We start from the raw sequence: 72089 nt of genomic DNA on the forward strand, positions 1-72089 counted from the left end.
AATCATAGTAATTAAAATGGATTTTCAAGTACACATGTATTCACAATCCCTTTAAAGAGAAAACTTCATGAATAAGTCTATTATCCAAATTTTAATCTTTTGAATTATGTACTTTTCAACGTGTTTTTTTCCAACAACGTACTTTTTAAAGGAAAGCCTGAAGTAAGTTAATTCCTCTCTAACAAATAAAAACTATAAATGTAATTGACTTTGGTTGGGTGGGTCTCTGTTGCCAATAAGTTACCTATTGGTGATTGATAATGTATCTTGGAACAATGGTTCTCAAACTTTGCTGCTTTTTATAATCACCTGGGAGGTTTAAAAAATCCATGTCTAAGTTGCACTTGCATGCCTACTAAATCAGAATTTCTGGAGTTAAAAAAAAGCATCAGTACTTGCGAAAAAAATTCTGTTTCCAATGCTTAGCCAATTTCTTAGAACAGTATTTGCCAAACTTAAAATGTAATTTGTAATCTAAGAGGTCTGAGGCAGGGCCCAAGAGTCTGTGTTTCTAACTAGCTCCCAAGTGATGTTGCTGCAGGTCCTTGGACTTCACCTTGAGAAGCCAGGTCACAGAGCACCTTTATCAATTCATCACTCAAATATTATTTCAAAGTTTAACACTGTATGTGTTTTTCTGATAAGAGAAAACAGCATTATGTAAAATTTGTTATTTCTTTCTTCCAAAATTGGTCATTTAGTATAGTGCCGTTAATGTTAGCTTTATTAAAATCTTAAAAAATTGTTGATCATAAGTTTAAATTATTTTTCATATAGGTATTTTTCTTAATGTTTATTTATTTATTTTGAGATAGAGAGAGCACACGAGCTGGGTAGGAGCAGAGAGAGAGAGAGAAAAAGAATCCCAAGCAGGTTCCTTGTGATCAGTGACAGGCACCCCCATTTTTTATGTGAGTATTTAGAAATACTTCCTAATGTGAAGACATATTGTCATCTTGGTAGACAGTTTTGTACGTTAAGCCTGTTCTAATTCTTCTATAATATTTTTTAAAGAGTTACGACTTGTGTAAGTTTAGAATTCCTTTAGTCCACAGAAGCTTGAAATAATTTAAAAACATTTTTAGGAAGTTTGTCCATGTGAGTCTAATGTTTCACTGTATTATTTTATTTGAGTTAACCAAAAAATAGCAGGTTCCAGATTATCTTCTTTCATAATAATTACAATAATAATATGTTATAAGCACCCTTCATCTGAAAATTTTAAAAGTCAAATCTTATAACCTGTTCGTAATCTAAAGATGGCTTAATAAATTTACCATATTTTGGCTTGGTTATTGAAGGAAAAATTAAAAAGGAATACAACCAATATGTATCCTGTGCCTATAATTCTGAAAATTGTGTTTTTGTTTTTGTTTTTTACTGTATGCTGAGGAGATATTAGCAGCATTAATTTGCTTCTTTAAATTTACTTTGCTCTTGTTACTAATATTCAGCAGAAAAATCTCATTTACCTTCACTTAATTACATTATATTAATCAAAGCAATACATCTATGCAGCCATTTCTTTTTAGATATCTTCATATCTGATTAATATAAGTGTTTTTTTTAAAATGATCCTGTAAGTATATTAAACATTAGGTGAAATGGTAATTGAACCTAGTTTGATTTTGAATATTGACATCCTGGGTTAGAAGAGGAATACATTATAATTCTCTAAAACTGTTTCTTAATCACATCACTTGATAACGTTGAGTAGAATGTATGTTATCCCTAATTAAGTACTTGATATTTTTTATTGTCAGAACTACTACCACCACTACCATCACAATCCCAATAAGAAAAGTGTAAATCATCCTTCGTTTGGTAAGGAAGACACTGTTTGAGAAAGAACAAATTTTGTTGAATTTTTAATTAGGACAGAACAGCCATACAGTCTTTTTTAAAATATATGAGCCAGGGGGAAGTGGGAAATATATCAAATTAATGTGTATTAATATCACCTATTAAAAGAAAACCTCAGGTAACATTCCCTAGAATTATAAAACCGAGGTATTCGTCAATGTGTTAAACTAACTCACTTCCATGCAGTGGTTGAGGTGAATTAACTACTGTCATATTGAAATAACACATGCTATGGTGGATGCATAATGACTTCTCGGGAAACAGATGCCAATTAGAAAGTTACTCTTATTACCTCTTCTGCAGCATGCATTGATAACAAGGTCCACAAGTCATGGCACCAAGGCGTAAGTTTCCTTTCTTTCTCATACTTGAAAACAACTGGAAAAAGTTATCTGACACAATAATCCCATCTCCCCTAATCAATAGTGCTATGGTTTCTCAGATCTTAATATTTTTTTTCTGAAAAGATATTCATAAGCTTTTAGTTTTGAATGAAATTTATCTTAGAATCTTGAGAACCTTAGAAGGAAATCAAATTATATACCTAAAAATATAATAATTGTAACTTAAAAATTATACATGAACAATTTTGGTTATTATATATTTAGATATAAACTATGGTAGCACTATGAGCAAGAAACCATCACAGTGTAAATAATGTTGAAATTATAAGTAAATTCCAAAGCTAAAAATTAGACTTAATTTATAATTCTCATGTCCTTTCATTTTTCTTTTGAAATAATTTTATATGCATAGAAAAGATACAAAATAATACAGATTATTTCCTCTGCACCCTTCACCCAGCTTCCCCTAATATTAACACCCTGAAAAATAATGGTATGATTAAAACTAAGAAATTAATGTTAGCACCATGCTATTAACTAAACTACAGATTTTATTTAGATTTCATCAGGGCAGCTGGGTGGCTCAGTTCAGGTTCTGTGTCTGCCTCTTTTTCTGCCCCTCCCCCACTCATGTTCTGTCTCTCTCAAAAATAAACAGTACAAAAGAAAATTATTTAGATTTCATCAGTTTTCCACTAATATTCTTTCTCTGCACCAGTCCCATCTAGGATTCAAAAGTGAATTTAGACAACATATCTTCTTGGTTTCCTCTAATCTGTGACAGTACCTCAGGCTTGTCTTTCATGACCTGGACATTTTGAAGGATACTGGTCAGATATTGTCTACACTGCCCTTCAGTTAGGGTTTGACTGAAATTTCTCATGATTAGATTTAGTGATACGCTTTTTTTTTTTTTTTTTTTTTTTTTTTTTGTAAGAATAGCATACAGAATTGCCCTTCTCAGTAAATCTTATCAGTCGTACATAGGATGTCTGGTTACTGAAGATACTAACCTTGATCATTTCATTAAAGTTGTGTTTTGAAGTTATTATGTGGTAAAATTATTTTTCCCTTTACAACTCAGAAATATCTTGAGACTCTTTAAGAATATATAAGTATCTATTTCTCTTCAAACTTCCGACCACAAATTTTAGTAGTTATTGTGAATCTTGCCTTCTTCAGTTATTACTGTGGGGTTCTAATGTTGATTTTCTATTTTCCTCATTCCTTCTACATCATCCATTGGGAATTTTCTCCAAGAGGGAACACTGTCATGTTCCCAATAATTTATGTATTCCATTTTGTTTTAATCTATAAAAATATGGACTCATGTTAATTTGCTCTATAGCTTACAACTTGATATTATTATTTTCCTGCTCTAATTTTCCTGCTCTCAGTTTTAGTCAGAGAGTTCTTTCAGAATGCCTCATCTACCCTTTCTACATGCACATATATCTATGCCTATGTCTACATATACTTCCACAAGTATGTTTTTATCTATCTATATCTATATCTATATAGCACTTCCCTATTTTTTATCATTATAAGTTTTTCCAGATTCACCTTGATTTTTCTGCCACAGCCCTAGAATCAATAATTTATTTAAGGAGAAATGGCATTTAGAGATGAATATCAATGCTCACTGCTAAATGTGCTCATTCCTACAAGAGTATCATTTCTAGGGTCTCTCAATAAAAACAGAGCTAGGAAATATAACCACATTATATTATATGTATATAATATAATGCATGGATAGTTAAATCAATAGATCAATCGATAGATAGATAAATGAGTCCTTACATGTAATACCAGAGAACTTATTTCTCCAACAGTGAAAAACTGTGTCCTACTTATTTACAATATGTTTATTTATTTGTTAATACTAGGATATCCATAAAAGTCTTAGAATTGTAACCTATACACCTGTGAAAAAAATTACTAAGTATTATTTATAGAATATAGTATCTATGTAGTTTCTTTTCTTTAGTCTTATATTATCCAGCCAAAATACTGTTTTCCAAAGTCACACAGGTTAGTTCTTTTCATCCCCTTATTTTTCAGTGTAGTTGTCAATTTGAATTGTACTTAATTCGTAACTATATCTTACTCTCAGTCCTCCTCTGTCTGGACTGCATCTTATCTAGGTTGAATTCATAGGTTGAAGTCTAACCCCCAATAAGTATTTGCAATAGGGTCTTTAAGGGGGTAACTAAGGTTAAATGAGCTCCTAAGGGCCCTAATTCAATAGGAGTGGCGCCCTTATAAGAAGAGACATAGGGAGTGTGCCCACTCATGTAGGGACATAACAAATCAGTGGCTGCCTGCAAGCCAAGAGAGGCCTCAAGAGAAACCTTGTTCAAAGTAAATTGGAATATTATAAAGCCCTAGAAAACAAAGCAAATAACAGAAATGCTTGAGTTTAAAATGATACTGTGACTGGGTTTATATTCAACCAGCTGGAAGTGAAACTCCAGACTCCAAAATAATGCATATTTTGAAAGAAAAAGAGAGAGAAAGAGAGAGAGAAAGGAAGGGAGGAAAGGAGGGATAAAGGCAGGAATGGAGGGAGGAAGGAAGGAAGGAAGGATGGAAGGAAGGAAAGGAAACACTAGAAATTTTATAAAGTATGGCCTCTGTTACACACAGGAAAAAAAAAAAAAAACATGACTGGATTCCAATGGATTCCATCCTGCTTTCCTAGAGCTCAATGAAGAATAAATAAAATAGAGATATACAAGAATTTGGCATCTATAAAAAAGCAAGATGAAGCCTAAAAGGATAAGTAGGAAAAAGAAAGCACAACAGAAAAACAGAGAGGTCGGGAAGCCTAAGACGACCCTCATCCAGATCGCCTTCCCCTAGAAGGTGAATTTCCCCGGTCATGAAGACTGGGCAGTCATTCTCCATCTCATCTACACAGAACCAAGATTTGCCCCGGGAGGGGGGGGGGCGGTGGGTGGTGGTGGTGGTGTAATCATTCCCTAGCGGCTGAAATGAAGAAGACGCCAGAGCTCCCAAAACCTTGGGTGAAAGTTAAAGAAACTTCAGTGCAAGAGGCCACCTCTACTAGTAACATCCTAAAAGTTCCCAAACCTGAACATGTATCAGACTCTAGAGAACCTTCTTGGGGTTGGGGGTGGGGGAGGAGAGTAAAGAAAATTATAAAAATGAAAAGGACAAACATACTTACTTGACCACGTTCCAAATTGAACTCCCAAATGCCTTCTAAGTCTCCTTCTCATTCTCAATAGAGCCAACACCATAGATCCCAATGAAGATCAGTGACTCAGGAGGTGGCCTAGCCCACCAACGAGGCCATTTCTCAAAGAACTCCACAGGACAGGTGTCTCCTCCACCAGACAGGCGTCTTCTCCATCAGACAGGTATCAACCACAGGGCATAACAGGAGAGATCTCCAATGAAACAAAAAGATGCTCATCTGCAACCTTGTCTGTGAATAACATACTGTCCTCCTTTTATGTCATCATCAAGGAAACCTCCCACAAGAATATCCAGTCCTCCCGGTAAAACTAACAGGTTATCTTCCACAAGTCTTCCAAGAAGGTGCCGGCTGTAACCTTCAGCAACTCCCCCGCCAAAAACGTTTCCCTCAGCACTGTACAATCCAACTACACAAGAAAAAGACGTGCTTCTGTCTCTCTAGACAGAACTTCAAGTAAAATGATAAAACTTAAAGGAACTGAGAAAAGACAAGTCCTTTACCAGCACTCAAACCTAGAAAAGTAGTTGTCGAAACCAAAAAAAAAAAAAAAAAAACAGTTAAAGAGAAAGTAGAGTGATACAAGCAGCAGCAGATTCGGTTTAAGACGCAAAGATGGCCAACAAAACTAGCAGCCTTTATATGACTCAGGCTCTTTCTCTCAGCAACTTGCGACTCATGAGGTCCCATGTGAATTATAGAGACAGGCAGGCTGCAGAAACACCCTCCTTCCCAGGGTGCCTATCCACGAAAGTGCCGGAAAGAGATTTCCCTTGCTGCAGAGGGGGGAATTGCTGTTACTGCTGCATCAGAGGGCAACGTTTTTCCTCCTTCTTTCTTCCCCTTTCTCTCCCTTCTCCCCATCTCCTCTCCCACATCCGTGCTCACCTTCCCCAAGAAGACACTCATTCTAGAACACAGAGGACATATTCTCCAGAGAAGAACCATCTCCTCCCAACCTCCTAAACAAAAGCATCACTCTCGGAACCACAGCAATGCAGAGGCTCCCCCCATTCTTCACAAAGAAGCTTACCAGTCACCAAGAAACATTTGCCTTTATTATCAGAAAAGCATAAGAAAGGGCCTTCCCTGAGCCCATTTAGCCAAGAAGCATCATCACTACAACCAACCAGTGTTTGCCCTCACCACCACCTTCAGATCACCATAGCACCCTTCACCGTTTTCTGCCCAGTCACCCCCACCTTAAGAGTAGCGGCACGGGGCGCCTGGGTGGCGCAGTCGGTTAGGCGTCCGACTTCAGCCAGGTCACGATCTCGCGGTCCGGGAGTTCGAGCCCCGAGTCGGGCTCTGGGCTGATGGCTCAGAGCCTGGAGCCTGTTTCCGATTCTGTGTCTCCCTCTCTCTCTGCCCCTCCCCCGTTCATGCTCTGTCTCTCTCTGTCCCAAAAATGAATAAACGTTGAAAAAAAAATAAAAAAAAAAAATAAAAAAAAGAGTAGCGGCAGCAGCTTACCACAAAGAAAGCAGTCCATATCTTCAAGTCTTAGGGCCAGGACTCTGGAATTCCAAAAGGTGAGAAAACAAAATAAAACTAGGCAACATCGGCATCCCCAGTTTATAAGAAGAGTTATCAAGCTCCAGATCTGTCTCAGGATCTCATGATCTGCAGCAATCTCCATCCCTGATGTCACCCAGTAACAAAGAAAACACAAGAAGGAAAAGACTGCGGCTACTCATGTGCAGGTATTCTAGCCCCTTCAGCCATTTCTGTTACTGCAAGCACAACAGCACTGGGAACTCCAGGGACTGAACTAGAGCCTAAGGGGAGACTGAAAGTGAAGCCCAGGGTAACGTAGAAAGTGCCCGGATCAATGGGGTAGGCTGATGGATTCCCTACATTTGGAAATATTTGGTATGATGTAAATTATATTTCATTTGTACAACATGGATTTATATTGCAAAAGGTATAGCATTTTAGTGGCATTTATTAACAGCTGAACAATTCATTTAGAGTGAAATATTTTAAGCCAAAAATTTCTTTTCTTTAAAAAGGCTGTGGGGACACCTGGCGCAGTTGGTTGAGTCTAACTCTATTTGGGCTTAGGTCATGATTACAGGATCTTGGGATTGGAGCCCCAAGTTGGGCTCCGGGCTGAGCATGGAGCCTGTTTAAGATTCTCTGTCTCTCTCTCTCTCTGTCTCTGTCTCTCTCTCCCCTTCTGCCCTGCTTGCTCTCTCTCTCTCTCTCTCTCTCTCTCTCTGTCTCAATTAAATTAAACTAAATTAAATTATATTAAATTAAATTAAATTAAATTAAATTAAGATGGATTTAAATATGGTTGGCATTCTTGCTTCCTTTAAATGCCCATGGCTATTCCCAGGGGATTTTTTTGTATTTATTTACTTTCTCTCATTTGAGTCTTAATGCCCTTTTAAGTTATGATGATTTTGACCCTTTTATAGTTTATAATCTTCCCCAGAAATTTAACCATTGTTGAACAATGAATAATAACACATGAACAAAATGAACACAACAATTATATATAAACAAAATTGTAAATGAATTTTAATGACACAATCTTTACTGTTTATTTACATAAGTATACAAAATATAACACCTATACTATACACCTTTTTCAGAAATAGAAGAGGAAGAAATACTTCCCAACTCATTTTAAGAGACCAGCATTAGTTTAATACCAAAATATTTCTGGTAATATCTTTCCAGAAATGAAATTGCAGACCAATAGCCTTTTTAAACACACTACATATAGGTGTCATGTTTTCTTTAATGGAGAATTTTAACTATGAATTCAATTTATCTGATCGTTATTGAGCTATTGATTATTGGTTTCTTCTTGAGTGATTAGCATTTATATTAACATGCATTTTAGACTTTAATAAGTAATTACCACATTGCTTTTCAATAAGGCTATTATAATTTACTGTTTCCAAAAGCAATGTATGAGAATTTTGTTTTCCCTACAATGCTAAAGAAGTAGTCATAATCACAGTTTTTAATATTTAAGCTGATGTTGTAAAGCATTATCTCATTGTTATTTTATTTTACAATAACATGACTAGTAGTGACTAGGTAGTATCTATGACTACTTACATTTATTGCTATTTTGAATTTACTTTTCTACAACATGCTTAATCATCTTTGCACCACTTTCTTTTTGCATACTTATGTTGTTGATGACATATCACAGGCTTTATTTCCTATGTACATATAATTTTTATATTTATTTCCTATATAAATATTTGTTTGTCTAGTTGTGGATTATGATATGTAAATCTCATCAAGCAGGAATCAGCATACGGACCAAATCTGGCCTATCTCTCATTTTATACATAAAGTTTACTGAACTACAGCCACATTCATATCTTTATGACTGACTACCCGTGGCTAATTTTGCATTACAGAACTGAGCAGAGTGGAGTATTCACAATAGGGACTGTATGGAGCAAAACATGTCAAATAATTACTCTGTGGTCCTGTACTGACCCCTGCCAAAGACCACAGGTAATAGGATTTAGAACTAGAAGAAAATAAAACATATATTTCATTTTCTATTTGCAACTAAGGAGACAGAATTAAAGCATGGAATAATTGGCCCAATTAAATATATCTAGTTACTCTAACCAAGATGAGAACTCTAGCCTCTTGGTTTTCATTTTCATCATTTCTGTACCTGTATCTATTTTTCAAAATCTGTAATTATGGCCAATTACTATGTAAACATTAAAGAAAATCAATCTTTGGCAAAATAAATACTCAGGAGACTGCAAATATTTTACCATAACAGTATCTTGCCTGAAATATAAGTGGTGAAATTAAAAGATTGTTATTTTAAAATATATGATGAAGACATATACCTTATAATAGAAACTATCATTTTAATAGAATCAATATCTAAAAACAACACTTTTGTTGGGGAAGGTAAAAGATTTTCCACTATAGTGTTTGACAGCATTTAAATTATGTTTTAAATGTAACTCACATAGCATAAAGAATTAGAAATGATATAATATTAATAACAGACATAATGATCAAGAACAGCATAGTTAAAGAATGTTAGGAAATGACATCACACCTTTGTCCTTATCATTCTTCAAGGATTCTACTACTAACTCTTTTGTTTTCCACAATGAACTTTATATAATACGCATTTTTTAGTTACCATCTTTTACTTAAGATAATTGAATATATATGTATTAGTTTGCTAGGACTATTGTAACAAATACCTTAGACTGGGTGACTTAAATAATATAAATTTTTTTTTTAACAATTTTGGAAGCTAGGTCCAAGAATCAATGTGTCATTAGGATTGGTTTATAAAGGGCTTTCTCCTAGGCTTGTAGATAGCCATATCTTTGTGTATTCACATAGTTTTTTCCGTGTTTCCACATGTCTGTATCCAAACATACTCTTCCTACATGGACATCAGTCATAATGGATTAGGGTGCTCCCATATAACCATAGGACCCACTCATTTTACCTTAATTGTATCTTTAAAGACACTGTCTCCAAATACAGTCACATTCTAAGTTACTGAGGGTTAGGACTTCAACATATGAATTTGAAGGCAAAACAATTCTACCCATAACAATATATGACCCTTATTGTCCCACATTATTTGGTGACATTTTTTGGCTATTTAAACTACATATTCATGAGAGAGATTGCAAAGTCTATATTAATGAAATATATAAAAATCTGAAGAACAAAGCCAGGAAAGTCTATATCAGAGCAACAATATTTTAGTTCTTAGCAGTTAGGCTTTTTCCCTAGGCTGTGAAACAAGTGTCTGTGCCTTTGCAAAGCAAAGCTTTCCCAAGAAAGAAGTTATATTAAATTGTGGATATAGTGGTACATTCTCAAGAAGAATAATTCAGATGCTGGCTTCCTGCACGTTGTTGATACAACTTGTGTTAGATTCAAACATAGAGGTCACTTATATACATTAAATATTTCCTTGATATGGAATGAAACTAAAGAAGTAAAGAGAAGTTTCACAGATCTAAACTTTAGGATATGGAGGAAAAGAATGGCACTGTAAAAATTTTTTAAAAAGCTAAGATGAGCAAGCTAAGATCTACATGTGTAATTAAGGTATGCATTCTGAGTTCTGTTTATGAGAAAGTTATCTATTAGGCAGAAGTTTGTTGAATTTTTTTGTCTGGTAAGTGATACTTAAAATAATTGTTGGCTTCAGGCCTGCTAATTCTAAAATGATCAGTTCCTTCTGTATGATTTAATTATTTTTTCATTCCAAATTTTGTCTTGTTATTTTTTCCATAAATTTAAAGGTACCATGATCACAATCTGTCACTAAAACCCACACAGAGAGGAAAATTAAAGATAGTCAAATTTATTCATATGAAAAATGAAACTATTCATTTCATAGGCCTAAGATTATCTATATATGTAATTTCAGATCTATCATGATTTACAGTGTTTATGTTCTATTGTTCTTATCAGTATCTCTTCAGTTACTCAATTTATTTCTGTTAGTTACTAATTTTGCTGACTTTGTTATGCTTTACCCTCATAAAGAGTTCTTTCCACTTTGGCAACATAGATTATCTAATAATTAACATTAATAATAATAAAAATAATAAACAGCATCTAAATTTTTGTGACAGTAACTACTATTTCTATATTTAATATATTTCTATACTTCTACAAAAATTTTCCAGAGGATTTTCAAATGACACATTTCATAATCATAACCATAATTATCCAAAAATAAAATTAGATTCACCATACAAAACCATCAATATCTGCTGAAAGCTCCATATGACATACCTGTTCTCAGAAGTCAATGTATCTACATTTTGAGGATTCCTGGACAGTTCCCTCTTAAGATCCCTAATACTCATGGGTAACTTTTTATTTTATAAACTGGGAAACAAAGGGGGTGAAACAATTTATTTGTATGCGCATAGTAGGAGAACAGACTAATTCCCAGGTCACTTGACTTCTTTTTACATTTGTATTGCATGATCCCAAACAACGTGTGAAATCATTATTCTAAGACACATATCTTAAAATTATTATTTTGTAATTATGCTGTCATTATTTCAACAATAGAAAAGTATTCCTCTATGTACAAAATGAACAGCTAAGTTTGTATAAAGCCAAAGGTCACTAATATAGAATTTCTGAGGTTCAGCCACATTTTATATTAAATTTGGTGAAAATAACATCCTCATTTCTAAAAATTTTATAGAGCTAGAATAGCCCAAAACTATTCAGGTATAAAAGAAATAAATGTTTTTGTAATGCTGCAGTATATTATAAAACATTGATGTGCATTTAGTTTTTTGACTGATTGTTATTATAAGCCTTTATTTCATAGGAAATTAATTAAAAATGTAATGTTCGTGAATGACTCTGCTTAATGATACTCTTTATATAGCTTCAGAGCTTGTGGCTACTGTATTAGGTTTATTTCAAAAAAAAAAAAGTTTAAAACTCTGCAGCTATCTGTAGCATTCAGAATCTTTGTTTTCATATGGAAAGGCATATCTGAGTACAGACAATAATCTTTTCAAGTTTTATGGTTGCTGTGAGCATTTGCTCCTACTGAGGATCAACTGCCTTAAGCTGCAAAGAAATCACAACTTTCAATCCTCCTGCTAATAAGAAAATCCAAAATGGCAGAAAAGATTTTTGTAGTTTCTAAGATAACTTATGAAGACCTTAGCTGCTTGAAAGTATAGAAATGCCAAAGAAAAGAAACACAGGCAATTAAAGAAAACTATCTCTTAAACACAATTCAAAATGGAAAGCATATAAAAATGAGAGTGAAAAAAAAAAGCATGACAATCTTATTTTCAAATTAAATAAATATCTTCAGTAATATAATCTGGCTTTTATAATATCAGATTTTTTAATTTTTTAAAACGTTTATTGGAGAGAAAGCAAAGGAGGGGCAGAGAAGGGAGACAGAATCTGAAGCAGGCTCCAGGCTCTGAGCTGTCAGCACAGATCCTGACGCAGAGCTCCAACTCACAAACTGAGATCATGACATGAGCTGAAGTTGGATGCTCAAACCGACTGAGCCATCTAGGCACCCCTGTAATATCATATTTAAACACATGCTATTAAACTAAAGTTTTCATATAATAAGTTTTTTTTTTTTCCATTTGGCTTTCAAAAAGAGGCTAGCCCTTTCTACTACATGATATATCCTGAGGGAATCACAAACTAAAAACAAACTACATAATTAAAAAAAAAAATCTGTATGTAAACCACACAATAATCTATCTTGTATGCATAACTCAATGCATAGAGAATGTCTAGATAATTATCACTAAAATGCTAATGAAAATAATGTAACTTAAACTTTTGCATTTGTATTTTTGAAAATTGATGTTTGTTTTGCCATACTGATGTTTTTTACAAAACAAATAAGAAATCTATTGTATAATTATTCCTAAATTTAGATCTCCCACCCTGATATATTTCTGAACTTCAGACTCACATATTGGATATCTATGTTACTTAGTGTAGTGGGCAGTTTAAACTTAACATTATAACGCTCTTAAATTCTACCATTAAACATGTTTCTCCCACAATATCCTCCATTAAGATGGAGGTAAGTGGCAAAGTTTATTTTCTAGTCTCCCAGGACAAATATCTTGTAGTTACCCTTGATTTCTCTTTTAGTAAACACCCTAAATTCAAACCTTGACAAAATCTTGTCAACTTCAATTTCAAAAGATAGCCAAAAACACCACTTTTCCCTACTTACACTGCTGACATCTTAGTCTAAGCCACCATTACCTCTTGTCTGGATGTCCTAACTGGTCTCCATGGTCTTGCCCCTGTTCTTTTAAGATTTATAGCCAACAAGGCAGGCAGAGATAACCTTTTATAAGTAAGTTTTTCACATCTTCTGTTCAAAATCGTCTGAAATGGTTTCTGATACTTAGCAGCATAAAATATCAAATCCTTATCATAGTACTGCAGAGGCTACCCGACATCCATTTTTGCCCAGTTTGTTCTATCCTCATTAATAGAATTCTGATTTCTTTGAAGTGATAATGTGATTATCCCCAAAACTTTATTTCCTATCATGCCTTACAGATAGGGTCCAAAAAGATGTAAGCTGACATTTTATGGTAATTTTAGGAATGTTCCTACAATAGTGGCAGGTTCAATCGGCACTCCTTTTTGCTTTTGTTTGTTTGTTTGTTTGTCTTTGGTCTTTCCTCATTACAGTGTTATGGAATATAATTATGCTATTTAAACTGGTCAACTATCTTATAAGAATAGAGACCATGCTCTATGGATGGTGTAGAAGATAGCTATAATTGCTATCTGAGTTTTTGATGAAAAACTAGATCCATCATAAAAGCCCTGGACCTCGTATTATGCAATAAAGTTTTTAAAATATAAATTTAAAAATGAAGGGTTTCCAGGGTAGCTTAGTTGGTTAAGCGTCTGACTCTTGATTTCAGCTCAGGTCATGATATTACAGTTTGTGAGGTCGAGCCCCACATCAGGCTCTGCTATGACAGTGCAGAGCCTGCTTGGGGTTCTCTCTCTCTCTCTCTCTCTCTTTCTCTCTCTCTGTCTCTGCCCCTCCCCTGCCTGTGTGCATGTTGTGTCTCCCAAAATTAATAAATAAATAAACTTCAAAAATTTTTAAAAATTAAATAAAAGTGAAATAAGTCACTATTTGAGTTTTCTATTACATGTAGCTGAACTTAGTCCTTACTGGACACATTTGATCTTCAAAGACCTAGATATATCTGTTTCTAATGAAATACAGATACAGAATCTGTTATCTAATGAAATACAGATAACCACCTGTATTAGTTTGCTAGGGCTACTATAACAAAGAGCTACACACTGGGTAGCTTAAAAGAAGAGAAACATTTTTGTCTCATAGTTTTGGAGTATAGAAGACTAAAATTAAGGCGTCTGCAGTATTATACTTCCTCTGAGACTGTGGGTAGAATCCTTCCTTGCCATTTACTAGCTTCTCGGTATAGCCAGCAATTTTTACATTCCTTGGCTTGCAGCTACATCAGTAGCTTCCCTCATCATATAGCCATCCTCATATATTGTCTTCCTTCTGTGAATGTCTGTGTCTATGTCCAAATTTACTTTTTTTTATAAAGACACCAATTGTATTGGATTAAGGGCACAATCCAATCCACAATTAACACTGCCCCTAGTGATTTTTTTTTGCCTGATCTTTGTATTAATACAGCATAATGCAATTCTTTATTGAATATTCCAAGTGTGCCCTTGTCTTGGAGTGTTGGAGTAGTGGATAGAATGGTGGCTTCCATAAAGACAATGACTACCCCTTAATACTTGGAACCTGTGATTGACCTTATTTGAAAAAAGTGTCTTTGGAAGTTTAATGAAATTAAAGATGAGATAAATGAAATGATCCTGGAATACCTGGATGTGCCTTAAAGTTAATTAAAGTCCTCCTAAAGGAGTACTACTACTGGAGGAGAAAAGAGAGAAAGCAGGAGAAGACAAGGAAAGAGGTGGAAATTATGCCAAAAGCCAAGGATACCTGGTGCCACTAGAAGGTAGGCAGGGCAAAGGATTCTCTGCTAGAGCCTCCAGAGGAAGTGTGGCCCAGCAGACACCTTGATCTCTGACTTCCGGTCTCTAAAATTATGAGGTAAGACCTGAAACTATAAAAATCTTAGAGAATACAGGCAAGTAACCTCTTTTGTTGCTGCAGCAACATTTTCCTAGATATGTCTCCTAAGGGGAAGGAAACAAGCAAAAGTTAACTATTGGGATTACATCAAAATAAAAAGCTTCTGCACAGGAAAGTAAATAATTAACAAAACTAAAAGGCAACAGACAGAATGGGAGAAGATATTTGCAAATGACATATTGGATAAAGGGTTAGTATCAAAAATCTATAAAGAACTTATCAAATTCAACACCAACCCCCACAAAATAAAAAAAAAAAAAGTGAGAAGACATGAATAGATATTTCTCCAAAAGACATCCAGATGGCCAAGAGGCACATTAAAAGATGCTCAAGATCACTGATCATCAGGGAAATACAAATCAAAACTATAATGAGATATCACCTCATCCCTGTAAGAATGGCTAAAATCAACAACAGAACAAACGACATATGTTGGCAAAGATGTGGAAAAAGGCGAACCTTCTTGCACTGTTGGTAGGAATGAAAACTGGTGCAGCACTCTGGGAAACAGTATGGAGGTTCCTAAAAGTTAAAAATAAAACTACCCTATGATCCAGCAATTACGCTCCTAAGTAGGTACCCAAATAATACCCAAAGAATATGAATTGCAAGGGATACGTGTACCCCAATGTTTATAGCAGCATTATCTATAATAGCCAAACTATGGAAACAGCCCAAGTGTCCATCGACTCATGAATGGATAAAGAAGATACGGTATGTATAAATATTTATATATATACATATATATAAATTAAAATCTTGCCATTTGCAATGACATGGAAGGAGCTAGAGAATATTATGCTAAGCCAAATAAGTCAAAGACAAATACCATATGATCTCATTCATATGGAATTTAAGACACAAAAGGGGAAAAAAAGAGAAAAGGAGGCAAACTTTGGAACAGACTCTTAGCTAAAAAGAAGAAACTGATGTTTGCCAGAGGGGAGGTGGGTGGGGGGATGGGTAAAATAGGTGATAGGCATTAAGGAGATCCCTTGCTGTGATGAGCACCCTGTGATGTACAGAAGTGGCTGAATCATTATATTGTACATTTTAAACTAATATTACACTATATGTTAACTAGCTGGAATTTAAATAAAAACTTAAAAAAAATAAAACTATAAGATAATAAATTTCTGTTCTCTTTGAGTCATCCAGTTTGTAGGAATGTGTTACAACAGCCTCAGGACTTCAATATAGAACTTTTGCATAAGCTCGTCCTTTGTCCTAGAACAAATTTTTCTTACATATTTGCTATAAATTTTGCTTCCTAACTACATTCAAGTCTCAAAGGTTTGTTTTTTATCAACCTTACATGTAGTTTTCATCATCTCACATATACATATCTCTGTTATTTTGTGTCTGCTTCTCTCACTAAAATAAAGGAAACATGAGAGCTGAAACTTCATTATCATCAGCTCTTAGAAGATGCCTACATCAGAGTAGACACACAGTAAATACTTGGTTGATCTAATGTAACTAATTAGGAACTAATAAGTATTGATTAAACTAATGAACAAAACTGAAAACATTAAACTGACCTCTACATGTGGTTTTATTTAGTCTTATTTTAATCACTAGGAAAATGAAAAGTCATGACTTTCATAATTACATCTCAGTTTATCCTTTATGATGTTAGGGAATGGTATCAATAATATGAAATGGATAGGAAGACAAGAGCACTACAATTTATTTATATATTTTCATTTTCCAAGCAGCACTTTCTTTAATTCACTATTTAGAAGAAAGAAATACTGACTTCAGACAAGTGTGTTATTCTGAAAATATAGAGCATATATATTTTTATGTATAAAATAAGCTAATAAGTTTGTGAAACATCAGCTATTCATTTTTAAACTTAAATAGATACACAAAAATAGACTTATTTACATCAATGCTATGTTGTTCACAATATATATGTAACCCTTCATTTGTAGTCTCATCAACCTTCCAGCCAAATCCTGATACTACTAAGGACCTTGAGACAGGACTTGGCAAAGTATGGAAATGCAGAGACAGAGTACAGAAAAAGTGAATCGTTAGCCAAGAAGCGTTTGGAATCCTAAAAATAGCTTCAGTGGAAGAGTATTTTGAAATCATAATATGAATAAACATGATTGAATAGTCACATGCATCTTTGGTGAGTGTGTAATAGAATAAAGAGGGCAAGATGCCTATGCCAGAGATGGACCTCTAAAAGGGAAACAAACAACAAATATCCTGAGATGAATGTGGCAAATCTCCTTATAGTTTAATTAATAATAACATTGTCTATGTCTTTTATTCTGTCCTATGCATCATAGCTTATTTAATAATTTAAATTTAAATCAAGAAAGTTGATATTCTATTAATTAGCTTCTCAAAATTTTATGTGACTTGAAACAATTTAAGTGGTAAGGAGAAGGTCTATAATATTACCCTCTGCTTCTAGTAATATGTAAACTGTACGTTTACTAAAAATGTGCTATTTTACTAAAATATTATATATAAGCAATTAAAATTCTATTTTATGGTATCAAATAAAGCCATCTTACAGGAGGTTCTCAAAGCCACTTCTTCTCCTTAAAAAAAAAAAAAAAAGAATTTTGTTTTTTGAAATGTCAATTTATGAGTTCCACAAAAAGCCTATTTTTAAAAAGTAATTTTTAAAAAAATGTTTTATATAGTTGTGTGCATGTGTTTGCCCTCTGATTCTAAATGCTATGAGAGCTTTGGGGAACAGTGGCTATTTGTTCATTTGTGGAAATATTGAAGAATAATTTTAATATCCAAAATTTGCTCATTATTTTAAAATATATCTTACTATATCTTTATCAGTCCAAGAAGAAGAATATTTTTGCATAAATGTTTATCTTTCTAAAAATAAGATTCTATGAAATATGATAAAATAAACAGGAAGAAAATTTGCTACTTCAAGGAACACATTTATAATTTTAAAATCATATCTTAATATAGATTAATCAGAATTTTATATTAATTTGTTTCTTAAAGTAAAGAACTGGTGTATACAAGTGGTCTTCCTAGAAGAGTTTTAATATATCATTAAGGCTCTTTATATGGAGATAGATAAATAGATAGATTATGTATACATTTATGCACAAAAAGCATACATAAATGTATCCACACATTGAAGTCTTATTTTTTTCTCATTCTCATTCATTTTAAAATAGAAACCAGAATAATTTAGAGTGAATTAGTACATAGCATCAGGGACAACACTAAAGGCACAAGTGTTTTCCTGTCTGCTGTATGGGAGCCAGAGCTATTCAGATTTGCTGCAAGCTTCTTCCATAAAAATAACCCAAGAGACCGCATTCTTATACCACTTGGGGGTACCTCTGATGGTACATATTAATTTATATTGGCAGGAAGTTTTGGAAGTCAGCCATTTGCCAGCTTTCCAAGTACAAATTGTATAGCTACAGATGTTGCAGCAGTAGGTAGGTACAGAAAAGTAGAAACCATGAAAAATAAAAATGAATTACTATTATTTTTTTAGAGTTTGTATGTAAATAATTGAGGGATGATAACATTTTCAAATTGAAAGACTAATTTCAAAGCTTATTTGAGCAAATTAGTCTGTGTATAAATAAAATAAATGAAGCTTTACTCAAGTGCAGAAATATAAGTTTAAAATTTGGATCTACAAATAACTGGCAAAGAAAAATATGTCGATTCAAAAAATGGGCTGCTTCTGAAGAATCTTTGCTTGTTCAAGAATTCTCAATCTATCTGTATAAATGTATATAAAACCACTAATATACTTTCAGTGTCATTGGCAAGAAAACCATAAACTATCATTTCCATTCAATGGTTTACAGCTAAATGGTTTAAAATATGAATTTGGCAAGGGGAGAGAAAGGGAGAAAAAATGAGATCTATGACCTGAATTGTTCACACAGAGATATCATTTTAATAGAGTTTTTAAAAGCATTTTATTCAATCTTAATATCCCAAATTTGAAAGATAATTAATCTATTTCAACTATTCATACCTCCTCATAACCCAGTTTAAGCCAGTTCCCATAAGAAATATTAACTCTCATTATTATTGAAAATTGCATATCTTTAAATTAACCCATTGATTTGCTAATTACACTGTACTCTGGAAAATTCTTCTGTTAGCTTCACTAAAGAACAGAGGAAATTATTAGGGTGCATTTTGAATTCCGTTTTTTATGCATTTAAATAATGATTATATTTGTAAGTTATATTTGTGATTTAAATACTATTTTAATTCCATTGAATATGAATGATAGAATCATATATCGTTTATAGGAAAGAACATTGTCTTCAAAACCATTGCTCTAGGAAGCTTTAAATCCACTGATATCCTTGCCATTTATGGCCACTATATTTCAATGTATAGATTTTGTTTAGCTTTTAAACTGACTTAAAGGTCTGACAATATCAATTATTCTTCCTTTGAGGGTAAATATGATTTTTGAAAATGAAAATGCACTAATTGAATAAATTTATGGTAAAAATAAATAATGCAAAGTAATGACATGTGCACTCTTGGAGATAACAGTATTAAGGTTCCAGTAGAGATGGAATTTAATCCTATGACTACAAATAAAAACAATATGGCTTTATACAATTCAAATGAACTTTCATGTTTAGGTTTGTCTACAAAATGGATAGTTTAGGGGCATCTGGATGGCTCAGTTGGTTAAGCATCCAACTCTTGATTTCTGTTCAGGTCATGATCTCACAGGCATAAGATCAATAACTCCATTGGGCTCCACACTGAATGAGGAGCCTGCTTAAGATTCTCTCCCTCCCTCTCCCTCTGCCCCTCCCTTGCTCACATATGCAGGAACTCTCTCTCTCTCTCAAAAAAAGAAAAAACAAACAAAACAAAATGGATAGTTTATATCAATTTACTTCATTTTCAAAGCTGAATTTAAAATTATTACGTTACTTATTACATGTAAAATAGATTGTATTTATTTAAATATTATCAGATTGTAGAAAATGTTGCAGCATATGAGAAAAGAAAAGTGGAAGTCCCCTATAATCTTTTTGTCTTGCAAAAACTAGTGTTAATATATACATATAACATTATATATATATAAAAGATATCATACTAAAGAAAAATGGAAGAGAGAACACTTTTTAATAAAAGAAGTAAATATTTTCTTTTTTTAAATATTTTTTTTTAGTATTTATTCACTTTTTTGAGAGACAGAGACAAAGTATGAGCAGGGCAGGGGCAGAGAGAGAGGGAGACACAGAATCTGAAACAGGCTTCAGGCTCTGAGCTGTCAGCACAGAGCCTGACGTGGGCTCAAACTCACGAACCGTGAGATCATGACCTGAGCTGAAGTCAGATGCTCAACTGACTGAGCCACTCAGGCACCCTTAGAAGTAAACATTTTCATCTTTGGGCCAAGATGGAGTAACAAGAGCCAGATTTATCATCCTAACTTAAACAAATAGAATCTAGATAACATCTGAAAGACTGTTTTCAGACATTAGACAACAAACAACACAGAACTGTGAGTCCCTGACAGAGAGGGCCAAAAAAAAAAAAAAAAAAAAAAAAAGATAAGTCCTGAGAAAAAGAAAATCAGAACTTATCTCATAATTGAAAAATAAGGCAGACTGGGGCGCCTGGGTAGCTCAGTCGGTTAAGCATCCGACTTCAGCTCAGGTCATGATCTTACAGTCTGTGAGTTCAAGCCCTGGCGTCAGGCTCTGTGCTGACAGCTCAGAGCCTGGAGCTTGCTTCAGATTCTGTGTCTCCCTTTCTCTCTCTGCTCCTCCTCTGCTCATGCTCTGTCTCTCTCTGTCTTAAAAATAAATAAAAACTTTAAAAAAATATTTAAAAAAAATAATAAGGCAGAAAATCAGAAAGGACATAGAAGAGTAGAACAATATGTCCTAATTAAGATTTATAGAACAACACAATCAATGGCAGTATAATACACATTTTTTCCCAAGTGTAGATGGAATATTTACCAAGATAAACCATAATTTGGCCCAAGAGTCAAGTCTCAATAAATGTAAAAGGAAAAACAGCATGGGATGTATATTCTCTGAACACAACAGAATTACAAAATAAATCAAAATGAGAAGATATCTGGAAAATTCCCACATATTGAAAATTAATCAACAAACTTCAAAATAATCCACATTTAAAAAGAAATACAAATGAAAGTTTGAAATTATTTTAAGCTGAAATAAAAAAACACTTTTAAATAATAAAATATGTCAGATACAGCTAAAAGAGTATATAAAGCAAAATTTGTAGCATTGATCACATTAGTAAAGTAAAAAGGTCAGGATATCTGGGTTGCTCAGGCCATTAAGTGTCTGACTCTTGATTTTGGCTCAGGTCATGATCTCATGGTTCTTGAGATAGAGCCTCACATTGGCTCAGAGCTGACAGCATGGAGTCGGCTTGAGATTCTCTCTCTCTCTCTCTGTCTCTCTCTCTGCCCCTCCTCTACTCATTCTATCTCTCTCTCTCTCTCTCTCTCTCCAAATAAATAAACAAACATTAAAAAAAGAAAAAGAAGGATAGTAGAAAGGATTAAATTCAATGAGTAAGTTTTCATCTTTAGAAATTATAAAAAAAGCGAATTGAACTCAAAGCAAGAAAAGAATTAATAATTATAAAAATTGAAATCAATGAAAAGCATAATAGAAAGCAGAGTAGAAAAATAAACCAGGAACTTCTTTCTTTCTTTCTTTCTTTCTTTCTTTCTTTCTTTCTTTCTTTCTTTCTTTCTTCCTTCCTTCCTTCCTTCCTTCCTTCCTTCCTTCCTTTCTTTTCTTTCTTTCTCTCTTAACATCAATACGATTGATTATAGCCATACTGATCAGGAATAAAAAGGCCAATGTTAGAGAAAAGAGAATAGGCATTACATGGGTAATAAAGAAATACAAATTATGACATGCATATTAATGTATGAATTATGAAAAACTTTATGGTAATAAATTCAACAAGTTAGATATAAATATATTATCTGAAAGATAAAAACTATCAATATAACAATGTATAGCAAGATAACAATGTAACAAACTCCATAGAAGATATTGATAATCTGAACAGCCATATCTCTACTTAAAAATTGAATTCAGGGGCGCCTGGGTGGCGCAGTCGGTTAAGCGTCCGACTTCAGCCAGGTCACGATCTCACGGTCCGTGAGTTCGAGCCCCGCGTCGGGCTCTGGGCTGATGGCTCAGAGCCTGGAGCCTGTTTCCGATTCTGTGTCTCCCTCTCTCTCTGCCCCTCCCCTGTTCATGCTCTGTCTCTCTCTGTCCCAAAAATAAATAAACGTTGGAAAAAAAAAAATTGAATTCATAGTTAAAGATGTCCTACTTAACATTTAAGGAATATTTGTGTAAATTCTTCTCAATCTTTTCCAGAAAATGAGAGATAACAACACGTCCCAATATTTTTTTTTTAATTTCAATGAGCTATACATGAGAGTATTCCTATATGCTTATTTTCCCTCCTAAGCTTTTATTTAAATTCCAGTGAGTTAGCATACAGTGTGGATGAAAGACCTAAATGTGAGGCAGGAAACCATCAAAATCCTAGAGGAGAACACACATAGACAGGTAACCTGTTTGACATCAGACATAGCAACATCTTCCTAGATTTGTCTCCTGAGGCAAAGGAAACAAAAGAAAAAAATAAATTATTGGTATTTCATCAAAATAAAACTACCTCTGCACAGGGAGGGAAACAATCAACTAAAACAAACAAACAAACAAAAACTACAGAATGGGAGAAGATATTTACAAGTGACATATCTGATAAAAGGTTAGTATCCAAAATCTATAAAGAACATCAAACTCAACACCCAAGAAACAAATAACCTAGTTTAAAAATGGGCAGAAGACATGAAAAGACATTTTTCCAAAGAAGACATGCAGATGGTCAACAGACATATGAAAAGGTGCTCAATCTGCCAATTCTTTTTATGAGACCAAGAGTGATTCCCAAAACAGACATGACACTACAAGAAAAGAATAATATAGACCATTATTGCCCATTAATATAGACCCAAAGAACCTTACATTTTTAGCACATGGAATTCAATGATTTATAAAAAATATAGTACCCACATTGGAAAAACCGAGTTCATTCCAGAATGCACAATTAGTTTAAAAGAAAACTCAACCAATGGAACTTATAATATTAACACATTCAAAAAGAAGTACCAGTTGAACATTTCTATAGATGCAGAAAAAAACATTTGAAAGAGTTCAACACCCATTCATAATAAATTCTCAAAACTGAATGAAAATTCCTCAACCTGAAAAAGAATTTCTATTAAAAATGTGCAGCTAACATTATACTAAACAGTGAAAGCCTGAAAGCTTTACCCAAATTTCAAAAACAAGGCAAAAATATGTGTTTTCACTACTTTTAATTAACAATATACTGTATAACCTAGCCAGTGCAATAAGAACATAAACAAAAACAATGGAGGAGCACCTGGGTGGCTCAATTAATTAAGCGTCAGACTTGGACTTAGGTCATGATCTCTGGGTTTGTGAGTTTGAGCCCTGTGTCGGGCTCTGTGCTGACAGCTCAGAGCCTGAAGCCTACTTCAGATTCTGTGTCTCCCTCTCTCTCTGCCCCTCCCCTGCTTGTTCTCTGTCTCTCCCTCTCTCTCTCAAAAATAAACACACATTAAAAAAAAATCGATGGAATACTGGTTGGAAAGGAAGAAATAAAAGTGTTCATTTTATTGGATGGCGTAATTTATATAGAAAAATCAAGGGAATCCATACAAAATCTCTGAGAACTAATAAGGAGATTCAGCTAAACTACCATAATCAAGTTGTAGTTTTATATAATAACAAATAATTGGAAATTCAAGTTGAAGTATACTACTGTTTACAATTATAAATTATTTAGAAATTTATTTTTTTTTTAATTTAACAAGATATGGACAAGTTTCATTAACTAAAAGCTACATAAACATTGCTGGAAGGAATTAAAGACAATCTAAAAAATGAGGACATATACCATATTACAAATGAGGAAACTCCATATTACTAAAAAGACAATCCTCAGCAAGTTGATCTCTAAATTGAATGCCATCCAAATGAAAACCCAATAGGGTAGAGTTTTAGGAGAGGGAAGAGCTCTCCTAAAAATTGACCAGCTGATTATATGGAAAATCACAAAATCTAGAATAGCAACAATTTTTGCCAAGAAAAAAAACAAGGTTTTAGGACTGTAGCTTCCTGATGTAAAGACTGACTGTGAACCTACATTGTGACTGTCAATAGGTTATTGACATCAGGATAGATATGTAGATCAGTGAGGAAAAAATAGAAACCCCTGAATAGATTTACCTGCATAGGGTTAATTACTTTCAGCAGAGGAGCAAAGAAAATTCAACTAAGAAAAGATGGTCTTTTCCAAAAAATGCTTTTGAAACAAGTGAATATTTATGCAAAAAAAGAAATCATAAAATTTACCTAACACCATATACAACATTTAACTTAAAATGGACCAAAGATAAATATAAGAATTTACATTAGAAGGAAACATGGGTGCTATTAGACACAAAGACAGAAAAATCGATGTAAGAAATACAACAGAGAATACAAAAAACACATCTAGCAATATGCAATTTGGAGTAAAATTTCAAAAATTATACAGAATGCTTAAAAATCAAGAGATGGTCAAAGTAAATGGAGATTGCCTGAGTTTTCACAACTTAAAACGATTTGACTGAGAACTAAGACCACCTGCATCAACATAACTATTTTCTCCAAGATACTTTTACTCAGGAAGTTAAGTAACTTCCGCGTTTGCATGAGGAAGTTCTTGCAAAACAGTTTGTACAGGTATACACTTTGCTCATCTGGGCAAAGGGCTGTCTACCCAGAACATCAATTGTTCACTGAGATAAACAGTTCAGTTATCTGAGCAAGTATTTGACCACTAAAAGTTGCTTCAGTCTTGCCTCCATGGAACAGACTTTACCTAATCCCAATTAATTTCCAACAATGGAAGTCTTGTCTTAAACTGCTCATCACCAAATCCAAAAATTCTCTACATCCTTCTCTAACTTTTCCCTTTTGACACACCATAAAGAATGGCAAACTATTTCTAGTCGATAATGTAAAAAAATGAAAGGAACTCCTTATAAGTGAAGAAAAATATACATAAGACAAGACTAGGCCTCTGAAAAAAAACACAACAAAAATCTATTTTGACACAGAAAAAAATGCTAACATGAAATCACATAAACATTTTAAGGATTCACTAAGAAATTTGGTTTTGTTGCTAGGGAAAATTAAATGTCACAATGGAGCCTTGGATAAATAAAAATAGACCATTTCAAATTTTATGGTAAATAGTCAATACCATAATAAAATACCAATGCAACATATTACAGTATAATGTAAGACAATTCAATATAACATAGTGAAAATATAATTCCTGAACAGATATCAATATGTTTATAAATTTGAAATTTAGTGAACTAAGTTTTCAATAAAACAAAGTTATTAGAACACTATTAGTAAACTGTTAGTAATTAGAGTAATTAGAAATTAACTAAGACAGCATAAAAGTAATGGAATTTTGCATAAAACAAAGAGTCTCACAAATAGCAATTCAATTAAAAAATGCCACATCTAACTTGAAAACAGAAAGAAAACACAACATTAAGAAGGAAAGGAGATTCAGTGAAAAAGATGTAGGAGAAATTTTTAGAAACATTACAATGTTCAACTCTAAAAGAATAATTTAGAAGATATAAAGATGATTTTCTAGAAAAATTAAATTACCAACAGAAGGTAATTTATACTGATAGGCTGACAAGTTAAAATAAATTTACAAAACAAATGAGCAAAGGGGAAAAGAGAGAAGGGAAGAGAGGCATCCCAGAAACAGACTCTTGTTTTTATTCAAAATACTCATTTATTTTAAGAGAGAGAGAGAGAGAACACAAGCAAGGGAGGGGCAAAGAGAGATGGGGAGAGAGCAAGAATCTCAAGCTGGCTCTGCACTATCAGCACAGAGCCCCACTTGGAGCTCGAACTCACGAACCCTGAGATCATGACCAGAGCCAAAATCAAGAGTCAGATGTTTAACCAACTGAGCCACCCATGCGCCTCTCAACAGACTCTTAACTATACAGAACAAACCGATGGCTACTAAAGGGCAGGTGCATAGGGAATGGGGGATGGGGATTTAGGAGTACACTTCTGATGAGCACCAGATGTTGTATGGAAGTGTTGAGTCACTCACTATATTGTACCCCTAGCATTAATATTACACTTTATGTTAAGTAACTAGAATTTAAATAATAACTTTGAAAAATTATAACTAGTTTAAATAAATAAATAAATAAATAAATAAATAAATAAATAAATAATAAAATTTGTAAGGCTTGTCAAAATTTAAGATCCTTAAGAAAGGCCATTTGGTAAGGTTAGGGTATAAATTACCGAGCTGGTCATTTGGAAGGCATCAGAGAAAATTTTCTATATAAGTTTTTAGCTTGCCAGCCTGAGCCAAGGAAATGAAATCCTTCCCTGCATTTTGGGCAGAATCTGTGTTTTGGGACCTACCCACAAAATATTTTTCTCCTCCTAATGTGAGTGATATCAAATCAATATAGGGATAACATCAACATTTCTGATTTTAGAAAGTGTTTCTAATTAATTGTATGGATATAACTTTGATACAAAGAATCACAACAATAAAACCTTAATTCCAATATTCTTCATAATGGGTTTCATGGGCTACTGATTCCTTGGAAGGTGTGTGTGTGTGTGTGTGTGTGTGTGTGTGTGTGTGTGTGTGTGTGTGTGAGAGAGAGAGAGAGAGAGAGAGAGAGAGAGATCTAAGTTCCAAAACTTTGTTCCAGTTTTTCAGCGTCCCAAAGTCGCTCCTCATCCTTCTCACAAAGCAGGTTTCATTTGCTACATATAGAAAAAGATCATGATTAACACATCTCTGTTTCTAAATTCTTCAGTGGCTTGTTTCATCTGGCTGGCTTTCCTCTTCCTCTCTTCCTGAATTTCTAATGAGTCTTAAAATCAAAAGTCCATCAGAGCACCAGGTTAAAAGAATATTCTTCCTATACTTTGCTCTATTTTTCTCTTTTGTTTTGGTGCTCTTGCTTTCTCAATCTTTTACATTTTCCTCCCTTCAGTTTCCCCTTTACTTTGGCCTTTTATCTCCATGTACAAACAAATAAAGTACCATTCAACTCTACTACCCTATGTCATCATCTTCTTTTTCATCCTTGAACTCTTCCAAAGAATAATTCACAGTATGCTGCTTTCACTTATCAGCCATTCATTCACAACAAGTTTCTACCTTTGTTAACATATAATAAAAACAGTTCTCTGCCTTTCCATCATTCTTCATACAAATAGCATGGCCCAAGGGGACATAGTAATAAAAATTCAAATCACAACTCTGGGATCTTAGATATGTTAGTCTTTATAATGTTTAGGTTTCATGTATATAAAATTTCTTTATTTTTATATAATTATTTGATAAAATATATGTAGAAATGTTTCTGTAAAAAGCATCACTCATGTTGCTTTACTTTAATTACTCTTTATAGCTTCTGAACTTGCTTTTGTATGTAAACATTATCTTCTAAAACTTTTCAGTTCTGTTACCTTATGGTTCTGTTTTGTTTTTGATTATCTTAATCAGGATTATTCATTGAAAACTTAGGATTCTAAAAATGTCAGGAGATAGAACAAAGTGGGGAGCCATTGAACTCTACAGGTGGCTATAAAGGGAACAGGAAAAATGCAGTTGGCCTGGAGAGGAATGGAGCAAAATTGTCAGGATCAGAATCCAGTGTTATAGGATAAACAAGTCATAAAGATAAGCATGGTAGAAAGAGTATCATGGGAATAAACTAGAGAAATGTAGTCCAAGTGTATGATAAATGTTTTGGGTAACTGCTGAACAAATCACAGTATAGTCAGGCAACATATATCTCATTGGTAATTGTGAAATGCTATTTATCCCAGTAGAAATGATAAGGAAAAACAACTACGGCTTAAGTTCAGGATGTCTTAGAACCCAAAGAACAGACAAAAAGTCAAGCCTGAAGATTTAGAACGAGCTGCTTGAGGAAATGGAGTCCAAGCTGAGATCCAAAGGCTTTTCTAATAAAGAGGAAAAACGTGAATTCCTTTTGGATGGAAAGTGAAAATACAGCCTTATAAGAATGTTGTATTGGACACACTCAAGTGTGATGACAGTGGCATTGAAGAGACAGGGTAGGTCAGTTGGTGCTGTGTCTTGATGAGCCTTATGAACCCTGTTGAGGTACTTGGACTTATTCTTAAGCAAACAGATGACAGTGAACTCTCTCTAGTTTTACATATATGCAGGTCATAGAAGATCATAGGCACACAATATATTTCTTGAAAGTCTGATTTTTGTGTGTCAAATGAGTCATCAAGGTCACCTCATAATCTGTTGTTCATACCAAGAATACATGTGTTACTCTTTGAACAGCTATAAAAATCCATGCATAATACTCCAACTAGTTCTACATTATAATGATAAAACAAGAGTTCGGAAACAAAATAAAAAGGCTTTTGTCTTCATGCTTTATAATAATGACCTAAAAAGACTAAAAAGAAAAAAAATGATTTTAGGAGTAGTTATTTCAGACTAAGAATCATTCAACCAATCTCAAAATCTGTTATGAGATGGATGCAAAATACAGCATAAACAGGCTTTCTTTTTATACCAGGATTTTAAGAATTATCATTTATCTCTATTTCCAACTCCTTTTCCCAGTCAGATCCCTGACTACAACCTTCCAAAGGTTTGGCTGGTTCCTTGAATATTTCTGTCTCTGAAATTCTATGTTGATAATTTTTGACTAATAAAATTTATCCGTTTTTTGAGATTCAAATTTATCCTTTCAAAATAATTAGCATGATTATAAACATCTGTATTCTCTGGAAGTTACCCAGAAATGCTAAGGAAAGTATATAAATTATTAGGAATTTATGTTAATATTATATTTAATATTATCTTGTATCTATTTGATTTTATTGACTGTCTTTTTCTGTCCATGTGTTGAGCCTTGCACTTAGCCATTCCTGGGCTCCAGTTATAATTATTATTGGACATAGAGTAATGCATCATGATGATAACTTCCTAACTTAAAATTTCATGGCTTATTGCACTTCCTTTTATTTTTAAGAACAACAGCATTTTGTTCATTCCAATGCTTCTATTTAGCAAGTTTCAAAAACTGAGACTTTTGCACTACAATCTTCTGAGGAACTTTGAACCCAACCTACTTCAATAATAGCCAGCTGACTGAGGTCTGTCTGGAGGACCTAATTGGTATGAGTGACGCACAGTAGAAGACAGCAGCTCAATTTGTATGCAAGCGTCAGTGTAAGAAGTATGACACTCACAGTGAGAGCAGAAAACAGCAAGCCAACAGTTCAGGACTAGTCATTCAAATGGACTCAAGGTCACTTCCTTTTGTCTATGTTTTTTACAAAGAGTTACTTAGAGATAGGAAATGGAAGAAATGAATTTTTCATGAAAGATAGTGCCCGAGGAAAAGGAAGAAAAATGTCTATTTCATTGTGCAGACCTAGAGCAAAGCAAAGGCAGGTTGGCTACAAAAAGTCCTGGACAAAGCTTGACTCTTTCTTCTACCACAGAGTTGGATGAATGGAGCTTGGCAGTGAGTAATAATGTATCAATTTCCCTTAGGTATACACCTGGATGGTAAAAGAATATAAGAAAAACATCTTTCATCCAGAGCCAGGGAATGATTCAGAATTTCCTGTATCAAGATCAAAATCTAAAACTGTCTATGTTATATAATATATGACATTTTTTTAATATTCAAGGAAATTTTCACCCATATTTCTGTGTGTTTGGAAATTTTGCAATATTTTCATTACATTTATATTATAAATCAAATTTGAGTTCATAATTATAAGGGATATTTTAAAGAAGTATATCAGTAAATATCTTCTTCCTTATTGCTAGTAGTTCTCTAAGCAATCTCTATAGGTCCCACTGTGACTCCTACGATCTTATGTAAGTAATAATAAAAGAGAAATGGATTTTAAAAAAGAAACAAAGAAGGAAAGAGAGACAACAGTGAGAAAAGTAAAAAAAAATTGAATGAAAAAAAGGATGGAAGGAAAGAAGGGAGGGAGGAAAGAGCAAAAGACTGACTTTACAATATAAGACATATGATTATATAGTAGTAACAAATTAGACAATAAGTATGTAAGTGTTATAATTAGTAAATAGTATCTTAAGCCACCCAAGAGTTATATGCATTTAAGATGTTAGAATAAGGGGCGCCTGGGTGGCGCAGTCGGTTAAGCGTCCGACTTCAGCCAGGTCACAATCTCGCGGTCCGTGAGTTCGAGCCCCGCGTCGGGCTCTGGGCTGATGGCTCAGAGCCTGGAGCCTGTTTCCGATTCTGTGTCTCCCTCTCTCTCTGCCCCTCCCCCGTTCATGCTCTGTCTCTCTCTGTCCCAAAAATAAATAAACGCTGAAGAAAAAATTTAAAAAAAAAATAAATAAATAAAAAGATGTTAGAATAACCATCTGAGCTGAATAGATATATTTCTAGGTGTTAAGTGAACATAAATTTATTCCAATGAATATTTTTGATTGTTTAATATATATCAGCCCTACTCATATCTACCCATTTACCACTGGTTTTTCTTCTTGAACCCTAATACAAATGAACCCTACTTGCGTCAGAGTTGCTTGATTTTCTCTGATACTAAACTTTCTCATTTTTTTTTTCTTTTTTCTTTCTCCTCTTTCCTGCTTCCTTCTTACTTTTGTTCTTTTGTTCCACTTTCTTTTTCTTTTCTTTTCTCTTATTTTCTTTTCTTTTACCTGCTTCCCTTCCTGCCTTTCTTATTCTATTTTCTTTCCTTTAATTACCTGCAATACACACCACATGAGATTTCACATTTTCCAGTTGGAGGTTTCGTTAGGCTGATTATTAAAAGTTTGGTCGCTATCACCTATATTAACAAAGTAACAAGAGGCAAAATGACTAAAATTGTCTAAATAATGGCAGGTAATTAAAAGGATAAATGAAATTAACTGAACAACAGTTTGAAATAAAGAGTAGGAAAATTAAACAACACCTGTTTCTTACGAATTGCTATTGGTTTTAGTGCCTAAAAAGGAGATCTAGTAAATTCTGTTACCTTAGGGAACACACTGGCAGTGAGGATGGGGCAGAACTCTTTCACTGAATATAAATTTTATTTGAAGAAATTACGGTAAGGATCTGAGGATGAGTTCTGCTTTAGGTAAATTTGACACAAAATTTTAGTATGAAAACCAACAAATACCCTGAGACAGAAGTAGTAGAAAATGTTATGATTTGACAAAAAAAAAAAAAAAAAAAAAAAATCAAAAAACCCCCACCAAAGACTAATTTATCCTAATTAAAACAAGAACATATTACAGCACAGTGACTTTCAGTCACAGTCAACCTTGTACCCACCAGGAATGCGAGGATTTAGAACTCTGCATCTACTATACACCAGAGCTACAAATCCCCAAGAAAGTTTTCTATAAATGTATTTAATTTGTTTAATTGACATCTGAAGGAAATTACTTCAGTATTAAAACATAATTCACTTTAAGTAGATAGAGGTGTTAAAATTTCCTGAATTTATGATATTGAAAGTAAGAAGCTAATTCTGGCCACCATCTCCACATTTTAAAAAATCATTACAGGGGGCACCTGGGTGGCTCAGTCAGTGAAGCAACCAACTTTGGCTTATGTCCTGATCTCACTGTTTGTGAGTTTGAGCCCTGCGTGGGGCTCTGTGCTGACAGCTTGGAGCCTGGAACCTGGAGCCTGTTTCAGAGTCTGTGTCCCCCTCTCCCCACCCCCCCACTTGTGCTCTTTCTCTCTCAAAAAATAAACATAAATTTTTTGAAAAAATAAAAAAAATAATTAAAAAAAATGATTATTTAACTCCACTTTCCATCTTGTATCATGTATGTGTCTCACACATTCTAGCTTCTAGATGATGGATCTATAGGAAGCACTTTTACGAAAAATAAAATTGCATGTAGCATGCCTATGAAATTATAATTTTTCTACATAGAAGAAATCTAAATATGGTGCATATGGCACTCCTGTCCTCTCCTGGAGCATGTGACATAGGTCAAATAAAAGATTTGTTGATTTTTCTTTAATTTTAATCTATCACTATGCAATTCTTTAACAACAAAATTCTTGATAGTTATCAAGTACATATTAGGACTTATCTGAAGAAGAGTGTCCATTAAATGTTTATATAGGTTGAACTTGGTAATTCCTATAATTCTTGAAAAAAATATTAAATAATTTACTTTACACTTTGTATTTTCATTGAACTAAAATTTTATGATCTTTACATTTTAAAGAAATTACTGCATTAGCAAGTTTATTGGTTAAAGACAGCTCTCTCCCCTCCATAAGTCCATTACTGTAAGGGCAGAAGGATCCTGTTTCATATTTCTATTTCAGATCCAGTGAGAGCATCTGGCACATAGTAGGGGCATCCATTTATAGACTACAGATTACTATGGTACTATACCTGTTCATTTGTTTTCCTTTGTACCTTCCATATTGAATAAGAACACAACTGTTGAGAGCATTTGATTGTGTGAGTTCATGGAATGAAACCTCACATCCTCTTGTGTGTCTGTGTTGCTGGGAGACCTAGGTTACTGCCTACAATATGTTTTTGTACTGAATAAAGCTGCGGAAACCCAATCCAACAGTTTTTGGCAAGGAAGCTCCTTTTCATCATGAACCACCCTCCCTTGGGACTTGGACAGTCTTCTCTCCTTGGAAGGCTTAGGAATTTTAACTTTTTACACCTACTATGTCCCTTGAGATATAGTATTTCCCCAGATTTCAAGAGAAAAGTTGGATTGACATTTTCTCACATTATTTTTTCACACTTCTTCCAATTTTCAAGAAAATAAGAACCACTTGATAGCTAGGCCAAGTGCTATTGCTGCTTCTGTTATTAACTCTTTACTATAATACCACGACTTAATCTACCTAAGCTAAATTGTCATATTCTTAGCCTTCTATTAAAATATTTCTTTTGAATTCACCTGAGTTTCTTTGACAACAATTCTGAATACATGGCTTAATGATTCCAGGTACATCAGCATGAACATTAACTTTTGGATCTTTATCCTTTACCTTACATAATTTTATAGTTTTACCATGAAAGTAAATAATAATTTTCTCACTATTATCAGTAATGGTATTTTGATTAAGAAATTATTTTGCACATGTGCTGCTGAAATACTGCAACCCTAACTTATTTTGAACTGTCTTTTCTATTTTTCATGCTACAGAGACAGGGGGAGAGTACAGTTACCATTATGTAGCATTTCCCTAGTTAATATTTAAAACATTGTGGGGAGCCTTTTCAAAATCACAGCATTATATAAGTTTCTTTGCTAAAGTTCTTATCTTCCACAAACTTACACCAGTAATTGGCAAACATTTTCTGCGAAAGGCCAGATAGTAAATATTTTAGTTTTTCAGGCCATATGATTTCTATCACAACCACAACTCTACTTTTGGAATAAAAACAACAACAACTACAACAACAACAACAAACAGCCACCGAAAAGAAACAAATCAGCAGGGCTGTTTATGTGGTTTTATTTCTGGATACTTGATATTAATTTGGTAGGGCCGCCATAATAAAATGCCACATACTGAGTGGCTTGAGTACCAGAAATTTATTTTCTCACAGTTCTGAAGGCTACAAGTCCAAAATCAAAGTGTAGACAGTGTTAAGTAACGAAAATTAAACTGAATAAATTCTAAAGCTCTAATTGGCTTTATTAAATGATTTATGAATCAGGCAGCATCCCATCTAGTAAGTAGAGGCAAGATCTGAGGAGTTGTACAGAATGTCAGGTTTTTGTTTTTTTTTTTAACGTTTATTTATTTTTAAGACAGAGAGAGACAGAGCATGAACAGGGGAGGGGCCTAGAGAGAGGGAGACACAGAATTGGAAGCAGGCTCCAGGCTCTGAGCTGTCAGCCCAAAGCCCGAAGTGGGGTTCTAACTCACGGACCGCGAGATCATGACCTGAGCTGAAGTCAGGGGCATTTAACCGACTGAGCCACCTAGGCACCCCAGAATGTCAGGTTTTTATAGAAGGAAGGTGGCAAAAAAATTACTAGTGAAAGAAAAGGATTATTCTAGGCAAAGCTTGAGGGGGAAAAGCAAGTGGTTTATGCAGATTCTGTCATCATTCTTTGGGGATGGAGAGGACCCATGTGGCAAACTCATTGGCATCTACCAGAAAATTCCTAACACCCATTAAGAATGTATTTCTGGGGCACATGGGTGGCTCAGTAGGTTAAGGGTCCAACTTTGGCTCTGGTCATGATCTCATGGTTTATGAGTTCGAGCCCTGCGCCAGGCTCAGTGCTGATAGCACAGAGCCTGGTGCCTCCTTCAAATTCTGTGTCTCCCTCTCTTTCTGCCCCTCCCCCTGAATGCTGTCTCTGTCTCTCATAAATAAATAAACCTAAAAAAAAATTTAAAAAAGAATGGATTTCTGAAGAAGTTTGAGATTGCAGTTAGATTAGCAATTAAGCCCCTGTTTGGGGATGCCTTTTAAGCCTATGGTTTTCTTTTTAACAACAAGTTTAGTTTCTTCTGAGATCTCTCTTTTTGGCATGCAGATAACACCTTCTGATGCCCTCACATGGTCTTTCCTCTCTGCACTCACATTCTTCATGTCTCTTTGAGTATCCAAATTTCCTTTTATTATAAAGACACAAGCCATATTGGAGTAAGACCTACACTAATGGCCTCATTTTAATTTAATTGCCTCTTTAAAGGCTGTATCCAAATATAGTCAACATTCTGAGGTATTGGGTATTTAAATTTCAACTTGTGAATTTGGGGGGCAAATATAATTTTTCTACAACTCAGCTCATAACAACACTGAAACTTGAATTTCATATCATTTCCAAGTAACCTAAAAGATTATTATTAAAAAAAAATATTTTCCAAACATTTAAACTGTAAAAACCTTTGTTAGCTCTCAGGTCAGGCCCTACAAAAACAGGCAGCAGGACAAATTTCACCCATAGGCCTTGCCAAATTCTGCCCTAGAAAATTATTCCTTCCCTTAAACATTTCACTTGCATCTGAACACAGTAAGTCAAATTATATACATTATATAGTACATTGGTGCTTTCCTGTTAAGAAGACACTGTTTTCATTATAATTCAATTTTATATATAAACAACAAAAATAACCCAATATGTGCGATTAGTATCAGGTTCTCCAATTTTATCAGACTACTCTTGCAGGGTATAATTTAGTTTATGTTCATATTTTAACTCTTTTTACAAAGATATGCATGTAGTGCTCTCTTTGGTGGCAGCACATATATAGATATACATGTAATAATAATGCCTTACATTTGCATATTAAAATTTACTATTTAGTTTGATTTTCATATTTTTGCTTTTCAGTGTAGTGATAGTGCCTTGCTTAATTATCTTGTCAGTGTTAAATAACCAAGCATAATTTCTGCTCCATTGTTGATGAGCATTGCATATAAATAAATGAAAAAAGGCAGACATCATTCTCAGATTATGTATAGATAAACTAAGACTCAGAGACTTTAAATGATTATCACACGATGAGTATGTTCAAAGCTGTAATAGGACAAGAGATTTCTAGTATTTTAGATTACTTAATGGGATAAAGACATACCAATCAATGCACTTTATTTTATATTTACTAATATAGTCATCTAATATTCCAGAATTAAAAGATGCATCATTCATGAATATTTACTATAATTTTTTCTAAATAGAATGATAAACTATTCAGGACATTGAGCATAAGATTAATATATATGATTTCTTTTTTTTAATATATGAAATTTATTGCCAAATTGGTTTCCATTTATATTTTTAAACCATATTTTGTTACAAGAATCCAAAAATAATTAAGGCATCATCTCTCAGTTTTCTAAATAGGGGAAATAGTCATGAAAACATGTGGTTATCATATTATAAGAAATGTGCAAATATAGATCTATAAAAATTTAAATTGTACATCAAAAATATATACACTCTGGGTCATATCTGGAGAAAACTGACAAAGGTGGGGTGCCTGAGTGGCTCAGTCTATTAAGCATTGAACTCTTAATTTCTGCTCAGGTCACGATCTCAGTCATGAGATTGAGCCCTGAGTTGTGCTCCACACTGGGCGTAGAGCCTGCTTAAGATTCTCTCTTTCCCTCTTCCTCTGCCCCTCCCTTGCTCATGCTCTCTCTTGAGTCTTTCTCTGAAGAAAAAAAAAAAAAAGCTGAAAAAGGAAGTAACATTTGAGAAGAACCTTGAAATAAAGAGTGTTCCAGTTCATCATGACAGTCTGTGCATACACATTCAGGTCTCTTTTCACCTCATTTCACATTTAAATTTCATGAGAAATATAAAAAAATTTAAAAAATGTGATTGTAGCAGTTCTGAGAATTCAGGAGGCATCTCATGATCATACCAAGAAACTAAATAATTTCTGACAGATTTTATGAAAATGACTAAGAACCCACAACTCCATGCCAGGGAAAATCTCTAAAATGTATGTCACATTGGAATTGCAATGAAATCAACAATAGCAGAGTCTAGAGAATGAAATGGATCACTATAGTCACCAGGGAAACTGAATAAAAATTCAGGTAAGGCATAATTGAGATAAATGAGATAAAGGAAGTTAAAAAAATGGTTTTCATATGTTGAAGCCCTAGTTTTCCAAAGACTATAATTTTATTTGTTTCTTCAAAGCTTTCCTTAATTGTTACATAAACTAATCCATGATGAGAAGATATCACTAAAACCTTTTGTTTAAATTCATCAGTCTATTATTCATAATTACTTCTTCTTTTTCTATTAATTGATGTTATTAAGTGTGTGAAAGTTTGACTTTTGTACTGTTACTTCCTTTTGACAAGAGTGGTAAGTCAATTCAATGAAAAAAGAACAATCTTTTCAAAAAATGGTGTATGGACAACTGAATGCACATATGCAAAACAATACAGTTAGACTCCTATCTTGCATCATACACAAATATTAATTCCAAATTTATCCTAGTTCTAATATTAAGAGCTGAGTCTATAATAGTCTTAGAAAAAGAAATAGGAGTAAATCTTTGTTACCTTGGGTTAGGGAATGTTTCCTTATAAATCATATAAAAAGCACAAATAACTACAAGAAAAACAGATAATTGAACTTCACTAAAATTTAAAAATCAAGGACACCATCAAGAAAGTAAAAAGATGATGCACTGAATGAGAAAAAAGAATGTTGCAAATAACATATCAGATGAGGAACTTGTGTCTATAATATACAAAGATTTCTCATAACTCAATAATATAAAGAACCTAATTTAAAAGGATACAAAGGGTTTGAGTAAACATTTATAGGGTAGTATACTTTTTAATAGTTTATTAATATATAATTTATATAAAATTCACCCATTAAAAGTGCACAAATTAATATTTTAAATTATATTTACAGATATGTGCAGCCATCACCATAGCCAATTTCAGAATATTTTTATTATCTCAAAATGAAACCTAATACTCTTGGCTTTTAACCCCTTGTATCCCTCTACCTCCTCAAGGTATTTATTCTTCAGAAACAAAAATCATAAATAAATCTTAAGCTGATCTCAGTGATTTTATCATATTATTTATTATAATATTGGCTTTATTCAAGTACATAAAATAACAAAAACAAATGCATATATGTAATGAGGAATCAATATTTACAAATATAATCAAGAGTAAAATTAAAGATATTATAAAAAATTACTTTTTACTATTGAATGCCAATACAAAAATAAACTCACAATTATCTTAAACAAAAGGTATTTCCTGGTATTGTTAACAGGATGAACACAACTCATTCCTAGTTTTTCCAAATATCATTTACATAATAACCAACCGGCGGCTCCTTGGAAAAATCATTGATTCCAGGTCTGGAGTATAAAGTATTCATGAACAACATTTTACATTAAAAAACAAGGAAGTACATGACAACTTATGATAAGAGTCATGTCAAATGGACAAAAAATCCAATTTTAAGGTGCTCCAATGGCCACAACTGGAATAATTTAAACATCACAAAAAATAATGCCTGAAATTTACTGTTTAAAATTAAATAATCATCCTGTAAATGATAATGATACTGAAAAAAAAAGAAAAAAAACTCATTTAATATCCATGGAGGAAAATATTTCATAACTACTTACTAAAAAGCTACTTATAATGAATCTATCAAGCATTTATCATTTCATATTTTTGAATAATAATTAATTTTTTATTGTTACTAACAATTTTTGAAAAAATTTTCCACCAGTGGTGGTAATCATTATGCCAATTTCTTCCTCGAAAAAATTGATAATTAAAATTATAACTACTTACACTTCCTTTTTAAAGGAAGACTAGCAGTTCAAATAAAACTGCAAAGGAATGGCAGATAAATTTAGAAGCAATGATAAACAGAACATCATGTTTTCAACCTATGAGAAAGTAAATGATTCACATAATGATCACTAAAAAATCCTGAAAACATCAGTGAAAAGTTATCAGGGAACAGAATATTTGCAAAGACTCAAAGTATCCCCCAACATGGCACTTGCTGATTCTAAAAGGAATGGCATTCTTTTATATTTTTGAGACCTGGTAGTTATATTCTTTAAAATACGGTGTTCATTGTTAAAAATGAGATAGCCTGGTATCAAGTGACCTCTGATGTGATTCCACACAAAGTGCTTAGCATCATCTATGAAATGCTCTTATCACAAATATTTACCCTGTATCCATACCATCCTCTAGGTTACACTAATCTGGCTTCTAGTCTACATTAAATATAGGAAATGGAGAAAGATATTACATAATACTGTGAGAAAACAATCATACACATAGAGAATATGGACCATTCTACAATCAATTAAACAGCTTTGTCTATTTACTTCAATGTTATTTTTTAGAAAAGTGAGGTTAACCAAATGTAAAAACCAAGTGCAATAAGTGAACCTATTTGAAAATATGTGTATAACTGATATTTCTATCATAATGGTACATTTAGGGACACTTAAGTATGAACTAGAAATTAAACAATTCTAAGAAATAATTTTTGAGTAGTTTTAGATTGGAGGATATTTTTAAAAAAAAGAATGCATACTTAGTGGTAAAGTATTATGATTTTTCAGTTTTTAAACCAATTCCAAATAAATAGCAATACTTACATATGTGATTCCTATACCATTTATCTTTGTATATCTATATATTTATGTTTAGAACTATACATGCAAATAATGCAGACATGACAAATTTTAATAATTATTAAATAAATTACATCATTACGTTATTCTTTCCATGAATCTTTAAGTTTGAAATTTTGCATAATAAATAGCTGTGAGAATATAGTGACAATTTAGTAAGTCATAATGACAGCTTCATGGTTTTCAAGGTAGAAATGAAAGAACATATCATTTAGTTATGCTGCAATAAACCTATCATTAATAATAAAACCATACTTGAAATATTTTTATTGATTAAAATATGACTTTCATAGAACAGATGATCAAAGCAGAAGTTGAAAGTTTGATAAAGTTTCCTAAAGTATGGGTATTCAGTAGAAATATATCCTGCTCCAAGGGTCAACAGAAGCAGTAAAGAAAAGGTGTGTCTACACAGGGAACTAGAAAGTAAGATTAATTTACATTGTATTGCCTGACCAGATGGTACTAAATAGCTTGTGCAAGATTTCTGCTACTTGCCTTTTCTTTTTACTTTTTTTTCCCACCCTTTTATATTATAGACCTCATTAGCCTCTGAAAAATATAATATGTAATTATTAAATCATATTTTCTTCCTTTAAAGAGTGAATGGACTAACTTCTATTAAAAAGGAGACAGACTGAATTAAGAACTTTATGGGGCGCCTGGGTGGCTCAGCCGGTGAAGCGTCCGACTTCGGCTCAGGTCATGATCTCACGGTCTGTGGGTTCGAACCCTGTGTCACACTCTGTGCTGACAGCTCAGAGCCTGGAGCCTGTTTCAGATTATATGTCTCCCTCTTCCTCTGACTCTCCCCTGCTCATGCTCTCTCTCTCTCTGTCTCAAAAATAAATAAATGTTAAAAAAAATGAATTAAGAACTTTACTTAGGCTTCTTATTAGAAATAATATTTTTAAACAATGTCATGGAAAAAAGTTTGGAAATTGTTATGGACTCCCATGGGAGTCTCTGTGGGACAGCTCACCACAACATGAAAGTTTGTGTCATTAGAATGAACAGCAAAAACAGCCAGAAGAAGAGAGGGGGAAACTAGACAGAAGACATAGTCTTTTTATAATCTCACTTGTATAATCACACTGTAGGGGAGGTGATTATACCAGAACATGAGTACCAGGTGTCGAAGATCATAGGGAGCCATTTTCAGGAGACTGCCTACCACAGGTGACAAATTCAAAGACCCAATTTCAGAAATTTGTTATTTCCTAACAAACATAAGCTATCCAAACATACACAAAGAGGTATCGGAACCTTAAATAGACCAATTAATATAGAAAACTTTTCAAATATGAATAAATTAATGTTATTGGATCAGTATTTGATGCTTTGAGCTTAAAAGAGATCCATATATTAATTATTTAAGCTACCCAGGTTTTTAAAATAAATTTAAATAAGACTAAACTTTCCTAATCATACCTAATAAAGACAGAGTGGCTGATGACATAATTTGATATTGTCCCTACTATTCTCAATGATTATTTTACTTAGACATATGTTTTACTGTTTTATTTCTTTTCATCGCAGTGTAAAGTAATATTCATGCTTTTAGAACCTTTACTGTATGTTCACTACTATATTCCCAGTGACTGGAATAGTGCCTGGAATATAAAGTGTTTTTAGTAATTGACTATATTATTAATTAAAAAATCAAATAAGGTATTATGATTTTATTTCTCTTAAAATCACATATGTGTCAGAAATAGGCATATTAATCAATTATCTATAGTTTGCAATAGACATCTATGGGAGGAGAAGGAAGATAGTGTACATTAAAAGGGGAGTAATAAGCATCTCTGTATTAGTAAATCGTTGGACTTTTTATGTCTCTATTGCTCTGGACATTTCATAAATAATAAAATAAATAAACATAAAAGGGTAAAAGATAAATATCTCACTAGAGGTTATTGGAAATTTAATGGATAAGGAGTATTAAGAGAGAATTTTCTGTGGCAAGGAATATGAAACAGCACAATTATTATTATTATTGCTAATATTATTATTATCACAGCTAAATGCTTCTTTTCAGAAAGAAGATGAGAATAAAATAAATATTTTTAGTCCTCTGATGGGGAATTTTTATTTCAGTGATCAAGTACATTATGATGTAATATTTCAAGTAAAGGGTTTTACCCTTTATGGGAATGGATTAAGAATTTCAGATACTTATGTATATTGAAACTAAAGGTAATTGAATACATTGCACAGAACTGAAGAGAAATATAATTAAAATGTTTAACGTACTTTAGTGTTCCAAAATTGCTGTAAAGCATTTTTTAACATGGAAAAAGAGATTTGCATTTTGTTCAGCCTTCCTTTTGGATTCCCTTAGTCACTTATATTCTATCAAACAAAACCATTGTGGTAGGTAGAATTTGCAGATAACTCATAAGATTTATACTCCATTGTATACACAACATATATATTACTCCCTCCATTTTAATGTGGCAGAATTGAAGGGATTTTACAGATAAAATTAAGATTCCCAATCAAAAAGGAGTTCATCAAAGAGGAGATTATCCTGAGTAGGCTTTATCCAATCAGGTGAGCCCTTAAAAGGAACTGGACATTTACTGAGGGAAGATATTTAAAGTGTGAGAGGGCCTAAGGAGGGGACCATGTGCTAAGGACCTGAGTATGATCTCTAAAAACATAGAAAGGTCTCCTACTAACAACTACTAAGTAAATGGGAATGTTGGTTATATAGCTGCAAAGAAATAAATTCTGCCAACAACCCAAGGGAGCTTTAAGACTGACTTTTCTCTAATCAAACTTTAGTCAAGGACACACCCAGCTTTGTCAAGTCTTGAACAGAAGACACAGCTAAAATGTTCTGGATTCCCGACCCATGGCAAGTATGAGATTATAAATCCCATATATCCTGAGGTTCTGTATTGATTTCAGATCATGGATATGTTTGGGCTAAACCAGTTTTTGATAATTTCATGTTGGTCATAATAAGATTCCAGGAGTTACACTAGTAAACAGAATAGTTCCTAAATCATCCTACTCAGAAATTTCACTGTTTCTTCCAAGTGTAATTGCAGAAAATAATATTTCACAGATGACTAAGAATTCATTGATTTAATAAGTAGAAAAATTATTTGGTTGATATTTACTGTGACAAATTTGATTAAATATGTTTTACACTTTAGTGTTTTTTTGCAATTTTGAGAAAAAACATTAATTGATGCATGATAACAGCAAGTGAAATGGAAGATATATTTTGAGTCTGTTGGAGGAGGTCATCAAGAAGCTGTGACTGTCAGTTGGACCCTGACAATTGGAGACTTCCACCTCCTCCCCTGTCCTTGGAATGTGTGTGAAGCTTGCCTTTCCCACTCACAAACACTGTTCCCAGGCTGTCTGGACTGGGTATGTGACTAAATCATTTCAAGGTCTCTTTATAAACTTCAAGGATTCTAGAAGACAGGTATAGAAATCTATTTTCATTGTGGCTACCCAAGATAAGCCTTAGAAGTAAGTTCCCATGCTTATTAAACTTGCCACCTACCAATCTGGAAGTGGCCTGCCTCTTTTTTCAGTCTCTCCTTGTCCTTCAAGTACAGGGCTGGTTTCAGGGTTCACCCAGAAATCCCCCAAGAAGGTTGTGATCTAACATAGAGTCAAACAAAAATTATGATACAGAATATCAAGGAGCAGATATATCCCAAGGGAATAATTGAAATAATTATAATGAAATCTGTATACTTCATTTGTTTAAACTGTTTTTGACATCTTAATAGATAATTTTAGCTTTTTATAATAAATATATAAGAACTGAAGTTATCAGAAAACATTATCCTCATTAAGAATATGTTATTTTATTCCTAGCTATTCTTACCTGCTTGTTCTAATGATGCAAGCTTTCATGTTGTGAGCTGCCCCATAAGGAGTCCCATGTGGTAAGGAACTGAGGAAGACCACAGATTGACAACTAGCAAGCAATTTTAAAAGAATTTCTATGAAATGATTATGCCCCATTTGTTATCACCTCTTTAATAACTCGACACATAAGTTTGTAGTTACATAAAATAAAAATATAAAATGCAATTCCTGATAGCTGAGTTGAATATGTTAATCTGACACAATGTTATACATTTTCTATGAGTAACAGTACTGATTATAAACAAAACAAATATAAAATGGTATATCAGAACTTTAGAAAGAAGAATATAATGTTCTAAAACCAAGAGCTGCCAAAGTTTAGAAGTAAGTCACATATAGTAATTTTACCTACTCAACAAATGTCTTCGGTAATTTTATTGTCATGAAGTCATAAAATTTTATCTAATGTACCCAGTTTTATGTCTTATGCCTTTAAGTACCGGTAAATATGACATGATACTAGAATGACTCATACCTGCATAACTTAACTAAATCTTCAAGATGGCTAACAAACTGTCAGTGAAAGCAGTGTAGCAACCCAAATGAGAACATATAAAGAGGTATAGGTATGCCTAATCTTTACTAGGGATACCACTTTACTTGGGAAGAACTAGTCTCTTTAATCCTGAGATGAATTAAAAATGACACTGTATTAGTGACTTATAAATATTGCTCCTCACAATACCAGCAGTCTGGAAATACATTGGGTCTGGATAATAATAAGTCAGTCTTCCACGGCTCTGCTCCTACCACTGATTTAGGTATTAATGATATTGTCCAAGCCTCTAAGCTCTTACTTAGTAAAGATGAAGACATTCTGAAGAGTCGTTAAAAACTTTGATCTTCCCAGTTCCCATAGTTTTCTTTCTTTTCCCTGTGTATGGTATTGCGTAAAATTCCTCTAAATTATCTGTGTGTATAGGGACTTTGCTGTCTTACAGGGATCCTGTGAAGTACAATTCTACCTGATCCTCCCTCTACATCACACCTGAAGTATAATGCTCATTTCCTGCTATTGTAGACCCCTGTCAGTCCTGCAGTAAGCCAATAACTGACTCATCAGTGTTCTTAATCAACACCAATGGAATCTGTAGGAATATGGGAGGTCCTATAAAAATATGGGAGAGGATAGGGGCACTTGGGTGGCTCAGCTGGTTAAGCATCTGACTCTTGAGAGGGAGCCAAGATGGCGGAACATCATGGAAGTTTTTTGTGTGTCTCGCATCCATGAAATACAGCCAGACCAAAACTAAACCATCCTGCACACCTAGAAAACTGACCTGAGGATTAACACAACAATCTGCACAACCTGAACCACAGAATTCAGCAGGTACCTGGTGTGGAGAGGTGAACTTCAGGAGAGAGAAACTGCAGAGGGCAGGGAGGTGCTTTTGTGTGTGGAGAGAGGATGGAGACAGTGGGGAGAATATGGGAAAAGCACCCTCACCAAAAGCAGCTGGAGGGAAAGTGGAAAAGTGGAAACAGCCACAGGGACTGAACTAAAAAGGGAGAAAGGAGAAAAGAGAAACAAGAGGGTTTAAATTCCATTAAGACTGTAAACAGGGAGCACAGAGAGACTGCAACTCTGCAGCTGGATACCTGATGGTGCTCTGGTGGGAAGGACGAATCCCCAGGAGCACAATGGGGTCCGGGAGGTTCTTGGACAACATGGGGAGAAGCAGTCCCACTGCTGGAAGGACATTTGGTAGATGCTGTGAGGCAACATGGACACAGCAGACCCCAGAGAACGGCTGCATTCGCTGGTGCTGGAACAAGGTCCTTAAGGGTGAAACCTGGTGCCAGATGTGTGTTGTGATTTTCCATAATCCCTGAAAAGCTGCTGCTACACTATCTCACGAACTTTTTCTGGGGCCGGCTGGCACCTGGCCACAACCTCTGGGCTTTGGCAGCAGCAGGGTCCCGCAAACGTTCCTGGGTGCTGGCATTTGGCCATTGCTCCATGAGATACTCCACAGAGGGGCAGAATGGGTCAAAGCCACAGTCCCTCAGAAGTAAGAGGCTGGGGAAAACAGACGCATCTGAGACAAAACTCAAGAGAGAGGTACTACCTGGGGTTGGTCACGGACAGTGAATAAACGGGGAGTGGATGAAAGCTAAAGACAAAGGACGAGTGCGTGATTGCTGATTGGAGAGAACAGAGTTCCAATACTAGAGACTGGGTAACTGGGTGGCGCCATTTTCACCACTCCCGCGCATGCGCATATGCACCATAACACTCCGTGTCAGAAGACTAGCAGGGCCATCTAGTGGATAAAGGAGCCATTAGGCTAAGCCCCGCCCAACTGGGCCAACATCGATCTTCAAGAACACAAGTCTCTCCGCCTGCTTAGTTTATGGACTATAAAGCACTTCATAGTCTGACTTCTAGGGGAAAACGAAGTAATTTCAGTCCTATTTCAATCTGTTAGCAGGTCCATCTATTCAATTTTCTTTCTTTATTTTTCTTTTTCTCTTTTTCACTTTTCTTTTTCTTGAAAAAGAAAAAAAATTATTTTCAATTTTTATTAAAAATATTTTTCTTTATTTTTTTTTTACTATATATTTTACTTTTGTGTCAATTTTTTCAAATTCTATTTTCCTTCCATCATTTTATTTTAGTCTACTTCAGTTTATTCATTTTTTTCAAATTTTCAAAAGATTTATTTTTTTTTCTTCTTTCCCCTTTTTTCTCTAATATATCAAGCCACTTTCAACACCCAGACAAAGTCACACCTAGGATCTAGCATCATTCGTTTTTTTGTGTGTATATTTTTAATTTTTTAATTTTAATATTTTTACATTTTAATTTTTTTACTTTAATTTTTTCTACCTCATTAATTCATTTTCACCCTTCAAAATGACAAACAAAGGAGTTCATCCCAAAAGAAAGAGCAGGAAGAAATGACACCCAGGGACTTAACCAACACAGATACAAGCAAGATGTCTGAAACAGAATTTAAAATCACGAAAATAAGAATGCTAGCTGGAGTCAAAAATAGATTGGAATCCCTTTCTGCGGACATAAAAGAAGTAAAAATTAGGATGAAATAAAAAATGCTATAACTCAACTGCAATCTCTAATGGATGCCGTGGGGGCAAGGATGGATGAGGAAGAACAGAGAATTAGTGATATAGGGGACAAAATTATGGAGAATAACAAACCAGAAAAACAGAGGGAGATTAAGGCAAAAGAGCACAATTTACGAATTAGTGAAATCAGTGACTCTTTAAAAAGGAACAACTCAGAATCATAGGGGTCCCAGAAGAGGAAGAGAGACAGATAGGGCTAGAAGGGTTATGTGAGCAAATCACAGTGGAAAACTTTTCTAACTTGGGGAAAGACACAGACATCAAAATCCAGGAAGCACAGAGGACCCCAATTAGACTCAACAAAAACCAACCATCAACAAGGCATATCATAGCCAAATTCACAAAATACTCAGGCAGGGAGAGAATCCTGAGAGAACCAAGGGAAACAAAAGTCCTTAACCTACAAGGGAAGACAGATCAGGTGTGCAGTAGACCTATCCACAGATACTTGGCAGACCAGAAAAGAGTGGCAGGATATATTCAGTGTGCTGAATCAGAAAAATATGCAGCCAAGAATTCTTTATCCAGCAAGGCTGTCATTCAAAATAGAAGGAGAGATCAAAAGTTTCCCAGACAAACAAAAATTAAAGGAATTTGTGACCAGTAAACCAGCCCTGCAAGAAATTTTAAGGGGGACTCTCTGAGGGGAGAAAAGATGAAAATATAAATAAATAAATAAATAAATAAATAAATAAATACCAAAGCATCAAAGATTAGAAAGGACCAGAGAACACCACCAGAAATTCCAACTCTACAAGCAACATAATGGCAATAAATTCATATCTTTGAGTACTCACTGTAAACGTCAATGGACTCAATGCTCCAATCAAAAGACATAGGGCAACAGAATGGATAGGATAACAAGATCCATCTATATGCTGTTTACAAGAGACCCACTTTAGGCCTAACGATAAGTTCAGACTGAAAATAAGGGGATGGAAAACCATCGATCATGCTAATGGTCAAGAAAAGAAACCCGGAGTAGCCATACTTATATCAGACAATCTAGACTTTAAAATAAAGACTATGTACCAAGAGATGAAGAAGGACATTATATCATCATTAAAGGGACTGTCCACCAAGGAGACCTAACAATTATAAACATTTACGCACCAAATGTAGAAGCACCCAAATATATAAGTCAATTAATCACAAACATAAAGAATCTCATCAATAATAATACCATAATAGTAGGAGATTCAACATCCCACTCACAGGAATGGACAGATATTTTTTTTAAATTTTTTTAATGTTTATTTATTTCTGAGACAGAGACAGAACATGGGTGGGGGAGGGGCAGAGAGAGAGAGGGAGACACAGAATCAGAAGCAGGCTCCAGGCCCTGAGCTGTCAGCACAGAGCCTGATGTGGGGCTTGAACTCACAAACCGTGAGATCATGACCTGAGCTGAAGTTGGTCGCTCAACCTACTGAGCCACCGAGGTGCCCCTGGAATGGACAGATATTCTAATCAAAAGATCAACAAAGAAAAAATGGCTTTGAATGACACACTGGACCAGATGGACTTAACAGATATATTCAAAACATTTCATCTTAAAGGAGCAGAATATACACTCTTCTCCAGTGCACATGGAACATTCTCCAGAATAGACCTCATACTGGGACACAAATCAGCCCTCAGCAAGTACAAAAGATTGAGATCATACCGTGCATATTTTCAGACCTCAACGCTATGAAACTTGAGATCAACCACAAGAAAACTTTTGGAAAGGTAATACATACTTGGAGATTAAAGAACATCCTACTAAAGAATGAATGGGCTAACCAAGCAATTAAAGATGAAATTAAAATGTATATGTAAGCCAACATAAATAACACCACAACCCAAAACCTCTGGGATGCAGCAAAGGCGGTCATAAGAGGAAAGTATATAGCAATCCAGGCCTCCCTAAAGAAGGAAGAAAGATCTCAGATACACACCTAACCTTACATCTTAAGGAGCTGGAAAAAGAACAGCAAATAAAACCCAAAACCAGCAGAAGACAGGAAATAATAAAGATAAGAGCAGAAATTAATGCTATCAAAACCAAAAAACAGTAGAGTAGATCAATGAAACCAAAAGCTGGTTCTTTGAAAGAATTAACAAAATTGATAAACCACTAGCCAGTTTGATCAAAAAGAAAAAGGAAAGGACCCAAATAAATAAAATCAAGAATGAAAGAGGAGAGATCACAACCAACACAGCAGAAATAAACACAATAATAAGAGAATATTATGAGCAATTGTATGCCAATAAAATGGGCAACCTCGAAGAAGTGGACAAATTCCTAGAAACATATACCTTACCAAAACTGAAATAGGAAGAAATAGAAAATTTGAACAGACCCATAACCAGTAAGAAAATCGAATCAGTAATCAAAAATCTCCCAGAAAACAGGAGTCCAGGGCCAGATGGCTTTCCAGAGGAATTCTACCAAACATTTAAGAAAGAGTTAACACCTATTCTCTTGAAGCTGTCCCAAAAAATACAAATGGAAGATAAACTTGCAAACTTTTTCTATGAAGCCAGCATTACCTTGATTCCAAAAGCAGACAGAGACCCCACTATAAAGGAGAACTACAGACCAATAGACCAATTTCCCTGATGAACATGGGTGCAAAAATCCTCAACAAGATATTAGCCAACCGTATCCAACAACACATTAAAAAAATGATTGACCATGACCAAGTGGGATTTATTACTGGGATGCAGGGCTGGTTCAATATCTGCAAAACAATTAATGTGATTTATCACACCAATAAAAGAAAGGGCAAGAACCACATGATTCTCTCAATAGATGCAGAGAAAGCATTTGACAAAACACAGCATTCTTTCTTGATAAAAACCCTCAAGAAGGTAGGAATAGAAGGAGCATACCTCAAGGTCACTAAAACCGTATATGAATGACCAAACGCTATTATCATCCTCAATGGGGAAAAACTGAGAGCTTTCCCCCTTAAGGTCAGGAACAAGACAGGGATGTCCACTCTTGACACTGTTATTCAACATTGAATTGGAAGTCTTAGCCCCTGCAATTGGACAACACAAAGAAATAAAAGGCATCCAAATCGGCCAGGAGGAGGTCAAACATTCACTCTTCTCAGATGACATGATACACTATATGGAAAACCCTAAAGATTCCACCAAAAAACTGCTAGAATTGATTCATGAATTCAGCAAAGTTGCAGGATATAAAATCAATGCATAGACATCGGTTGCATTCCTATATACCAACAATGAAGCAACAGAAAGAGAAATCAAGGGATCGATCCTGTTTACGGTTACGCTAAAATACCTAGGAATAAATCTAACCAAAAAGGTGAAAAATATATAAACTGAAAACTATAGAGAGCGTGTGAAAAAAATTGAGGAAGACACAAAAAAATGGAAAAAGATTCCATGCTCCTGGATAGGAAGAACGAATATTGTTAAAATGTGAATACTACCCAAAGCAATCTACATATTCAATGCAATCCCTATTAAAATAACACCAGTAAATAACACCAGGAAGAAATAATCCTAAAATTTGTATGGAACCAGAAAATACCCCGTAGAGCCAAAGCAATCTTGAAAAAGAAAACCAAATCAGGAGGCATCACATTCCTGGACTTCAAGCTATACTACAGAGCTGTAATCATAAATACAGTATGGTACTGGCACAAGAACAGACACTCAGATCAATGGAACAGAACAGAGAACCCAAAAGGGACCCATAAACGTATGGCCAACTAATCTTTGACAAAGCAGGAAAGAATATCCAATGGAATAGAGATAGTCTCTTCAGCGAGTAGTGCTGGGAAAACTAGACAGCGACATGCAGAATGAACCTGGACCACTTTCTGACACCATACACAAAAAGTAAACTCAAAACGGATGAAAGACCTCAGTGTAAGACAAGAAGCCATCACAATCCTTGAGGACAAAGCAAAAGAGGCAAAAACCTCTTTGATCTTGGTCACAGCAACTTCTTACTCAACATGTCTCTGGAGACAAGGGAAACAAAAGCAAAAATGAACTACTGGGACCCCATCAAAATAAAAAGCTTCTGCATGGTGAAGGAAACAATCAGCAAAACTAAAGGCAACCGACAGAATGGGAGAAGATACTTGCAAATGACATATCAGATAAAGGGTTAGTATCCAAAATCTATGAAGAACTTATCAAACTCAACACCCAAAAAACAAATAATCCAGTGAAGAAATGGGCAAAAGTCATGAATAGACACTTCTCCAAAGAAGACATCCAGACGGCCAACCAATACATGAAAGAATGCTCAACATACTCATCATAAGGAAATACAAATCAAAACCACCATGAGATGCCACCTCACACCTTTCAGAATGGCTAACATTGACAACTCAGGCAACAACAGATGTTGGCGAGGATGCAGAGAAAGAGGATCTCTTTTGCATTGTTGGTGGGAATGCAAGCTGGTGCACTTGGAAAGCCACTCTGGAAAACAGTATGGAGGTTCCTCAAAAAAGTAAAAGTAGAACTACCTTCGACCCAGCAATTGCACTACTATTTATTTATCCAAGGGCTACAGGTGTGCTGTTTGGAAGGGACACATGCACCTCCATGTTTATAGCAGCACTATCAACAATAGCCAAAGTATGGAAAGAGCCCAAATGTCCATCGATGGGTAAATGGATAAAGAAGATGTGGTAATATATACAATGGAGTATTTCTTGGCAATCAAAAAAAATGAAATCTTGCTATTTGCAACTATGAGGATGGAACTGGAGGGTATTATGCTAAATGAAATTAGTCAGTCAGAGAAAGACAAAAATCATATGACTTCACTCATATAAGGATTTAAGAGACAAATCAGATGAACATAAGGTAAGGGAAACAAAAAATATATATAAACAGGGAGGGGGACAAAGCATAAGAGACTCATAAATATGGAGACCAAACAGAGGGTTACTGGAGGGGATGTGGTAGGGGGGATGGGCTAAATGGTAATGGGCATTAAGGAGTCTACTCCTGAAATCATTGTTGTACTATAATCTAACTAATTTGGATGTAAATTTTAAAAAAATAAAGTATTATGATAAAAAAAATCATCTGATTCTTGATTTGGCTCAGGTCATGATCTCATAGTGGAACTGAGCCCTGTGAGGGACTCTGGGTTCACAGCACAGAGCCTGCATGGGATTGTCTCTCTCTTCTTCCCCTCCCCTTACTTGTGCACTGTCTCTTTCATTCTCTTTCTCTCTCTCAAAATAAATTAATTAACTAAAAAATATAGGAAAGCATATAGTGGAAACAAAGATTATTGACATGGAAATGGTGATGATATTGAAAGGGTAAGTGCTAGATTTTAGATCAGTCGAGATGTTTCACCATAAATGATACAAAAACTTCATTAGCTTAATCTCTAAAAAAGGAGTAAGAGGGAAGATAATCTTTCTAGTAAGTCAGTACTCATATCAACATAATCTAAAGAGAAATAATAAAATTCTTTTTTCCCCCTTGCATCATGTGTCCATCCTCTCAATCAAAGGCAGGAGATGGCAACTGGTGGGAATTAATATTTTGGATATTAATTAAACCACATGGGTTGAAAATGTATTTTCCAAGGAAAGTACTATTAAACATAATTGTTAGAACATAGAATTTAGTAGAATTTACAAAGCCTAATAATTACATTAATATTGAAATGGTATTACATGAAGAGTGGATAAAACTAACAGTGAACTGGGCTTTTTGAAGAATACATCAGACTCAGAGCTTTTCCTGGAGAAATGGGCAACCTAGTTGGTTCATTAGTCAAATTCTACATGTGGTAATTCATGTTAATTTATAACTGCACAGTTTAAAAAGAGATGTACAGATTGTTGGGTACACTTAGTACTCAAAGTGTATTCCTATATTTGTGCTTAGAAAAAAAGGGGGGGGTTTCCCTTGGTTAGGTGTCTGACTTCGGCTCAGTGCATGACCCCGCCATTAGTGAGTTTGAGCCCTGCACTGGGCTCTGTGCTGACAGTTCAGAGCTTGGAGCCTGCTCAGATTCTGTGTCTACCCCTGTCTCTGCCTCTGCCCTGCTCATGCTCTGTCTCTCTCTTTCTCAAAAATAAATAAACATCCCACCTCCCCTGGAAATAATAGTGATTATTCAGGTGGATATTGTCTCCCAGAATTATTTAGGTTGATTGATTCTGTTAAACCAAGTCTGGGAAATGATTACGTTGTCAAACTCTATGCTTTAAAATAGAATAATATCCTCTAAGTTAGTGACACTAAATGTTGAGCCAACATATCAAAATGTATGCAGTTTAGAGGTTGATGATAGAAAGGTCCTGAGGAAGTTCTGTTTTCTGTTCAGAGGAAGTCCCAGCTAGCAGACTGAGCATGGTAGCTGTGCAGCAGTAACTCAATGCACCACAGAGGAGACAAAGAAAAGTAGTTACCATTGGGAGATTCTAAGATGGCACAGTATGTTGAGGTGTTTGAAGCACCTGAGCAGACAGCAGGAGATTAGCAAAAGGTAAGGTTTTCTGAGAAAAACACTGACCACCTGTCCTTGTGAAGAAAAGCAAAAAAAAAAAAAAAAAAAAAAAAAAATAGAAGTCCATTTACTCAAAAAGAATGGTCAAAAGTTCATATTGGAAACAAACACATTTATGAAAATTAGGACTCGAGTTCACTTAGGTAAGAAGGGTGTCTGCTATTAAGTTCCAGAATGTTTCCCAACGTAAAAAGTAGGACTTAGTTTCTAGCTAAAATTAGGCTTTCCTATAGGTGTGGGTCAAGTAGCACCCTTAAAGATAATTTGGACAAAATTAAAATACCAGACAAGCCCTGAACTGTATTATTTGTTTTATAAAATGTTTTTGTTCAATGTATTTGTTTTGTAAAACTGTAATTTTACAATTGTAATTGTTGTAATTACTCAGAGTAAAACTGATAACATTAATTCTTATTAAATTCTGTTTTATATATTTTTATATTAATTATCAGAAAATGATTTAAACTGAAATAGTAAATCAGTTTATTTAAATAAAGTGTATGTTAAAGGCTGTGAGACTATAGTTTGCAATAAATTTTTTAGAGTTGGTTGTCTTGGAATTTTTTTAGAAATCTATAATCTAGAAATATTCAAAGAGCTTTTTAAAAAGAACACCTGCTTAAAGATTTTTTTAGAAGTTGTCATTTTTATAATTAGAGAAATTATTGGAATTGTGATTCTCAGCTATTTATAAGAGACTTTAGCTTGGTATTAGATCCAAGTCATCTGATTTTTAAAAATTCAAGTAAAATTGAGTATTAATCTTGGGGTATCTGGGTGGCTCCCTCAGTTAAACGTCCGGCTTTAGCTCAGGTCATGATCTCACACTTCATGAGTTCGATCCCCACGTTGGGCTCTGTGCTAACAGCTCAGCCCAGAGCCTGGAGCCTGCTTCCGATTCTGTGTCTCCCTCTCTCTGCTCCTCCCCTGCTTGCACTCTGTCTCTCCCTCACTCTCTCAAAAATAAATAAACAGTAAGAAAAAATAAAACTAAATAAATAAATTAAATATTAACGTTGATTTTCTTTTCTTAAGTTCAGAGCCCACCAAATAAACTATCTCTTATGGCAATCTGGCATTTTACCTGTAAAAGCTATAACTGATAATGCTATAATATTTGCAGTTTGCTATGCAGTTATTGAAGTGATCAAAATTTACTTTAACTACTCTCAATTAAAATATCACAATTAATTACCTTAATATATGTTAAATTAATTAAAGGTTGTGCTTAAGAAGCTAGGAATGTATCATTTTTGTTTACATTGCCATCTGTTCTAATTACATATCCAAGGTTACTGGACATTATCCAAGAATGTGTAGTGACTATTGACCTAAAAAATTGCTAGCTGAATTCTTTTTACAAAATAAACAATGATTGGGGCGCCTGGGTGGCGCAGTCGGTTAGGCGTCCGACTTCAGCCAGGTCACGATCTCGCGGTCCGGGAGTTCGAGCCCCGCGTCAGGCTCTGGGCTGATGGCTCAGAGCCTGGAGCCTGTTTCCGATTCTGTGTCTCCCTCTCTCTCTGCCCCTACCCCGTTCATGCTCTGTCTCTCTCTGTCCCAAAAATAATAAATAAACATTGAAAAAAAAAATTAAAAAAAAAAAATAAAAATAAAAACAAAATAAACAATGATTAAAAATAGAGTACTCTTTTGGAGTAGGAAACAAAAAAAAACCTGGTAAATAGGCCTGGGTTGTTCATCAAGGAGACAATTTCTCTGAAGTTGCCTTCAGTAAAAAAAAAAATTCACATTCACTTATCTTGTATATAGCAAAGGAAAAATGGTGGGGGGGGGGAGGATTAGTAACTAGTATTTTCTCAATTCTGTATTTTTAGTTTCAAAGTCTAAGTTTCACACTTATAAAATCCACACATTCTTTAGGTTCTTGATATACAGTTTAAATATTCTTTTTTAAAAAAATTTTAATGTTCATTTATTTTTGAGAGAGAGACCACGGGCAGGAGAGGGGCAGAGACAGAGGGAGACACAGAATATGAAGCAGGATCCAGGCTCTGAGCTGTCAGCACAGAGTCTAACGAGGAGCTCGAAGTCAAGAACTGTGAGATCATGACCTGAGCCGAAGTCAGATGCTTAACTGACTCAGCCACCCAGGTGCCCCTCCAATTTAAACATTCTGTGATAAGATTGTACAAATATCTAAGGACTAGTGTTCTGGATCATCATTGTCATTTTCTGACCACCTGTTTATTTTATAATATTAATTGAAGACATTGGCATCTGTCTCCTCCACTTTCCATTTTAAGTTTCACCATTTTCTGTGGGACTATATTTTCCACAAGAATAAACTCTATCAGCATTTATTATTTTTAAAGGTCAAACTCTGTATTTGTGAACAGTGAACAGGAAGTGACAATCTTGTTCAGCTTCACTCTGCTATCATCTCTATATGTGTTAATCAGGATTCAATCAGGAGGTAGAAACCACATAGTAATTTGAAGAACTTAATATAAAAATGTATAAAATATAATATAATATAATATAATATATAATGTAACTTAATATAAAAATGTAGTTATTAACTACAACAGGGAAATAGAGTAATGAGGAATTGGTGCATAGGATGTAAATAGAACTCAAAAGAAACGTAAGAGAAGTATATACAAGTGTAGTTACTACCCATAGAGTGGAGACATCTACAAAAAAGGACCGCCCAAGGCTAGATCCAGACCTTGCTGGAGAAGCACAGTGTTGACTACTGAGTGGCAGAGAAGTCACTAGAGTGATACTGGCATAAATTGCTAGAAAAGTGTCCTCCAGAACTTGTCATGAATCTACCCGTTAGGGTACTAGTGAAATCTCCTCACAGGGAAATGTATCATCAGAAGGACTCCACCAGAAAATCAGCAAAAGGGAAATTGCATTTAGATGTCATTACCAAGAAGGCAGTAGGGTACACTAATTATTTAGGTTATTGAAACTCTTTGGAAACTAAGATGTTGAAAAAAATGCTAAAGTGTGTAGAATATGTGAAAAACTTGGATTTATAGTGAAATATCAAAAGAGCTAATGCAGAGGGTATATAATCTGATTGCCTATACAGCCTCAAAATAAGTAATTTTTCTAGCCAATCAACCATTTCAATATTGCAAACCAATATTTTTAAATTATTCATGTAATTTCATCAGAATAATCAAGTAAATATAGCCTCCGAAAGGATTTAAGATTTTTTAATGCGATTATGTAACAAGATACAAAGATTTCAGAAGAGAGCATTCCTCTTGAAGTTTGAAAATCTGCAAGTAGGGAAAAAAATGAGATTGCATTTGCTTGACTTTCTTATAACTTCCACTTTTTAAAAATTCTTTGGTCCTAGTTTAGAGTATATTGTTTCATAACTTCAACATATTTGACCCTAGTTTCGATGTGGGAGTTGGTGAGATGAGAAACTTCAAACTGTGATTTTTGAAACCCCCAGTTCAAATGCTCTGGGGTGATACTGTGAAGAGACTATTCCTTAAAATAAATGATTTGATCTTCAATCAAGAAAAGTGTTAACTTCCTGGAAACTTTCCAGTTTGCTGTTCTGAAGAACTCAATTTAGCAATTTCATCAACTTTCACTTATCCATGTTATTGGAGAGAAGCAGTGGCATGAATAATCTAAAAGTGCAGTTAATTTTAAAAGAATTTATATGAAGTGATTTTCTGTAGTAGATTTAACTTCCTAGTTGTGTTGTACCTAAGCTAATAATAAAATTAGTTTTTCTTTCCTCAGGGCATAATAATTGGTACCTCAGTAAAATAATGTGTGATAAGAGAAAGGCAGGCACTTTTGTTAGTTAACATGAAAAATTCTTTAAGGAGTACAGCCATATGTGGACTGTTAGTTGAAAATGGTTGATAATAAGAAAGCTTACTGTGTGTGAAAATCTGGAGAATCAGTACAACCGACTCTGCATTGTGAGATGCTGACTGGACCTCATTTATATGCACATTAGTTAGGTGAATATACTTTACTAGCTTATCCTTCTGTGAATCCATGGATTTCAAAGCACTCTGTAAATTATAAAGCATTAGATAAATATATCCTAAATTGGAAGTTTTCATAATGTGGTCTACCGATTCTTTATAATTCTCTCTCTCTCTCTCTCTCTCTCTCTATATATATATATATATACACACACACACACATATATATATATATACATACATACATACACACATATATATGTATATATATGTGTGTGTGTGTGTATATATATATATATATTATATTATATAATGTATAATATATATATGGGAGTTGTCCTTTTAAAATGTCACTGTTTTTTCCCATATTTTCTCCTTTCTTGTTTCCCAACTGAGTGGCAGGTTCTGTGATTCCTTATCTCAAAGAATGATCCTTGAAGATATTTATTTCCAAAAGCCTAAGTCTACCAAAGAAAAAGGATGACAAGAGATGGTTTCTAGTAAATTAAGAAAGGAAATTCTATCATGGCATAATATAGGAGAATATGATGAAGTAGTTTGGCGACTTTAGGGAAAATGAGGTACATGTATAGGGCATTAAGATTCTGGTTCATGCTGGGGTGCGTGAGTGGCTCAGTCGGTTGGGCATCTGGCGTCCGACTTCGGCTCAGGTCATGATCTGCCGGCTTGTGAGTTCAAGCCCAGCCTCTGGCTCTGTGCTATTGGCTCAGAGCCTGGAACCTGCTTCAGATTCTGTCTCCCTCTCTCTGCCCCTTCCCTAGCTCGCACACTCTCTCAAAAATAAATAAACATTAAAAAATAAATAAATAAAAAAAGGATTCTGGTTCATGCCAAATCAACTGCAAGCTCAGTCAGCTGAGAGAAACAATCCTGGAGTAGCTACAGTAGCTAAAGGAAAATGTTGATTTTAGTAACTAACAACAACAAAAACAACAGATGTAACCAACTTGAAAAATCTGTAGGGAGATTGGAGTCTTTCTAGTCAGTGTATGTGGGAGATTGAGGGTTACAAAACTGGGAGAGGCAGAGACAGAAGACTTTTGAAGGAACATTTTAAATACTATGGTTCTTTTACTTGTTGAATCTTTATTTTATCAACTTGAGGCAACAGGAGTAGTATCAGGGCAAGATCAATACTCTATGCAAGAAATTGATAGAAACTGGTGTGCCCTGACCAGTCATTTATAAACATTTTTTTTCCATCTCCTCCTCCTGAATCACAAACTTTGCCAACTGTTTTCTCCTAACGTTTCTCAGAGTCATGCTCATGAATATATGAAAAGTTAATGTATAATAAAGGTAGCATCACAAATACATGTAGAAAGGACAGATTGTTTATTAGATAGTGTTGTAAAAACTGGCTTATTATATGGAGAAAAATAAATTTAGATTTCTACCTAACTCCAAATGGAAAGGTGAACTTCATATGGTTTAAAAACTTAATGAAAAATAAAACTATAAAGTCAATAAACAAAAATGTTAGGGGCGCCTCGGTGGCTCAGTCGGTTAAGTGTCCAACTTCGGCTCAGGTCATGATCTCCCAGTTCCTGAGTTCCAGCCCCACGTCGTGCTCTGTGCTGTCGGCTTGGAGCATGGAGCCTGCTTGAGATTCTGGAGATTCTGTGTCTCCCTCTCTCTCTTCCCCTCCCCTGCTCACATTTTCTCTTTCAAAAATAAACATACATTAAAAATTTTAAACAAAATGTTAAAGACTATCATTGTTACTAAGATACCATGAAGAATTTCTTAAACAGGACTTTCAAAGCACTAACCATTAAGCAAAACAAAAGAAAAAGATGAAAGAATGATAATATTCAATAAAGATACCATGAGAAATATAAAAACAGAAATAATGCACAAGACTGATAAGGATTAATGTTTAGCATATAGAGACTGTAGTAAAATATGCTAATAACTATAAATCAACCAGAAAAAGATAGCAATCCAACTAGGAAAATGAACAAAAGAGAGAGAAAAATGTATAGAACAGGAAACTCATAAGATATGGAAATATTTTGTAATTCACTAGTAGTCAAACAAATTGAAATGAAAATAATTAGATATCGTATTAAACCCATCAAATTGGACAATAGTAAGTCTTGTAGGATATGGGGAAGTAGAGCTCCTGTTGTAACATGATGGTGCAGCTATTCTTAAGAGCAGACTGACTGTTCTTGGTCAAATTAAATGCACGACCTATGACCCAAGACTTAGAGACATAAGATATTCTTGTGTAAATGCATTGAAGGATATATACAAGATATCGTACAACCTATTGTCTGCCCTTGGAAGGATGAATAACTGAAATGTGGTGCAGCCATCTGACTGAGTGGTGAATTAGTTATTAGCAACTAGGCAGTGATACATATAACAACATGCATTAATCTTAAAAAAAAGCACTGAAGAAACAAAATGTAAGAAATAGAGTAAGATTTATTACATAATAGGATCATACATTTAAAATGTGTGCAGTTAAAACAAGACATATATTCCAAGCACACATACAGGAGACATATTCATACAAAACATAATACAACAACTATACAGAAAGGGTGAGAAAGAAGAATGTAGATAAAGTAAAGGACTTATTAGGAACAAATTAAAGGCTGAGATATCAGTGATAAAGCAATGGAAATAGTATCATCTGAGAAAGCTGAAATCTCTGGGGACTGAATTGATTTCTACAGGCTGCTCAGCCCTCATTTGAGTGTGTCCTATCCTTGCCTCTCTCTATAGGCTTTCCTGGCTCTTTTCAATAGAGAAAGAACAGTCTCTTCAATAAACTATGTTTGGAAAACTGAAAAGCCACATGCAAAATAATTAAATAGGACTCTTATACCCTAAACAAATATCAACTCAAAATGGATTAAAGACCTAAATGTAAGACCTAAAACAGTGAAACTCCTGAAAAAAAGCATAGGGGAATGTTCTGTGACATTGGTCTTGACAATGATTGTCTAATATTTGACATCAGAAGCACACATAACAAATGCAAAAATAAAGTGTTACTATATCAAACTACAGAATTCTCCACAGCGGAAGAAACAATCAACAAAACCAGAAGGCAAACTATGGAATTAGAAAAAATAATATTTGCAAACTACATATCTGAAAAGAGATTAATATCTACAATATGTAAGGAACTCTTACCACATAATAGCAAAAAGTCTCACAAATAACCTGATTTAAAAATGGGCAAAAGACCTAAATAGATATTTTTCCAAGGAAGGCATATCTATGACCGACAGTAAATGATATAAGAAGGTACTCAGCATTACTAATCATCAGGGAAATGCCAATCAAAACCACAGCGAAATAACACTTCACATTTTTTAGGACAGCTATTGTAAAAAAGTCAAAAGATAACAGAAGTTGGCAAGGATGTAGAGAAAAAGGAACCCTTTACACTGTTGGTAGGAATGTAAATTACTACAGGTAATAGGGAAAACAGAATAGAGATTCCTCAAAAATTGAAAATAGAACTACATTATGTTCCAGCAATCCCACCCTCAGGTATACATCTAAAAGAAATAAGTCACTCTCTTGAGGAGATATCTGCACTTGATGGTCATTGCAGCACTATTTATAATACCCAATATATGGAAACAACCTAAATGTCTATTGTTGGGTGAATGGATAATGAAAATTATGGTATATATACATACAATAGGAATCCTGCCATTTGTGACAACATGGATGAACCCGGAGGACATTATGCTGTGTGAAATAAACCAGACACAGAAAGATAAATATTTCACAATCCTATATATATGGAATCTTATAAACAATGTTGGACTCACAATAACAAAGAATTGAATGGTTATTACCAAAGGCTAAGGGTATGAGGGGGAAAAAGGGAGGTTAGAAAAAAAAAAGGTAGAATGGAAGCTGCCAGGGGCTCGGGGGAAGCAGTCATGGGGAGTTACTGTTTATAACTCCCCATATATACCAGGGGTATAGAGATTCAGTTTTGCAAAATGAAGAGTTCTGGAATTAGATGGTGGTGATGGTTACACAACAATAAATGTACTTAATATCACTGAACTGTATACTTACAAAAGTAAGATAATAAATTATATGTTATAAGTATTTTACTACAGTAAAAACTGGGGAAAAACTTAATTCTGCAGCTGGATGCTATCTTGGTGACTATACAGCAGGGATGATGATGATCAATGTTTTGAGTCTTTGAGTTCTTTCTGAGCTTCTTCATGAACCATGTGAATTATATGAATTTTATCAATCACTCAACACACCAAAACAACAGTGAAAAATTGAAATTTGGGTGACCTTTGGAATCTAGTGAGAGTTGAGGTATATGCACATAGAGAAAACATCACAACCTGAACTTGTGCATTGGATGTATGGACTAGATCAAAAGAGTTTGAGTCTCTTAGAGCTAATATAATGATTAAACTAATTCAATCTCCTTTTCTAGATTAACACTTACATCTTTCAAGAGCAACAAATAGTATTTTGGAAAAGACTGAGTAATATTAAAAAAGGGCATACAAATTTCAACACAGAAAAATATCAATCTAATGAGAAATCAAACAGTCAAAGCTTACAATTAAAAACAATGGAGATATACTGTATACATTCCTTTTATATATCATGTGTATATATATATATATATATATATATATATATATATATATATATAATACATACACATACACACACACCAAAAAACAAAACCTCTTGAGTTAGACAAATTAAAAATCTCTACTTTTGCAAGCAGTAAAACCCACTATCAACACTTGAGGAAAATCAAATCTCTAAAGGCACAGTAGAGAGCATATGAGTAGCATATGGAATTAAAACTAAGAAAAATCCATATAGCAGAAAAGATTAATATAGAAAATAGAGTTCCATTGGTTTTGCTGAGTAATAATTCAGAATGAATTCAGAATGAATTGCAGAGTCCAAAGAATTTTAAATATATTTATATAATTGAAAAATATTGAATACAGGAAAATATCTTTTATAATTTTAATAAATCAAAACAAAATAAAACCAAAGACACTTTCTGATGATTTTGATTAAACTGAAGTAAAGACATCTTCATTAGAGAGTACATCATTATTAGAATAAAAACTAGGAGAAAAAAATGCAAAGCAAAAAAATTTTCACAAATCTAACAGTAAATGGCCATGGTTATTTCTGAAGCTGTTTTCAACTCTAATATTTCATTTTATACTCACCATTATTATATGACAGTGTGTGTTTTAAGTCCTCACATTATTTAATATTCTCAAATTTTAAAATATTGTCAATCCAGTAAATGTTAACAGACATGTTGTTTTTAGCCTGCATAAAATTAGATATCTTTTCACTTTTTATTTGCCATCTGTCCTTAATTTCTATGAATTGCTTGTTCACTTTGAGGTTTTAATTTCATGATTTCCTCTGCTGGACCTTTTATTTCTATATGAGTAAAAAGCTTTGATTTATAATAAAATACACAGTACAGGTACAATTGTAAACAGTATGCAAAACTCGGTCAAGTTGTTGCTTTCTTTTCTTTTACTATTTATTTCAAATTCATTTCAAAGTTAAGGAAAGGATTGAAGAACAGTGAAAAGAATACACCATTTACCTTTAATTCAGATACTTAATTCAAATTCTAAAAATTTTTCCAATAATATACTTTATATCAAAAAGATTCAGATCAAGATCGCATGGTATCCTTAGATGTCATTCAGTCCAGAACAATTCTTTGTTCATTCTTGACTTTAATATCCTACATATTTTTGAAAACTACAGACGGTATTTTTTAGGATGTTCTTTAATTTGTCTCATATCTCCTCATGATTAGATTTAAATTATGTTTTTTGAGTAGAAATGTTATAAGAATAATTTTGTATTCTTATCATTGTATCTCAATAGCTGCCATGCAATGTGAATATGTTCCATCATTTGTATTGTTTGATATAATTACTTGAGGTACTTTAAGCAAAGACTCCCTACTGCAAAGTTGCTTCTTTCCCCCTTTTTAAAATAGGTAAATATTTTGTGGGTACACACCTAAGAGACTATGAAGATGGGGCGCCTGGGTGGCGCAGTCAGTTAAGCGTCCGACTTCAGCCAGGTCACGATCTCGCGGTCCGTGAGTTCCAGCCCCGCGTTGGGCTCTGGGCTGATGGCTCAGAGCCTGGAGCCTGTTTCCGATTCTGTGTCTCCCTCTCTCTCTGCCCCTCCCCCGTTCATGCTCTGTCTCTCTCTGTCCCAAAAATAAATAAACGTTGAAAAAAAAAAAGTTAAAAAAAAAAAAAAGAGACTATGAAGATATCCTATTTCTCATCAAGGTTCCAATCAGATTTTTTTTTAATGTTTGTTTGTTTATGTATGTATGTATTTATGTATTTTGTGTGTGTGTGTGTGTGTGTGTGTGTGTGAAAGAGAGAGAGGATTGCCAAGCATGCTTCATGCTGTCAGCAAAGAGTCTGACATAAGCCTGGAAACCATGAACCAAAAGATTATGATCTGAGCTGATCAGGAGTTAGACACTTAACTGACTGAGCCACCCAGGCACCCCTAGGTTCCAGTCACTCTTAAGCAACAATTGACGTTACTTGCCTGCATTTAATTGCTACAATATTAAAGTATAATTTTCTAATTTCATCATTTCTTCTAAATTTGTTACTTCTGAATTTGTGGATTCCTATTTTATCCAGTGTGATAAACACACATACTATTATGATCATTATTTATTTTGGAACTCAATTTGTTCAGCTGAGCCAATGACAGTGCTAGCCTCTTTAAATTAACTTCCTTACTGTTACAATATGTCTTCTCCAATCTTTAAATATTTCTTGTTTTCTTGTGCAATAAAGTTTTCCAGAGCCATGTGGTTCTTTCCCAGACCAGTCCTGGAATCAATAATTTCTCCAAGGAAAGGTAATTCCCTTCAGTGGAAAATATTTATTGACTAAGTTCTGAATTTTAGGTATTTTCATTTCTATCGGGAACTTGCGGTCCCAGGCCATTCAGTGGATAAAGTCAAGGAATAAATGAATGCATATTCATATATAGGGGTATTACACATACACACAAACATAGTTTAACATCTACAATTGTTTCTATACCTATGAACTCACACCTCTACTTCAAAGTTCAGAATATTACTTTAGGACTTATTCTAGCATTCACTATTTTCATATTTGACAATCCTTTCTCCAAATGTGAAATTTGGCTCTAATTATTTTCCTTGTATTTATTTACATATTCATTAATACCCTGTATTTAAGCAATTTCTGAACTTTAATGGATTGCTGCCCCACTTACTTCTGCTTAATGGCTTTTTAATTAGGCCAAGGAAGGAAGGGTGGAAAGAAATTAGGAAAAAGGAAGAAAGGAAGGAAGAAAGAAAGGAGTCTTATGAATTTTTATGTATGTGTCTATTAGTGTAAGCTTCATCCCCGTTAAGACACAGACCCTTTCTTCTCATCTCAGTAAGTTCTGTCATGTTCTTTTTCAGTCAACTATTCATTCTACTTCAATCATTGCTCTGTTTTCCATCAGCATAGATTAGTTTTATCCATTCCAGAAATTCATTTTAATTGGATCACAGAGTACATATTTTTTTTGTTTGATTTGTTCTATTCTGAGCAAAATTACTTTAAAATTCATTATGTTGTTGTATGTGTTGCTATTTCATTCGTTATGTCTTTCCGAATTACAATAAATGATATGAATATGCCGTAATTTATCTGTTCATCAACTATTGGATAATTATTTCCACTATTTGATTATTAGGTAAACAGCTGTTATAAACATTTTATACAATTCTTTGAATAAATATATTTTTGTTTCTCTTGGGTAAATACCTAGGAGTGGAATTGTAGGTCATAGGATGTTTGTACTTTCATTTTATGAGAAATCTGTTTCTAAGAAAATATTTTTCAAATGAGAAACATGTTTTCCAAAGTGATTATATCATTTTATACTGCCACCAAATATACTTAATGACATTTTTATATGAAGCAATACATTTCAATACCAAGATATAGATGTATATTCTCACAGACACATTCATTCTAATAAATCATTTCTAAAATATGTGCTTAGGGGCGCCTAGGTGGCGCAGTCGGTTAAGCGTCCGACTTCAGCCAGGTCACGATCTCGCGGTCCGTGAGTTCCAGCCCCGCGTCGGGCTCTGGGCTGATGGCTCAGAGCTTGGAGCCTGTTTCCGATTCTGTGTCTCCCTCTCTCTCTGCCCCTCCCCCGTTCATGCTCTGTCTCTCTCTGTCCCAAAAATAAATAAACGTTGAAAAATAAATAAATAAATAAATAAAATATGTGCTTAATATTATTTAGAATCTGTAAGAATATTCATTCAAATATAATTTTTTCAGGAAATAAAGATAAACCCTTTGGTGTCTGAAAATGAATGACACAACAAGGCACTGAATGGTTTATAGAAAAGTTTGTCACTCCTTTCTCTTTCTATCTGCCCCCTCCACATATTGAGAAGGAACAAATAGGTGACTGAAGTGTCCACCCTGGAAAATTATTTCAAATAAATTATAATAATTTAATAGAAGCTGATATAATCTCACATTTTACAACAAAGTATAAAGATGTACCTTTTTCCTTCTTAGTGCTAATTTCTCCTTGCTTCATTGTTTCTTTTTTTTTGGTCTGATAAAGCATTATATAGTGCCATTTTGAAAAAGTTCTATTTTCTTCAGACATATACCTGAGCCCTAATTAATTGATTTGTTACTGTGTTAAGGAAATCTTTTCTTTTTGATGGAGCATGAACTATAAATTCATTTTTGTATAATCAAAAAGGTTGTGGGGCGCCTGGGTGGCTCAATCGGTTAAGTGTCCAACTTCGGCTTAGGTCATGATCTCAAGGTCTGTGAGTTCCAGCCCTGTGTCGGGCTCTGTTCTGACAGCTTGGAGCCTGGAGCCTGCTTGGGATTCTGTGTCTCCCTCTCTCTCTGCCCCTCCCCCGCTCACGCTCCATCTCTCTCTGTCTCTCAAAAATAAATAAACGTTAAAAAAAATTTTAAAAATTAAAAATGTTGTAATAATGCATGTAAAGAATTTAAAATTTTATACAATTAATATATATGCTTATTTTTGTTTGTCTTCCACAAGTCACATAGCATAACAAAAAAAGCCATTAAAAATCAAAGAGTAACAGAATTAGATGCTGTAAAAAGTTCCCATAAAATAGAAACATTTGCAAAGTAAAATATTATATGTAATTGTGTTTTTAAAAATATTTTAAGACATATATTATTAAACAGAGAAATAGCCTTGAGTGTATAAATTCTGATAATGAAGTTGTATATAAATACTTAGTAATATACTTTTTCGTAGTAAGTATAAGCATTAATAAGAGAAAGAACTAAATATAAACATGAAATATGGTGGTCTGGTTATGCACCAGTTAAATTAGAACTGATGTGTTATCTATTACGGCCATTTAAAGTAATACTTAGTGGTCTCATTTATTCTTCCAGAAACTTTAAAACCCACAATTGTAAAAGAAACATTCTTGTAAACCTTTTGATCTTTACTTATGTTGGAACAAAATGGAATAGAATGTAGAATATAGAACTTATTTTGGCATACTTTTCTTAGCGAATAATACACACTAGCCTTGTGATGGTAGTCAGTAAAAATATCCATTGGGAAACCTTCATTTAATTAGAATAAAATACACCTTTTTAAAAAAAATAGATAAAGCATAATCTCAACAATTGCCAAAGTATTATTTTTATTTTATTCTTCCACTTAATTCACATTAATTTTGATAATATAATTGATATAGAGCAAGTATTCTTACTATTGCAAGCACTGTATTTATTGGAATAAAGTAAAAAGATAGTATGGAAGAAAAAATACTATAAGTAAGAAGGAGCATAAATATTTGTATGATATTAGTATTTTTTGGCTACCAAAAAAGCAAATATTGTTGACTATGAGATTAAAGCAGATAGCTCAATATTTCTTGTCTTTCCATAGCTCAAAATAAGACTCAGAAATTAATTTCACTAAATAAATACAAAACACATATGAGACAGTTTAATGAATAAAAGGATTTAAATTTAAGTAAATAAATTGAATAGTGGGCAACTAGGGAAGAACAACATCACTTGTTTAATTCATTCATAGGGATATGGTAAAACTTCCTAATAGTATCATATATAAAAATCTTGAAATTACCAAAAATTACTAACAATATGATATTTGAAATACATTCTTTATATTACAACATAATAAGCATCTTGAGGATTAAATATTTCAATTGTCCAATAGATATATATTGCTAAAAATGTATTATTTGTCTCCCAGTTAAGTATAATATACAAACTTTTCTTACTTTCTTAAAAGGAAAATATGAAAGAGTGAGAAAGCAGAACTGAGGTATTACCTATATTTTGGTAATGCTTATGTGGATTTGTAGTTCATACTGAAGGAAATAAATGAGACAAGGGTAACTGAAAATTACTTTAGTACTTTACTGTGCATGAAAAGAAAATAATAGGGAAAACAATCTAAAAATTGAGTCACATAAAGAATGATTATTAAAAAAACAATTTGCTGTAAGAAGCTGAATAAATCTTCTGGGGGAAAAAAAGTTCCTTTTAATGTTAAAAAATATAACAGAGAAAAAGGCCATGAAAGAAAATTCAAAGAAGAGTTGCAATATAACAATGGATAATTAGATGGTTAATTTTATGTGTCAACTTGACTGGGCTAAGAGATGCCCAGATACCTGGTAAAACATGATTTTTGGGTGTGCCTGTGAGGTGTTTATGGAAGAAATTAGCATTTTAATTGGTAGACTAAGTAAATAGATCCAATGTGAGTAGATACCATCCAATCTGCTGGGGGCACAAACAGAACAAAAAAGGCAAAGGAAGGGTGAATTTGCTCTCTTTGAGTGAGCTATGATATCCATCTTCTTTGCCTCTGCACTCAGATAGGATTGGGACTTATTATGGTCCCTAGATTCTCTGGGCCTTGGACTCAGGTTGAATAACACCACTTTCCTAATTCTCCAACTAGCAAATGGAAGATTAGAGGACTTTTGGAACTCCATAATCATGTGAGACAATTCCCATAATAAACTCCTCACATATTTATATATATTATCTTGTTTTTTTTCCTCTGAAGAATCCTAACTAATGCAGTTGATAAGACATATAAAAGTGAGATGATAAATGATTTAGAGAATTTCAGAAAAGAAATGGAAGGAAGGAAGTTACCCTGGGAAATAATCAATGTTACAGAAATCAAAAACAAAACAAAACAAAACAAAACTAATGTAAGAGAATTGTAATATTAATTTTGCTTTAAATTCAAATGTCCTCAACTCTGAGGTTTAAGGCAGTTTTGAGAAAAGTATCACATGAAATGAAAAAAGATGTATATAAGAAGTATGTATATTGATATAGAAAGCTTTCCATAATATTAAGCAAAATATAGTAAGTAGTCTTATATTGTCATTTAATACAATGAATATTTATTTTTTATTTTTTTTTAATTTTTTTTCAACGTTTATTTATTTTTGGGACAGAGAGAGACAGAGCATGAACGGGGGAGGGGCAGAGAGAGAGGGAGACACAGAATCGGAAACAGGCTCCAAGCTCTGAGCCATCAGCCCAGAGCCCGACGCGGGGCTGGAACTCACGGACCGCGAGATCGTGACCTGGCTGAAGTCGGACGCTCAACCGACTGCGCCACCCAGGCGCCCCATGAATATTTATTTTAAATGTACAAAAAGATGATACATATGTAAATTCACATTTTTGTAAGCATACATAAAAATTTATGTGATTCATATAGATATAAATATGGTCTCAGATATAATAGGCCTAACTATGCACAGATAATGTTTGTATTGACAAGGTTAAGTTATGAACATATTAAAGGATGTTAAGTTAATATTGAGAAAATGTTAAGTCACTCCCTACTGTAACGTTACTTCCAATAGTGTAAGAGTCCTGGCTTCTTTCTGATCTATTATACATCTTCTTATCGAGTAAAAGTTTTTCATAACTGTGAATGTGGAAGAGAAAACCAGGTCTGTATATGCAGCACAAGTCCTTTCCCTCTCATCTCTCTAGATTTACCAGACTGCAGATATTACAGGTTCTTAAAGCTTTCCTCCATACCCTAGATTATCTGAAGCAGGTATTAACAGGTATTTCCTGTAGCAGGTGGGAGAAAGAAATTAGAAAAGTGAATGACTATTTATTGAGTAATAAAGTAATTTGGGGGCACCTGGATGGTTCTGTTGGTTAAGTGTTCTATTCTTGGTTTCCTCTCAGGTCATCACCTCATGGCTCATGGGTTCGAGCCCTTCATCTGACTCTGTGCTAACAGTGTAGAACCTGTTTGGGATTCCCTCTCTCTCTCTCTCTCTCTTTTTTTTCTCTCTCTCTCTTCCCTCCCTTGCTCACATGCTCTGTCTCTCTTTCTCTCTCTCAAAATAAATATACTTTTAAAAAAACTAGAAAAAAATATCTTTTGAAAATCAGGTAATATCCATTCTTCTCTTTCAGCAAAATTAAAGGAATATCTAAATTACTTTTTACGACGAATCCCATTTTTTTTACAGAAGTTATTCAAAGAACTGAATTATAGTGCTACGAAAAATTAATTCCTGAATACTTACATAAGTGACAAAGGGTTTCCCACTTATTAACATCATACTATGAAGAACAGGAATAAAGTGAAAAATGAGATTACAGAATGAACACTATCCCATTTAGCATTGAATAACTCTCATCCACAGATAATAACGAATTAAAATAACTAATAAACATTTTTTCCACTGATAAATGCACTTCCAGTAAAAGTTTAATTATTACATTTAATTTATATTTATGTGCCCGATGAATCATTTACTAATAATTTTAATGATAACTCATTTGTAAATAAAAATTTTAACACTAAGCACTCTATAGGCTAAAATTATTTTAAGTAAATTTCAATTTTTAATCTATATTTTTATAGAAAACTATAAGGAAATTAATATAAGACTATGAAGTATAACATCATATTATATAAACATTTTTGCTTATAGTTGAATAAAAACATACATGTAAGTATTTTTTAGTAAAGTCAAATTTTCCACAGTTAAAGATGAGCTTTTTGATATATTTTTAAAATGGTTATTGGTAAGTTTCAAGTTATCTGGCTCAGGTCATGATCTCGTGGTTAGTGAGTTCGAGGCCCACGTCAGTCTCTATGTTGACAGTGAGGAGCCTGGAGCCTGCCCCTCAGCCTCTCCCCTGCTCACGCTCTGTCTCTTTCCAAAACTAAATAAACTTAAAAAAATTTTTTTAAAGCATAAAAAATAATTTTTTAATGTATTTAGTTTTGATTGAGAAAGGGAGAGAGGCAGAGCATGAGCAGGGGAGAGGCAGAGAAACAGAGAGACACAGACTCCAAAGCAGGCTCCAGGCTCTAAGCTATCAGTACAGAGCTCAACACTGGGCTCGAACTCACAAGCTGTGAGATCATGACCTGAGCTGAAGTCAGACACTTATCGACTGAGCCACCCAGGTGCCCCTAAAAATTTTTTTAAAGACACATGATATTTATTTTAACCATACTACATTTTTTATTACCATATCTTAAGTGATGAAAATATGTAAGTAATCAAAGGGACTCAAAATTATATATTTGCATATGCTGTGTGATTTCTGAAATTTATGACTGTATGGTAAATTTAAACAGACCACCATACTTTGGCTTTTTTATACATGTATGTATGTACTTAGCATTTTATTACATGATACAACGTCCAAAGCTCTCCTATATATCATTTCTCTAAGGAAAAGTGATGGTCGGGATGCAAAGTTGTTTTCTTCTTTATTGAACCATTCACTCCTAATGTATCCAAATTAGTCTCTAGGACTGAAAGTTTCTAGTCAACTCTTGCATCCATTATGTGAAACAATACTTTGTAGGGAAGAAAATTAATCACACTACAAAGGTTGAAAGAATTTCCTTTAATTACTACTGTACACCTTAAATTTTTGTCATACTTCCCTATTAGCAATCGCTATATTAATAGAATTGGGAAAACAAAGAAAAAACTGAATCTTAAAAAAAAAATATTCTTGAGATCAACCAACCAAGTCAAAAAATGAACAGATAAGAGTTAATGGATATGGCACTGGGGAGGTCATTTGTCAAAGCAGATGTTCTGCATAGCAATACAGCAACATTAGCCATGGACTGGTGAAAATAGACACCACGTTCAAATAGCTGAGGAAAGAATAGGAAGTGAGGAAGCAGACAGTAAATGTTGATGGCTCTGTCAAGAATTTTGGCAGTATATTCTATAATGATGAAAAAGATGAACTTGAGCATTAAGACACCAGGGTTTGAATCTTGATTCTGACATTAGCCATGCAATTTGTAGTAAGTCATACAATTCTTGACTTTCAGACTCTTAAGATGTCAGTTGATGGTGAGGATATCTACCTCATGGGGTTATTGCAAGCATCATAAGAAATCGTCTATAAAAAGTATTTTACATACAGCTTCTCATATGGTAAGTACATAATACATGGAATATACATAACAGTAATATAAATAAAGATATTATGAGGGAAAAAATAATTTAAGGGTATATTTTACACAGTAATTTGAACTATAAAATGTACCTACAAATACCTAGGCTTATTGGAAAAATCAATTTATATTGGAATTATTGACAACATTGTAACTTAATGGTTACATTTATCAGGATTAACAACAAAACTTTTAATTCCAGGTAGGGAGCCCAAACAGAAATTCCTCATTTGAAATGTTACCTGTGGCTTTTTATTTCCAGTTGCAAACTAAATACTTGGAATCTTAAAAGTGTTAATAAATTGGATCAATGTTAATAACTCTTCTTGAGTTATATCTAGATCTATGAAGACTCCAACAGAAATTATGACTGCCGGAAAAAAAAATCTTCAAACCTCTCAGCTTCTCCTGCTTTTAATTTTCAGTTAATTCAGAAGCACTATACAGTTTAATTTTACATAGAAATTCTGTAATAAAATTAGGGCCATTTCTTAAAAATGCCTTTGCCATAGGTTTATACACATGCTTGTCTGATTTTTTTTGTGCTTGTTATAAATCATAGAATATATCTGATTTGAAACCATTAAGATGAAGTTAGTCACCTAAAATGTAACTAACTTTTTCATTTTTAACAATGTAGGTGATAATGCTTAAAAGTCTAACTATATTCATAATTTG

The 72089-nt window shown here is 33.9% G+C and overlaps 1 long non-coding RNA gene across 1 annotated transcript; it reads left to right on the forward strand.

Annotated features, from left to right (window-relative positions):
• The first annotated feature begins 6884 nt into the window (after positions 1 to 6884).
• LOC123610729 lies at positions 6885 to 43472 on the forward strand. Its single transcript, XR_006718268.1, has 2 exons — positions 6885 to 7130; positions 43254 to 43472. It is a non-coding gene; the product is annotated as an uncharacterized LOC123610729 (long non-coding RNA).
• Positions 43473 to 72089: the final 28617 nt, after the last annotated feature.

This window comes from Leopardus geoffroyi, chromosome C2 (genome assembly GCF_018350155.1).
Source record: "Leopardus geoffroyi isolate Oge1 chromosome C2, O.geoffroyi_Oge1_pat1.0, whole genome shotgun sequence".
Taxonomy (NCBI): domain Eukaryota; kingdom Metazoa; phylum Chordata; class Mammalia; order Carnivora; family Felidae; genus Leopardus; species Leopardus geoffroyi.